The sequence below is a fragment of the Delphinus delphis genome, chromosome 11, assembly GCF_949987515.2.
Source record: "Delphinus delphis chromosome 11, mDelDel1.2, whole genome shotgun sequence".
Taxonomy (NCBI): Eukaryota; Metazoa; Chordata; class Mammalia; order Artiodactyla; family Delphinidae; genus Delphinus; species Delphinus delphis.
In genome coordinates this window covers 98,432,360-98,494,330 of record NC_082693.1, presented here as the reverse complement: position 1 = coordinate 98,494,330, position 61,971 = coordinate 98,432,360, and the positions used below count along the sequence as shown (strand labels likewise).

The window sequence follows — 61,971 nt, the reverse complement described above, 5'->3', positions numbered from 1 at the left end:
CGGCTCTACATGCAGTTCTCCCGGGGAAACCGAGGCACGGAGCAGCACGCTGAGTGAGTGGACTAACCTATGCGTCCCACACCCTAGCCGTAACCCTCTCCTCTCCTGGACCCACTACGCCGGGCCGGCTGGTTCGGGAGCCTGCCCGACCTCGAACCCGGGAGCGGGTTGGGGGTGGTGGTCCGCGAGGCATGAGGTCTGGGGCGGTCGCCGAGGCCCCGGGACGGGAGGAAGCAGCCGCTGCGGGGTCATTACTTAAGTCCCGCCACACTCCTCAGCTCCCGAGGATTCGCCCCATTATCGGAGGCGGAGACTGAGGCTGGTGGCGCTGGGTGGGGGGGAAGTGGCCCCCGGAACCTGTGCCAGGTGGGGCACCCCGTCCGCCTCGCAGTCCCGGGACCCGGCGTGGCCCCAGCGGCCCGAGACACCCCCCTCCCGCCCGGGTCTTGGCGGGCCCGCAGCCTCGCGTCCGCGCGTCCTCCACGTCGCCGCCGGGTGGCAGCATCGGCTCGTGCTCCCCAGCCCGCCCGGCTCCGGCCAGCAGCCTCCCGTTTCCCGGGCTCAGCTTCCCGTTCCATGAAATGGGGTGACATCTGGGGCGCTGGGACGCAGGGAACACTTGGGGGTGAGGCTGCTCTTGTCGTCTCACTCCTTTCTGTGCCTCTATTTCCCTGCCTGTGCTTATCTCCAACGTGCCTTTCATCTGTGAACGCTCCCTATCTGCCCCGCTCTGCACAGCTGCCCCCGCCACACCTCGGATCCAGGGGCCGAGGAATGGCCCGCGTCCGGGTCGTGGCAAAGGTTCGGGGGAATTGGAAGGAATTAAGAGGGGATCCGGAGCAGGGGGTCGAGAGGGACGGTGGGGCGCGGGAGGGAGGCAGACTCTGAGGTAAAGCCCCCGCTGGGGCTTGGCTAGGTGGGACCAAGGGTGGCTGGAAGCAACACCCCTCCCCCACCTCTGGCACTCTTTCCCCAGCAAGTCTCGGGTCTCGGCTGGTCCTCAGGGACTAAGTGCTTCCCAGTTCCATCCACTCGCCCAAGAGGCGTCCAGGTCCGTAGACACTCGGAGCGGGACAGGAGCCTGGCCAGGACAGCGCTTAGGCAGAGAGTCACCGTCCTGCCCTCTCGGAACAGACAGGGCTTTGGCCAGCAGCAGGGTCTGCCCGCCCGGGTGCCCACTGCCCAGGACCGAGCCAAGTCAGACCACTCCCGTATGCGAGGCACCGCGGCGGTTCTGACCTCACGCTCTGGGCACCGAACGTGAATACTGAGCCTGGCACTGCAGAGGGGGTGGTGCAGACTGAGGGGACCGGGGGCGGTGGGGAGAGCCGTCAGGGAGTCCTTGGGGTGGGAGCCTGCCACACAGCCAGGGAAGCCCCCGTAACCTCCTCCTATCCCTCGCCATCACGGTGCTGAGCCAAACAGCTTCTGTAGGAGGTCGTCCGAGCCACCTCCCTGCATCTGTCTGTCCCTTCCCTGTCCCTGCTTTGAGTAAGCGCCACTGGCAGCGGTAGTGACAGGTGTCGGGGGACCCTGGGCGCTGGAGGAGGGTCTGATCGAGCCCTGCGGCCTTGGCAGAGGTGCCTGGGCTAAGGGTGTGGCCCTGGTGGACCCCGTGTGGATAATTGCTGGGGGTAGGGTAAGCGTGCCCAGAACGGCGACGGGGGCGGGTGGGTGGTCTCTCCCTCCCCCACTAGAAACTGGAAGCCGAGTGGCTACCACAGCTTGAATCGGCCGTTCCCCCCGGCCCCCCACCCTGGCGGGCGCAGAGGAGCGACCGGCCCCTCCGCAGGTGTCCCTTCGGTGCCGCACCCTCCCCCGCGCGGCCCCCCTCCCCGCGCACCCAACCCCTTTCCTCCCTCCCAGTCCCGGCCGGGCGATCGGAAGAGAGCCGGCCTGGGGAGGGGGTTCCGGGGGAATAGATGCGTTTGTGTGTCACGGGGGAGGGAGGAGAAAAGGGAGGGGAGAGCCCGCGAGCGAGGGCGAGAGAGCGCGCGGCGAGCGAGGAGGGCGGGCGGGAGGCGGATCCTCCTACCTGGGGCGCGCTCGCACGCTCGCAGCTCGCTCGCCGGGGCCGCGAGTCACCTGCGGAGGCCGACAAGTGCGGACACATTGGCCGCCGCAGCCCTCGGCGAGGCGCGCACGGCCCCAGGCGCCTGCGCCCAGTGGAGGCAGCGCCCGCCCGCTGCGCTCGGGCCTCGGCCCCGCCGGCCCTCGTGGGGCCCCGCGGTCACACAGTCCGGCTCCGAAGTTGCGGCCCCCGGCCCAGGTCACTCCCCCAGGCGCACGCGGCGGCGGCGGCCCGGGCTCACCATGGTGGCAGCGCGCTCCGAGTGCCCGCGCGTCGCCGGCCGCCGGAGCCGCAGCGCCGGCTGAGAGCTGTCCACCGAAGCCCCCAACTCCTGCCCGTTCCTCGCCCGGCCCGCGCGTCCCCTCCGCCCGCCGCTGTCTATGGCGCAGCCCCCCTCCCTGGATCATGCACAGAAACTTTCGCAAGTGGATTTTCTACGTGTTTCTCTGCTTTGGCGTTCTCTACGTGAAGCTCGGGTGAGTAGCCCCGTGGTCGGGGCCGGTGCCCGGGATCGGAGCAGCCAAGAAGAGCCGCTTCCAGGGTGTCCCCCAGGGGACGTGGGGACCGGAAGGGGGCACGGGCAGCTCTCGGGGATCCGGGGCTGGCCTGCGCGTTGGACGCTCACCCCGGCCCTGCAGAGACGCAGCCGAGCCCTTTGAGCTGCGGGTATGCCCGAGGGGCGCCCAGCCCAGGGTTGGAGGAGGGAGAGGAGGACGCGCGGGCGGCCAGGCTTGCTGGTAGCGGCGAGCGTGCCCGGCGCGTACTTTCACCTGTTTGGGCTCCAGGCCCCGGGGGTGGGACGCGCCTTCCCTCCCCCGGGCTGCGCTGGGCGCCGAGCCCGGGACGAGCGCTCGCCGCCTGGAGGGCGCGCCGGGGCGGGGGGCGGGGGTCTTCGGGCGGCCGAGGGCCCCGGGTGGGCGGGGGGCGCGCACCCCGGCAGCGGGCGCGCCGGCCTGGGCACCCGCCACGGCCCTTCGTCTCTATCCATCACCCGGACGTGTTGAAATTACCTTGACAACTCGTCCGGCTGGCTCGGGAGGGGCCGCGCGGGCGGCCCGGCCGCTTCGGGCTCGGTCCGGGCCCCGCGCCCCCGCCCGCCCGGGGCCCTCGGCCGGGCCCCCTCTCGCCGCGCTCCCCCTCGCGCGGCCCGGCGGGCGGGCGGGCTCCCGGCGGGCCGCGCTCGCTGCTTGAGGCAGTAGCTGCCCCGAGTCGTATTTCCACATTCCTGAACCCAGCCGAGTCCTTACCTGTTGAGCTGCGATCTCCTTTAGACAGAATCTGTCTCGGCCTCGCTCGAAGCGGGGGTGGGCGGGCACTGTGACCGTGAAGAGGGGGGGCGCGGTCCGCCAAGCCCGGGGGGCCCACGGCTCCGCGCCCCGACGCGCTCTGCGCGCCTACTGTGCGCCGCCAAGGGTGGGCGGCGGGGGCGGGGGGGGGGGGAAGGCAGGCCCGGTCCCGGCCGCGGGCAAAGCCGGTGAACAGCCCCGAGGGAGGACCGGCGCAGGTGCCGCCGGCCGAGCCGCGGCCTCCCTGGCAAAGAGGTAGAAGCAGACCTGAGAGTAATTTCATCCGTTGCCTCTCCATCCAGCGCCTCCTCCGCCATTTTACAGATGGAGAAACTGAGGCCCAGGGCCGGCAGGGACTGAGGCCAGGGGCCACACAGGCAGGGCTGGAAGCTCCCCGTCCTAGCCTCAGCTCTGCAGGCCTGGGCGGGCGTGTCTGCGGCTGCTGGTGGCACTGTTTATTGTGGGTCTGTTGTAGGCTGTGTCCCTGGGTGTGTGTTTATGGGAGGTAAGGGTGCAGTGTGTTGAGTCTGCTGGGGGGTGGGGGTGGGGAGGGAGGCACTGTTTTCGGGACCCTCCAGGAGCCCCTGCAGTTACTCCCCCTGTGCCCCCTAATGTAATAGGCACCCCCTAATGAGGCTTGCCTTGTGCTGCCTGGTTCTCAGCACTGAGGCCTTGCCGCCTTCTGGCAGCTGTGGAGGTGAGTGCCTTGACTCTTCCCGTTTTGAGGACTAGGAAGCGATGCAACAAGGGAGGCCCAGTCACTGTGCACGAGGGTAAGCGGCGGAGCTGGGACGTCCGCCTCTGGCTGCCCTGCCTAACACCAGCTCCTCAGCAGGAGTCCTCTGCAAGCACCCTTTCCCCCGGCTGCAGGAAGAACTCCATGGATCCACCCCCACCTCCCCAGCCCGGGACTGTGGAAGGAGCTGAAGGCGGTGCCCGGCCTGGGCTCCCAGGACTGGGGCCAGGGCTCGAGGTGGAAGTCAGCTCGGGCAGGTTCCCCCTCGCCTATCCTTCCTGAACCTCCTCGTTCCGCTCTGTAAATGGGACCGCAGCTCTGGCCGTTCTCAACAGGATGGTGGCCAGTGTCTGAGTAGAGAGAACCCAGTGAGTGAGACCCAGCCCGTGTGCCCAGGCACCTGTGCCAGCCTCTCTGGGAGCGCGTGAGACAGCGAACCAGAGCTTGCTGAGCCTTTCTGTCCTCTGCCCCACCAAGGAGCCCTGGAGGGGGGACTCCTCCCCCGGCGTGCCCCCTAAAACATATATTCTCCCAGTCCCAGGGGGAGAGAAGATGTGGCTTCCAAACACCCCTGTGGAATTCCATCCAGGAAAGCCAGAGAGTCAGCCTGGGACCTGCCAAAGAGAGGGAAGGGGAGGGGAGGGGAGGGGAGGGGAGGGGACTCAGGGGACTCAGCCCCTGTCACCGCCACATTGGTGGTGCCTGTACTGGAGTGAAGGGGCCTGCTTCCTTTGCAAGCCATCTTGGCTACACAAGGTGGGGAGAAGGGGCAGCTGGGCCAGATGTGACCTAAGGGTTAAATGACTTGGAAGCCCAGTGCCTAAGGACAAGGCTTGGGGATCCAACCTCCCCCTCACTCCTCACTGGGTGGCTTTGGGCGAGCTCTTCAACTTCCCAGCCCACCTTCCCTCGTCTGAAACATGGGGTAGCGGTAGCACCTTCTTCACTGGCTGCTGGGAAGGTTAATCCTGAGGGCCTTTGATCTGGGGGCGTCCCAGTAAAGTCGACCTTTTCTTATTGGTGATGATATCACAGCCGCCGCAGGCACCTGGGGACTCCTCCAGATAGTGTATTCCAGGGCCCTGACGAATCCCAGGACATGGGATTTTAGGATCATAAAAGTTCCAAGGAAATATCTTGAGATTGTATGAACTGCGGGACTCTTCCGTGATCACAGCCCCTCCCCCCGCCCATACCCCCATGATTATGAATGTCCAGGAGCAGCTTCCCTCACCCCCACGTCTACACGTGCAGCTCCCATACACACATGCCCCTCAGCCCGGGTGCCAGTGCAGATGTGCCGCCTCTGGGGGAGCCCCTGGGCCGGCAGGAACGGAGAACTCAGCCCTTGAAACCTTCTTGCGGATCGGGGCTTCAAGAGCAGATGCACCTTGGATTGGGGCGGTTTCAAAACGCATGGCTTTGAGGAGGCACAGTTCCTCACTTTGGAACTGAGCAGCCTCCAAGCTGCAGCCCTGCAGGAGGCCGAGCCGGGGCCGCGAGGAACCATCTGGAGTCTGGGTACCCTCTGCGCACTGGAGCTGGGGTCATGAAGCCTCAGGATGAGCCTTGCTCCATGACCGCCTCCTGCTCTTGGGGTTCAGGAGAGGCAGAAGGGCCCAGAGGGGTGAAGGTAGGGGAGGCGGCCCCCCCTCCTCCTGGATGCTGGGGACCAGTCTCCATGCCACGTTTAGGAGCCAGGAAGTCCACTCCCTCGGGGGCACCTGGCCATATTGCACAGACCTCTCCTGTCTTGTCACCTTCCCTCTTTGTGCCTTCACTCCTGCTTAAGGGATCTACACTGCATCTAGAGAGACATTCATATGTAGCCTGGCTTGGCGGACAATAGGAGGTGGGACTCAAAGCCTTGTGCTTTGGGCTTTAAAAAGATCACTGGAAGGAGGATTGTTCAGAGAAGTGTGTTCTTGTGGGTGTGCTCCGCCCCACACCTATCCCAGCCAACCCCTCAGAGGAGAGTAGAGGAAGTGAGGTGGGGGAAGCCAGAGTTGGGGGCCTCTATGCACTTGTCGGGGGGTCTCCAACAAGTGCGCAGCCTGTCCAGAGAGACTCAGAGGCAGGACCCTGCAGAGACGCCGGCGCGCGGGTGCACTGCTGAGCCCTACCACGCTGGGCCTGGTTGGCCACGGCAGTGAGTGCATGCGACCCACAGGCAGTGTCACCAAACCCAGGGGCGCACGCAGGCAGAGGCGCAGCGAACACAGTGCATTTGGGCGCACACACCTGCGGGCTCACAGACGCGCCCACGCTCCCGCAGTCACGCGCAGACACATGCAGGCACGTGCACGCACACAGGAGCACACATTGCGGAGCACAACACCCAGGAGGAGCGCACGCCCCCGCGTGGTTCTCCCGCGGTGCCTCCCCCCAGGTGCACCCTGCAGAGCGGGCCAGAGCGGTGTGGCTGGTTGAAGTTGGTGGTTGGGGGGGATTGTCCGAGCCAAGGCGGTTTGGGCAAGCCCTGGAGGCGGCTCCCGCCGCACGCTTCGGTCAGCCTCCCCTTTAAAAAACCCGCCCGCGGAGGAGGCGGATGTAGGGGTGGCCCGTCCAATGGCAGCCGCGCGCCTCAGGAGACTTGAAGACGTGAGCCAGAGCGAGCGACAGAGCTGGTTCCGACCGATCGACGGACGGAGGGCCAGACGGCGGCCGAGGCGCACTCGCTGCCCACTGCCCGCTCGCCTCCCGGCACTCCAGCCCCAGCGCCCGCCGCAGCCCCAGCCCCAGCGAGATGCGCGGCCCTGGAGGCGGGGCACGGGCGACCACTGCGCCGGGGCCCGCGCGCTCGGGTCCCTAGCGCCGCGTTCCGCCGCCCTACCTTGGGAGGGCCGCGGAGACCCCGGCCTCAGCTGGCCCACGCGCTCTGCCCGCGGGGCCTGCGCAGCCCCGCCAGGAGCGCCGGCCCATCATGCTCCTGCTGTCGCCGCGCAGCGCGCTCCTCTCCGTCTATTGCCCGCAGATCTTTCTCATCCTGTCCAGCGGCAGCTACCTGTGAGTGCCGCGGGTCACACGCGGGGTGGGCGGGTGAGGGGCCCCCCTCCCTGGGCTCCAGCACTGGAACTGGGCGAGGAGGGAACGCGGCAGTGAGGTCCCTGGGCGGGGCGCCGGGTGCCCGGCGCGCGCGGGAGCGGGGGTACTGTGGGTCTTCCAGCCGGCCCAGGCCGCCGAAGTTGAGCAGTTGGGGGGCGGCTGAGGCAGTGAGAAGCTCTGGCCTTGAGGTCAGGGAAAGGGTGGCCCGTTGGAGGCCTGACGGCGCCGGTAGACCTGGCTGCGCGCACGGAGCGCGAGGGCCGGAGGGCGCGCGGGTAGCGCGGAGATACCCTGCGCCTCCCAGCCGAATCCTGGACCAACGGGAACCCCCTCCCTATATAAATACACGCGGCCGCACGGCCGTGCCACACTTGAGAGAGCCGAACGCACACATCCGCTCCCCCGCGTACACACTGGCACACACGTGCACGCCGCGTCCCACCAGACAGCACCCAAGCTGTCCTCTGAGGTTGCCGTGGTTTCGCGCGGCTTCTCGCCGCGCCGAGCGGGCCGACCCTCGCCGCGGCCGACTCCTCGTCCGGGGCGAGGGGGGCGCGCAGTGAGCGCGTGCGGCCGGCCAAGGCAGTGCGAGGAGCGTGGGGCGCGGGTGCGTCGGGCCGGGCAGCGCCCGCCGGGCTCCGGGAAGCTCCCGGCAGGGCCCGTCCGGGCCCAGGGAGCCGAGGGGCGCGTCGGCGCAGCGGTGGCTTCGCCGGATTCCTAATGGGACGCATATGCTCTGGCCTCCGATTTAAAAAGACGTTTGATTTATGGAACCGCCGTTTGGGGGAATTTAAGCTGGATGCTACTGATTAAACCTCAGAGCCAGTTCTCCCCCTCTTCTCTCCTCCCCTCCCCCTCCCCCTCCTTTACACGCGGGCCACGTCCGGGGTCGCCTAACGCGGCCAGAGGGGGCAGCCGCTGCCTTCCCGCTCCCCGCGCCACCCCCTCCCCCCGCGCGGCCGCAGTCCTAATAAATCGCCGCGCCCCCGCCCCCTTTTAATAGAGACGCAGCCAATTTCTCCTCCAGCTCCTAGGAAATTACTATCCTACCAGTTTTCCTTCTATAAATAGTCGCGCATCTTGAAACAAAAGTTCGCAACCGCAGCCAGATGCTGCAGGGCCCGCGGTTTCCCGGGCTGTGGGACATAATTACAAGGTCCGGGCGCAGAGAGCGCTCCAGGCCCGGCGGGCAGCCCCGGCTGCGGAGGCATCGCCTGGATTGGCGGGGGGGGGGGGAGGGGGGGGGCAGGCCGCCCAGGGCAGGGCTCCGAGCCGGGTGGGGAACGCCTGATCACTGGGGACTCAGGCTAGCGAAGTACCAGGCCAGAAAGTCCTGCTGTGACGTTCCTCCTGGGATCTGGATCGACTCAGCAGGTCTTGAAATCTCCAGCCTCTGGTTCTCAGAGGTCGGAGGTGGACCAGAAGTCTCCCCCTCCCCAGAATCCCCAGCATGTCGATCTTAAGCCTTGCTAGGGAATCGGTAGCTACTCTGCTTAAGAAATCACTTTCGGAGCCAGCTGGCTGGGGTCTGGCGTTAACGGGGAGGTGTCCAGGGGTGGGAAACCAGGAGTCCTCCCCGGGTGGTTTGCAGTAAGAATCTGGGACGAGGAGGTGGGCTCGGGGCTCAGGAGCTGGTGAGAGTGGGATGCCGGGGCAGCAGCTGAGGGGCTCTGGGGCAGGTGATGGCCAGTACACCTCCACAGACCCTAAGTTTTCCTTTGGGGGTTGGCACCCCAAATCCAGGCCTGCCGTGACTACCATCTGTGCCCACAGAGGCTCACTCCTCGAGTGTGCACTGCCAGCTTTGTTGGCAGAAATTCTCCTAAGGCAACAGCTTCCCCGAACGTTCCTGGACCGGTGCTGGGGTCTGGAGTGGGTGTGTGTGGGGGGGAGGGCAGGACGGCAGACTCTGCCCCCTGCCCCGCCATCAGCAACCCCTGCCGCAGCGTCAGTCCAGCCTGACCTTCAGCCCCAGCGGGAAGAAAGTGCTGAGGCCAGCCTTTCCTGAGCAGAAACTAACGCCAGCGTTCCCGAGAGGGAGCAAGGGAGGCTCCGGCATCGCTGGGCTTCCCCCCACTGTTGGTGGGCATAGGGCTGACTAGGGTTAGGGTTAGGTGTGTAGGATGCCATGGGTGGAAGCAGGTCCTCAGTGATGCAAATGAATGTGAGTGTGGAGAGAAGACCCTGTGGGCCGCCTATGAGCTGAGGCCTGAATGCAGGTGAGGCAGCCGTGCAAAGTGCTTCAGTCACAGTTGGGGGTCAGTGGTAAAGCCCATCTCAGCAGCCTTCTCAGAATGCTCCCAGAGCTTGGCCCTGGGGATCTGAGGATGCCAGGGGCAGGAGGGGGCCCTGGGCAGAGGCTTCTTTCTGCCCCAGAGAACTTTCCAGAAGGCATCCATTGCTGGGATCACAAACACTGGCGGACAATTGATCCTGCCCCTTTCATCTGGGCTGCTCTCCCGGCTCCGCATCCCGGGCTGTGGTCCGTGCACAGCGAATCCCAGATGCATGCCTGGGCCGCTGCCACTGATCTGGTCGGACGGGTGTGCTGGCCTGGAAGAGCCCCGAGCCCCTGCCGGACTCTGAGCTTGGCCTGGTTGGCCATCCGAGGCAGCTCCGGCCAGCGCGGCTCTCCACTGTTGTCAGAGCCGGCGCTCTCAGGGCCAGTGAGGATCAGCAAGGGCCTGAGGGAGGGCAGGTGGGGGGCTGCAGGCCGAGGGGAGGGCCTGCGGTGCTGGCTCGGTGGGTCTGGGGGCCAGGCTCAGGCCTCGTGCCAGGACCAGGCTGACCTACTGTCCTGGGCAGGTCCCTTCTGGTTTCGGCCTCCCTCTCCCAGACGTGGGGCTGGCTGCAGTGATCCCCCCAGGTCTTCCGGTACGAGTTTCTCATGGTGACCGCCGCTCTGGGGACCAGAGTGAGTCATGGTGACGGGGCAGTTACTCACCGACCACCTGGCCGTGGGGGTGAGGGCGCTCACCACTGCCCTGCCAAGGCGGGGCCTCTTCCCGGCTCTGCCGCTGTGGCTTTACTGGTGGTGCCAACCGCAGTTCCAGAAGCCCTGTGGACGTGACCCTGGAAGGGGGCTGCTGAATCAGGCCCACTCCCATGGTATCGCAGCCTACGTGGGGGCAGAATGGGGCCACCGGCTCAGGCGGGGACAGGTTGCCCTGGGGAGGAGCAGCTCCTAGCCTAGGAGACTGTGCGTGTCCCGGTACGGGAGGAACTCTGCTGTGTGGCCTCGAGCAGGTCCACGGGCCTCTCTGGGCCTCAGTATGCTTGCCGTCGGTCACTTGGAAATGAAGATCCTTCCAGCACAGGCTCAGGTCAGGCCCATACGCCACTGGGATTCAAAAGCACGTGTGGCTCTGTGGAGGGGTGTGCACACGGGTGAGCCGAGCTGGGGAACCTGACAAAATCTCAACCCCCAAGGGACCCCCAGCTCAAGATATACGAATAGAACTGCTCTGATCACAGAGAACCTCGAGACATCGTTGACGTGTGAGTGAGTCTCGACAGCCACTAGTTAAAGGGGGAGGTGGTGCATCTGGGACATGACTCCTTCAACTTTCTGTGTGTGGGGCGGGAGGGTCAGGAGGGGAAGGTGGGTCCCCCCATGCTTCCTCCCAGGGCTGCGTTAGGTCCTGCAGCTATGTATTGCGGCCCGCAGGAGAAGGGCCCATTTTCTAACCACGTTTCCCTTTGGTCCTTGTGAAGCCAAGGGGCCTGATGGTGACGCAGACACCAGGTTCACATCACCGTTCCTCCTCTTACTGCCTGGGTACATCCCGTAACCTCAGCTGTGTCCTCCGTACAGTGGGGGCCACGGGAACAGTAACCTAGAGGGGGTGTGAGACTTCAACAGGCAAATGCTGAGATGAGCTCTGCTGGTTGCCTGGTATACAGTAAGTGCTCAGAAGATGGGGTCGTTCTCAGCTATTAGGAGCAGGGAGGCTGGCCACCCATGACAGAGGGAGGCCCTGTGTCTGTGCTTGTTCAGTAGAGAGTGATGAACTCTCTAGGGGATCTCAGAGGGCTTCCCGGAGGAGGTGACACTTAGACAAGGTTTTGAAGGATGGATAGGAGTTGCCCAGACTAAACAGAAGCACAACAGAGACTCTTAGAGGAAGGAACGATACTCACTGGCAAACACATCCACCCAGGGTTCCTCTCCAGGGAGCCTCTCGGCATCTTATTGAGGTGGGCAGACAAGAATGTCAGGGTCCAGGAGAGAGGCCCTTTCCTGAGGTCACCTCTGGGTAACAGCCCTCCCGGCTCTGGTCCAATAGCGAGAGGAGTCCCGGGATCTCTGGGGCCTCCGGGGTGGTACAGACAGCTGTTGGAGGTGCCCTGGAGAGGGGAGGTCACCACGAAGGGGGGTGATTTTTGAGTTTTGATGCCCTGACTGCACACTGTTTCATTGGGCTTCTCTGGGGACACCACGGACACAGGTCTGGCAAGTTGCACTCCTTGCCTCTGCCCTCCCCACACACTTGTGTCCCCCCGAGCCTCATGCCAGCCTTGGGGAGCAGGGGGCCAGGGCTGCTCAGCCTGCGGGGAGCCCGGAACTGGGCTGGGGACCTGCACCAATGCCATGGTCCGACTGCCCTGGAAGGACACTGCGGGCGGTGGCAGACGAGGGGGTGAGGTGGGGTGGAGGCCTTGGGTGAGGGGATGCAGACCCTCTGTCAGCTCAGGACTTGGGGTACCCAGAACAGGCCCCTCCATGTGGCCTGTGGCCAGCCCCCTAACCTCCTGGGGCCTCGCTCCTCCTGGGGCAGATGCAGGGGCTTCAGCTGGCTTCCTGAGGCCTCCATGTTGCATGGTCCTGGGTCCAGCTCAGACACAGCTCACCTCCCCCCCGCCCCAACTCCCCCAGCAAGGGGACAGGAGGCCGGCGCCCTCCCTTGTCAGATGAAACCCCGGCCCAGGGCTCCCTCAGCCTGATGAAAGGGTCATTGTGTGGTGCGGGCCGCCGGCTGGCCAAGGACAAAACCACCATTTGTCCTCCTTCCCTGGCTCAGGGCAGGGGCCTCCCCTCGGGCCAGCCGGTGGGGTGGGGGTGGGCACAGGTGCGCTCCTCTTCCCTTTCTCCATCTTCCCGGTCTCCATCACAGAGCTGCTCCGCCTGCCCAGGCCCCCTCCCGGTCCTGCTTCCCACCCAGGGCATCCTCATCCTCTGGGCCAGCCCCCCTATTGGCAGGGAGGCAGTGAGCTCTCCAGCCCTGGAGGCATACAAGCAGATGCAGGAGTGAGGGCTCGGGATGATGGGGAAAGGCCTTGCCTGGAAGGAAGCCAGAACTCCTGGTCCCCTGTGTAAGGCAGCCATGTGGTGTGGATGGCCTGCTCCGTGGGTGGAGATGCTGAGGCCCTGGGCCGGTCATCCTACAGCCTCAGCAGCGGAACACAGAGCAGGGCTTGGACCCCTGCCCACTGATGCCTCTCCCAGTTTCGGGCCGGAGCAGGTGGCCTCTGAGGCACTGGGGATGCCAGAAGGGCTCCATCTGCGGCTGTGAGTAGAAGACACTAAAATTCTGCAGCCCCCAGGTAGACACTGTTGCCGCAGACCCTAAAGCCTGCCGGCTGCCTGGAGCGGGACCGAGGGGGTACCCCACCCTGCCCAGCAAGCAGCTCCCTGGCATCAGCTGTGGTCTGGAAGAGCCCAAGTCAGCAGCCCCTGGCAGTCCCACCCCAGTGACACCTGTGGGCCTCCATCCCTTTCTGGAACCACCCCCCATGGCCATCCCTGCTCCCGACCTTTCTCCACGTGCCTCCCAGGCCAGAGGTATTCCTTGTGCTAGAAAGCCCTGCTGCCATGTCCAGCTGGAGCTATGAAGGAGCAGGCCCCTGGCAGGAGCCTTTGGAAGGGTTGGTGATGGCGGGGTTCACCCTCCCCGTAGCATGTGGCAGTGCTGCCAGGGTGCCAAGGGCCAGGGTGTCGAGGGGTCCGGAGCTGAGACTTAGGCCTTCACTGTCCCAAACTGCAAAACCCTTTCGAATAGGAATTCCTCCAGAACATACTACCTGCCCCCTGGGCCCCCGACTGGGGACACAGGGCTTTGCATTCCACTTCTGCAGGACCAGGCCCCCCTGGAAAGGCTTTCTCTCGTGGAGTGGATGTGTGCAGACGTCTGGGGTCTGCTTTGAATCTGCTCCCTCCCAGGCTGCCAGAAAAGGGGAGCTAAGCAAGGGCCTCCCACTTGGGAGGAGCGTGAAGGTCAGAGCACCGAATAACCCTCTAGGTCACGCGCAACAGGGCTGAGCCCAGACTCGAACCTGGATCTGCCTGACCCTTAGGCCTGGGCTGCCTCTCATGGCGTTCTGCTGATGCAGGTTTCCTGCCTTGAGCAAACTCCACTGCTTCTAGTTCGCTGCCTGTAACCTCACATGGGTGGAGAAACCAGCTAACCCAGCTGGTTAGAACTGTCCGTCGACCAGGAGTCATGAGGCTCCGACTCTCAGGCTCAGGGCTGCTTCCACATTTGGATTTGGGGCCAGAGGGACAGCTTTCCTGGTAGGTGCGGGGGAGCCGAGGAGCCCTGATTCCTGCCCTGGGTCCCTCTCTGCCATGGGCCCTGACCTTCTTCCTCTGAGACCGGCTTGAGCAGAGAGGAGGTGGCCCAGCTGGCCAGCTGGCGACCTCTGCCGGGGCAGCATGTGTATGGTGCCTTGTGCCATAGACTTGAGGAAACCTTGTGGGCAACCCTCCCCTTTTCTGGACCTCAGTTTCTCCTTCCAGGTGATAGGCCTCGGTGCTCAGGGGCCCTGCTCTCCCCTGCTGACCTCCCGCCCGTCCTCCCCAGCAGTCCCAGCTTGCTCTCCACACCAGCCGCACCCCCTGCAGCCCCTGTGCCAGGGGAACGCGACTGGCCATGTGTGCAGGTGGAGTTGGGAAGCCCCCTTCCTTCCCCACGATTATGCAAAGCCCTGTGGTACCCGCAGCAGGAACAGTAGTCCGTGTGCAGTGAGGGTAGACCAGGGAAAACCTCTCACAGAAGGTGACCTCTGAACTGGGTCCTAAAGGATGTGCCGGAGAGAAGGAGGGTGGCGTTGCTGGCGGCAGCGGGATGACGGGGATGTTGGGGTTGGGGCTGGGGGGACGGGGAGTGGGTGGCGGCTGGTTAGAGTGGGGTGCGCAGTGGGAGGTGAGGTCGGAGTGTTGGCAGGGCAGCTGCCCCAGGCCTGGGGAGCTGCAGGGCTGGGACGGGCAGCTTCATCCAGAGCTAAGGAAAGCCCCCGGGCTCAGGGTGGACGACAGGGGAGAGGGGAGGAGGCTGGTCCCGCTGGCCTCAGACGCAGGGGTGCTGAGGGGAGGGGGCGGATTTCCCCGGCGGGATCTGCAGGGCTGATGGGAGGCCGAGTGTGGGAGGGGAGCCCTGTCAGCACCCAGGCTCGGAGAGGCCAGGCCTGCGGTTGTGGGATTGACCGCTGCCCCCTCCCCCAGCGCCCAGCACAGCACTCGGCTCTCAGTTGGTTCCCAGTAAACACATGTTGGATGGTCAGATGGCTGCTTGTGTGTCTGGGGCTCAGCGAGGCCCGCTGACCTGGTCAGGGCCCACTGCCCGGTGGTGGCAGAGGCCTCCAGGTCCCAGGTGTGTTGGCGCAGGTGGACACGGGGTGGTCTGGGTGCCAGGATGACTGCCAGGATCCCCAGACTCCCACCTTGCCCGGGTGAGTGGCTGCGAGTGCTGGGAATTTCCAGGTGCAGCTGACATGCCCCCTCCGGCAGCAGCCGGAACCATCACCTTGCTGTCCCCATCTTCCCGGGCCTGTCCTGTGTCCTGTGCCCCGGCTGCCTGGGTTGGGCCCTGCAGCAGGCTAAAGTGCCGGCCTGGTGGCCCCAATGGGCCAAGCCCCTGGCAGTGCCCTGGCGGCGTCACCCCTCATGGTGGCACTGCCCTGGCGGTGGAGCATGGTGTCCAGCATGCCCAGGCTCCCAGGGCGGCCCTCCTGAGCCTCAGGTCCATGAGATAGGCTGGGATGCCAGGCGCCGGGCCGTCGGGGTGCTCAAGGAGTGTGCACGGGGTGACGGGGCAGGAGCCCAGGCGCACCGGACAGGGAATCAGCAGCCTTGGGCTCTGGTCACTCACCCTGTCCCCAGTAGCTCGGAGCACCCAGGGCGCGGGGGACCCCGGAGACACTGGCCTGGAAATGCCACATCGGGGCTGTGTGGTCAGGCAGGGCTTCACTCCAGGCCGCAGCTCCTGGAGCTGTGTAAGGAGTGGAACCTTCCCCCTGCACCCCCCGCTCCCGGGCCCTTCTTTATTTCCTTTTGTGCAGCTCCAGGAGTGAGGCAGGGTCCGAGCGCTGATGACTCCATGGCCTAGGGAAGTCCTCGATGTCTAGCTTCTGCCTGAGGAGTGGGCGTCGGAGGGGAGCCTCTGGCTGACCCCCTGGGCCACATGCTTGTCTCCCATCCTGTCCCAGAGAGGAGCGGAGAGCAAGGGTTTGCAGTCAAGTCTGAGCATAACCCAGAGCCCACTCCTGACCTTCCTTCTGCGGTTGGGACTCCTGTGGGGGTTGGGGGAGGGGGGAAAAGGGGAGGAAGCAGGGGAGGCAGGAGGCTGGCAGGGCCGTGGGCGGGTGGACGCTGAAGAGACAGACAGGGCCTGGGGCAGAGCCGGAGGCGGGAAGAACGGCTGCAGAGCCCGGTCCTGTTCTGGGCTCTGATACCAAATACCTGCCAGGTGGCTGGGGACAAGGTACTGCCCTTCTCCTTTAACCGGGGGCTGGCAGTGGAAGGCAAGGGTGGTGCTCAGGACCCCGGGCCACCTGGGTCAAGCCCTGGGGCCCCCTGAGCTCGGGGAGGTGTTCTAGCCCCAGGAAGCGCTCACCGATCGTTCAGGTCATCACAGCCAGGCTGAAGGGGGTGGGGGGGGGCGTGAGGAGGAGGCTCCTCCTGGAGAGGGTGGGCACCCATCCCAAAAGGCACCCAAGCTGAGGCACTTGGCTGGGCAGGCCCCGGGGGCCCAGGAATTCTTGGAGGGAGCAGCCCAGAGCAGTGGGCTGCTTGAAGAGAGAGGTGGGTGGTGAGGGCACTGTGCAGGGGCTTCTGACCCAGAGAGGGCCCCAGCTTCGGTGAGAGCAGAGGGCAGGGCTGTGGAATGGGGGAGAGCCTGGAGGGGGCTGGGCTCACTCACACTCACACTCCGCTCTGAGGTGCTGAGTGGCCCAGGCAGGGTCCCACCCTCATCTGTTCCTGGGAGAGGGACCCTCCAGGATGCCTGCCTGAGGCTCAGTGCCAGGGCAGGGACTCAGCCCTGCAGTCTGCACAGAGGGGATGGCTCGCTTCCCACTGTCCACAGGGCCTTGGCCCCCAGACCCGCTGCTCATACCAGGTCCGCAGTGGTCAGGAAGGCCAGAGTGCTGGCCAAGCCACTAGGCACTGAGACTCCCAGCCTAGCCACGGGCCAGTGGGGCCTGCCAGCCTCCTCCCACCTGTTCCGCCCGCCTGTCCGTCCATCCGTCTGTCCTGAGGTTTCAGACTGGCATCCTGGTCATCCGGGCCCGCAGGCGCCCCCACATCCGACAGATCTGGGGCATCGGGGCCGAGGCCGAGGCCCAGGCCAGGGGTCTCATCCCTGCTCGGGCCTCAGTTCACTGTGGGACCTCAGGTGCTCTGGCACCTCTGGGTGTTAGTATCCCCTCCTGTACATGGAGCGAGGCAAAAGGTCAGGGGTAAGGCCTAGGGAAGGTCTAGGGCACAGCAGAGGATGCAGGAAGTGTGGCCGTGGCCTGGCCAGGTGGGTATTGCTGAATAGCCCCTAAAGGCCTCCTCAGGAGCCTGGCTAGATGTGACCATGCTGGGCAGGAGGAAGGGAGAACAGAGGAGAGAGCTGGGTGGGCTTCTTGGAGGAGGGGGTACCAAGCTGGGCCTTGAATTTTGCCTGGCTGCTGGAGGGGGTCAGGGTGGCCCTGGAGGGGGAATTGCTGGTCCAGTGTGGTCGGAATTCAGGAGTGTCGTGATGGGCCTAAATGCCCAGCAGAGGTCTGGAAGTTCCTGAGGTCAGAGGTCAACGTCCTGAAGTTGTAGGGTCACAATGACTAGGTGAGGTTCCGACTTCACAGATTCGGCAGATGTGGGGGTGGATGGTGGTGGCCGCAGCCCTGCCCAAGACCCCCTGCCTGCCACCTGCTTTCCCTCAGACTGCCTGGTTTCTCACCAGGGTGGGGTCCCAGGATGCCAGGCCAGGAATGCCAGCTATGTGGGGAGGGCGGGCTGGCAGCCGCCCGCCGGGGGCACGAGGGAGCAGGCGGACGCTTTGCTCTCTTCCCCGGGAACGCTGCGGGCAGCGAGCTGAGCGGAGCAGTGGCCTGGAAAGATTGCAGGGCCAGACTCGGGTGCAGGGAGCCAGCCCGCAGGAGGCCCTGCCCACGAGCTGGACTGATGGGTAAACTGAGGCTCCCAGAGGCCAGTGAGAGTCAGTGGCTGAGCGGCATTCGAACACAGGACCCCAACCCAGAGAACCTTCTTTAGGATACAGCTGCAGGTACCTAGATTGTCGCTTCAACCCCTCACTCTGCAGATGGGAAACTGAGGCCAGGGCGGGCGGGGGGGCCAGCTGGGCCCCTTCCTGCCTCCAGGCCTCTCTCCAGGCTGCTTGGGACACCCTCCTCCCTGCCCAGCACCACGGGGCTCCCTGCTGGGTGTCCTCTTGAAGGCTTAGTTTCCTCATCTGTAAAGGGGGCTGGCAAGGCCCACCCTGAAGAGACCCCATGGGGATGCAGTAGGACAGGGTGGGGGACACTGCTCAGGAAGGGTGGTCTTTTTGTTTCGTTGGATTTTTTTTTTTCACAAGGGTGGTGTTGTGTCGCCCCCGTAAGTGCAGGCTCTGTGACTGGGCAGGTTAGGCGACAGGTCAGAGGGTCAGGCAGGCTGCGATCAGGCCTGCCCTCTGCACAGGCTCCACTCCCTGCACCGCCTCCGGCCACGTCCCAGGGGGTTCAGGTACTTCCTGACCCAGTAGAGGGAGAAGCCATTTGCCAACAGAGGATTGATTGTGTCCGATTTTCAGATGAGAAAACAGTCTCAGAACAGCCTTGGAGTGGCCTTCCTGAGGTCTGGGGATGTCCCCAAGCCCCATGCTTCCCCCAAGCTGGCCTAGAACCCCGGCTGGGGAAGGAGATGTGCAGATTCAAGGCAGATCAGAGCAGGGGCAGGTGGCCTGCGTGCCACTGGGCCCTTGCACTGGCTGCATCAGCCCCCAGCCTCCTGTTCCGTTCTATCCTGATCCATCTGACAGGGGAAGGCTGTGGGGACCCTGCGGTGCCGGCTCTGGGACTGTGATGGTGGCCCAGGGGGTCTGCAGTGTGACCCCAGACTTGGAAGACATTCTTGTCCCATTTGACAAACAGGAGCACTGAGACCAGCGTGCACCCCTGCCCCCCACTCTGCCCACGGGGCCCTGCTGGGCTCCAGAGCCGGTGGAGAGCCTCTTCCAGGCCATCTGTGGCTGTAATGTCCTGGGCCAACTTCTGCCCACCTGAGGGAGAGGCTGGCAGGGACGCAGCCTTGGGTGGGCGTGGGGGCCAGGTGCCGCCCTCCCAGGTATTTGCGGAGTTACTTCCTGGACAAGTGGACCCCAGCTCGCCTCCCTGGCTGATCGCAGATAATTAGAACATTCTTCAAATATTTTGCCGGAGGATGCCTGAGGAGGAAGAATTACAAAGCGCCCGGCCAGGAGCGTGGGCTGGAGGAGCCCTGGGCAGCTGGGCGGCCAGGGCCGGGCCAGGGATGGGGGCCTGCAGGCAGGCTGGGGATCTGGCCATCTCGGCCCGCCTGTCCCCACCTCCATGGGGGTGGAGGTGCTTACGTCCAAGGGCAGCTCAGAGCCCGGCTGGGTGCTGGGCAATGTTGGGGATCCCCCAGCTGGTGGTGGTGGACAGACCCTGCCCCAAATGGCATCAGGAGAAGCCTGAGGGAGTCAAGCACAGAGTCCTGGCTCCCTGGGGGTCTGGTGGGTGGGAAGGCCTCTCGGAGGAGGGTCTCTGCCGGGGTGAGATCAGCAGGTCTGGGAAGAGGAACTGGAGGGTGAAGGTGCAGAGGCGGAAAGCCAAGTGTTGGAGGGTAAGAGTGAGTGGTAGGGGTGTGCCCGGGGCCAGCCTCAAGACTGACAGCACCCAGGGCCAATGAGGAGCAGCCCAGGGCCGGGCCGGGAGGCCTGGCTCAGGCCCTGAAGCCATGTCCTGCTGGTACGGGGGCAGGGCGGAGGGGCAGACTGGAGCTGGGGTGGGCCGCCCCGGAGGGCAGAGGGAGTCCTGGGCTGCCGGTGGAAGCCCTCTCTCATCACTGCTCGCCTTCCCAAAGGTGGTACAAGCCTCCTCCCCAGGAGGAAAGCAGGATGTCCCCCAGCGACCCCCTCCTGGCTCCCGGGGCTCTGGGAGGGGGCTGGGGTGTTGAGGCCCGGTGGGCTGAGTCATGAGGTCTGGGTTCCGGAAGGTACTTAGACCCTAGTCTCCCCCATGGAGTGCTGCCCCAGTCCAGGCCTCGGGGACAAGCCCAGGATTATGCGGTTTTCAGGGGCAGGGGCTGCTCCAGCCCAGAGCCCTGGGGGTGGGTGGGCTGCACTAGAGCTGGTGTTCTGTCCAGTGAGAGGGAGCTGGGGGTCCATGCCGCGGGAGGCCGTTTGCCCTCTGCGGGGGTATCTCTATCCCGGGCTGTGGTCTGTGGGGTCCTTGTTCGGGAATTTGTAGGAGAAACGAGATGCTGAGGTGGAGGTGCCTGGCTCCTGCGGCCGCATCCGTGGCCATAGTTTTAAGGCCCTGAGGACAGATCAGATGGCGCGAGGCTTCCTCTGGGCCTGAGAGACTGTTCTGTCACGTGGACCCGGGCTGGCTCTCTAAGTAGGAGGACAGGCCGATGCCAGGGGATCCGTGCCCTGTCGAGGGCACTCGGGTGGCTTCACTCCCATAATCCCGGCGCCCTGCCCACATCCCGGGATCCACGTGCTCGGCCCTCATCCGGAGAAACATATTGTTTCTCAACAATATGTAAAGTGGGAATAAAATCTGCTCTTTATCGACCTGTAACAGTCGAAGAGAAAACGGGGTGCGCCTGGGTCCCCCGCCCCGCTGAGAGCGTGCCAGCTGCAGTGTCCTGCTGTCCACGCGCGCGGGGTCATTGTCCTGGGAGGCCCCAGCAGCTGAGCGCGAGCTGCCCTCACGAGTCCCACTGGCTGATGCGTCCGTCCGCCACTCATTCGGCAGCTCCACGGTGACCACTGAGGCTCAGCTGGGCCTGGCGCAGGCCAGGCAGACTGCATAGTGGGGAATGAGATGGGCCACCACCCTGGAGCAGCACGCGGCCTGCGTGGGGAGGGCCTGGCTCAGGTTTGGGGGCCTCCTTCAGCAGCCCTCCTGGGAGGTTCCTCCCAGTGTAGCCTCGTGCCCCCAGGGACCAATGTGGGAGGATGGTTCTCCAGGTGGACAGGTGACCTCTCCAACTGTCTTTGAGGGTCAGGGACAGGGTGATGAGACACTGACCGGTCTGGGGCCAGGATGTATGGGTCCTGGTCCCGGCTTCCTCCCTCCCTCCCTCCCTCCTTCCTCCCTCCCTCCTTCCTCCCTCCCTCCCTCCTTCCTCCCTCCCTCCTTCCTCCCTCCCTCCCTCCCTCCCTCCCTCCTCCCTCCCTCCCTCCTCCCTCCCTCCCTCCCTCCCTCCATGAGCTACTCGGCAGGTGGCTGGACCTTCTGGGCCTTTCAGTCCTTATTCTGAGGAATAACAATAATAATTATAATTATTTTCACAACATTTGCCCCCCGTCCTGCTACTGAGGGGACCCCTGAGCCCAGAGTCCAGCACACAGTAGGTGCTCACGCCACCTTGAGCCCAACAGCATGAGGGGTTTAGGGTAGACTCCTAGCTGCTGGGGCAGGTTTGGAGGGTGTTAGCTCCTGAACGAAGCAGGGGTGTCCTACACAGAGACAGGGAGGGGCAGGGTGGCTCTAATCCTGAGCATTGGTGAGACACGGGCTCCCCCACTTGACCCCTCTTGGGTCCTCAGGGTCCCCGCTCTTGTTTCCCAAGGAAGAGCCCTAAGGCTGGGCCCTGGCAGGACTGGCGCTTGGCCTAGACAGGGGCCTTAGCTGGGTGGCACTGGGAAGAGGCTGCCCGTCAGGGTCTGGCCCCACTGGTGGGCCCAGCTCCTCGGGGCAGAGGACAGCTAGCAGGTGGACAGCTCTGCCCCCTGGCCCCGAGTGCTGCCGGGGGCAGGCTGAGAGCAGAAGGGCCCTGCCTGGTGCGGTCCCACTGATGAAGGGCTCCCTCCAATGTCACGGTCCTCAGGGTCTCCTGCGCCCACGCTTCTTATTGCCCCGGGAGCTGCTGAGTCAGCCTGCCTCTCTATTCAGGGTTCCCAGAGGATCAGGGCCCAGTGGGGACAGGCTGGCAGCATCTGGACGGAGTCCAGGCAGAGGCAGAGGGCGGCAGGCAGGCAGGGGGCAGCCCTCAGCAGAGCCAGGCTGAGGATGGCCTTGGATCCCCGGGCCTCTGAGCCCAGCTCTGCCTGCAGGGGGCGGGGCCAGCCCACAGCAGCCCCCAGGAGCATGTGCCGCAGGACGGGTCAGCACCCCTCAAGGCCGGGCACACGAAGCATCCAGGAATGATTTTTAATGTTCACATTTTCTTTCTTTTTTTTTCTTTTTTTTGCGGTTCGCGGGCCTCTCACTGTTGTGGCCTCTCCCGTTGCGGAGCACAGGCTCCGGACGCGCAGGCTCGGCGGCCATGGCTCACGGGCCCAGCCGCTCCGCGGCATGTGGGATCTTCCCGGCCCGGGGCACGAACCCGTGTCCCCTGCATCGGCAGGCGGACTCTCAACCACTGCGCCACTGGGGAAGCCCCACACATTTTATTTCTTAATTGTGCTTTCTTTATTTTAATTTTTGTCAGAAAACTTGGAGTTTGTATTCTTGCCTTGTTCTGCCAGCCCTGTAAACTTCTGTATTGCAACAGTTTACTTTTTTGTCGAGGTATAACTTACATAAAGTGCAGAAATCTCTAATGGGCATTTTGATGCCTTTTCACCTACATGGGCACCTGTGTAACCCCTGCCCAGCTTGAGATAGAGAACATTCGGGCCCCCAGCAGAGCAGGCTCCCCCCTGGCCCCTCCCCATCAGTGCCTCCCACCTCAGGGTGACTTCTGAGTCCTGCTTGGCCTAGAGCTTCTTTTTTTTTTTAAGAAGATGTTGGGGGTAGGAGTTTATTAATTAATTAATTTATTTTTGCTGTGTTGGGTCTTCGTTTCTGTGCGAGGGCTTTCTCTAGTTGTGGCAAGCGGGGGCCACTCTTCATCGCGGTGCACGGGGCCTCTCACTATCGCGGCCTCTCCTGTTGCGGAGCACAGGCTCCAGACGCGCAGGCTCAGTAGTTGTGGCTCACGGGCTTAGTTGCTCCGCGGCATGTGGGATCCTCCCAGACCAGGGCTCAAACCCGTGTCCCCTGCATTAGCAGGCAGACTCTCAACCACTGCGCCACCAGGGAAGCCCCTGCCTGGAGCTTCTCATACGTGGTAGCATCGGCGTTCTCCCGTCTTTCACTCCACATGGTGTCTGGGGGAGTCACCCGTGTAAGCGGTTCGCATCTGGCTGGGTGAATGTCCTGCAGTTTATCTCTCATTCTCCTGGTGATGGACACCTGGGTTGCTGTTCCCAGTTTGAGCTGGAGACCCGCGTTCATGTCCTTTGGCAGATGTAAGTGCTTACTTTTCTTGGGTGTATAGACCCTAGTGTGAAATTGCTGGGTCAGAGGGAAGAGCTGGTCCAGGAATGAACCCCTTGGTGGTGGATGCAGTGGCTGATATGAGCACCCACTGGCTTCAGAGTTGCCGGTTTAAGCCCGGTCCCCCTGATGGAAACAGCCCCCCCGCAAGGGGGCTGGATCCTGGGGGCTCAGTGAATGAGGGTCAGTAATGGGGCTCCAGTCTCAGGCTGTGAGAGTTAGTTAATGATGGCCAACGTCCATGGCCTCTCGCCACAGGCCAGCTACGAAGTGCCATGTGCTTCGCCTCAAGCACCCCTCCCGGCAGCTCTGTGATGATCATGGCTATTATTACTCCCACTTTACAGATGTGGAAACTGAGGCACAGAGAGGTTAAGAAACTTGCCTGAGGTCTCAGAGCTAGGAAAAGGCAGAGCCAGGGTTCCAAACAAGCTGGCCCGCACCAGCGCTCATGTTCCTGACCCCTCCCCGCAGAGCTGCCAGGTGGGCAGCCTGGTACCCAGCTAATAATACAGCAAAGCCCACCCCCCCCCCGCCCTTGGCCACTTCTCTGCCCATCTGTCACCTGGCAGTGGTCACCTGCCCCTCAGCCCCGCTGGAACCCCCTCGTCCTTGGGGCAGCCCCATCCACTTGGACCTCTCTGGCAGGAGAAAGACCCTCCGATTGTTCAGTGGCAGCCCCCTCCTTGCACAATGCCGGGCTCCAACCCAGCACCCTCTGGTCTGAGATCGGAGAGCCCTGCCCACAGCCCCCGGGGACGGGGACGAGGTGGGGGCTTCTTGTCTGCAGGGCCTGAAACCCTCCTCCTCCGAGCTCCCTTCATGGGACTGGCCCAGGCCAGGAGTGAGGAAAGTTCCAGACTTTCAGCTTTGCCCACTCCCCCTGGCATCTTGCCTGTGTCCCGAGGCCCCTCCCTGAATAGCGCAGGGAGATGAGCCCAGAGCAGAATTTTCCATGGAAAAAGTCAGCAACTGAAACACGAGCGCCCCGCCCGGCTTCTCTGTGCTCAGGGCCACGCAGAGCCGCCCTGCCAGCCTCTCCTGGGGCACCTGGGCGGGCAGCCTCCCAGAGGGTGAGAGCCGGGCCCACCCGGTGGGACACCTTGCTGCGAGTGCCCATAGCATGTCCTCACCCCAAACTGCAGTTACCCCAGAATGCTGCCGAGTCCCGTTCCTGTCTCCAGCAGGGCATCAGTTCTGTAGACGCCGTGTATTTTTACCCCTTTCCCACTCTGACGGTTTCCTAACGCGCCACTCACATCTGCAGCCCCCTCCCCTCCGGGTGGAAGGAACAGTGCGGGCAGGTCTTCAGGTGTAGTGAGGCCAGGTCCTGGGGCGAGGCGGGCCAGGCCTGTTCAGAGAGGCCAGTGGTCAGGCTGTAGGAGAGGGGATGGACGGGGCACCGGACCGGTTGCCAGAGCTCAACCACTGGCACCAGCAGCTGTCCAGAAACCTGCACGAATTAACCAGTGACCTGGAGGATTTTAAATGCGGACAGGATGTAAGCTGTGTTTTGAGAATGAAGAGTGGGTGTAGTTTCCCACTCCAGGCCGTCTTCTATATTATGCTCCTACTGTGTGCTGTGCTTTGAGCCACAGTGCTGTCTCCACCTGAGTTCTGGAAGCAGAGACCTGGCTGTGTGGCCTTGGGCAGGTCCCTTAGCCTCTCTGAGCTCCAGTCCACACTCCTGTAACACGGGGATGGCAAGGCTCATCTTGCAAAGAGAGGATTGAGACACAGCGGAGGCCTGTGTTGTCCAAGGCGGGTGCTCAGAATGGGAATATTTAATATCTTTAGGGGAAAAAAATCTCCACATTGTAAGGGAGACAATGTTGAAATCATTTCTGAACTATCAACCATATCTGATTATTTTTGCTCCTGGTATACGGTGCGACTCTCTTCTCTGAAGCTTTTGTTTTACCTCTAATCTACACACTGACATCCGGAGGATGGCTGGGGGCTCCCATCCCCCTACTGCATCAGCATCAGTCGCCTGGGAGAAGCCTACAGGGTACCAGCCGGGCAAGGCCCCTCTGGTCCCCTTCCACAGATCCCACCTATGGCCGGGGATGTGGGAGTCCTGTGTACAGAGAGCATTTTTAAAAAATTAATTAATTTTATTTTTGGCTGCGTTGGGTCTTTGTTGCTGCGCGCGGGCTTTCTCTAGTTGCGGCGAGCGGGGGCTACTCTTCGTTGCGGTGCGCGGGCTTCTCATTGCGGTGGCTTCTCTTGTTGCGGAGCACGGGCTCTAGGCGCGTGGGCTTCAGTAGTTGTGGCGCACGGGCTTCGTTGCTGCGCAGCATGTGGGATCTTCCCGGACCAGGGATCGAACCCGTGTCCCCTGCATTGGCAGGAGGATTCTTAACCACTGAGCCACCAGGGAAGCCCAGAGAGCATTTTTAAAAATCGTGTTCAAAGTTCATTTAACATAAAATTTGCCACTTCACTTTCACCGTGTTAAAGTATACAATTCCGTGGCATTTCATACATCTTCAGTGTTGTGTAACCATCACCCCTATCTAGTTCCGTAACTTGTCCATCACCCCAGGTGGAAGTTCCGCACCTAGGAGGCAGTGACTCCTTGTTGCCCCTCCCCCAGCCCCTGGCCTGCTCTGCTTCTGTCTCTGTGGATTTACCTGCAGCCGGGGCTCGGAGGACAAGGCGGAGGAGCTGAAGATAACGCACTTCTTTTTCTTTTTCTTTTTTTTTTTTTTTTGCGGTACGCGGGCCTCTCACTGCTGTGGCCTCTCCCGTTGCGGAGCACAGGCTCCGGACGCGCAGGCTCAGTGGCCACGGCTCACGGGCCCAGCCGCTCCGCGGCATGTGGGATCTTCCCGGACCGGGGCACGAACCCGCGTCCCCTGCATCGGCAGGCGGACTCCCAACCACTGCACCACCAGGGAAGCCCGAGTATAATGTTTTTAAGGTTCATGCATGTAGCATGTGTCTGTACTTCATTCCTTTTCGTGGCCAAATAATATTCCACTGTCCGGGTGGACCACATTCTGTTTATCCATTCATCCGTTGACGGACATTTGGGTTAGTTCCTCCTTTTGGCTATTGTGACTAGTGCTGCTATGAACATTTGTGTACAGGTTTTTGTTGGAACGCCTGCCTTCATTCTTTTGAACACACACCTAGGAGTGGAATTGCTGGGTGCTATGGTCATTCCTTTGGGAGGAACTTCCCAGCTGCTGTCTACAGTGGCTGCACCATTTAACATTCTCACCGGCAATGCATAAGGGTCCCAGTTTGCCCACATCCTCGCCAATGCGTGCTCTTTTCTGTTGTTTTGATCACAGCCGTCTTGGTGGGTGTGAGGTATTTCCTCTCCGTGGTTCTGATCTGCATTACCCTAATGATGATTGATGTTTAGAATCTTTTCCCGTGCTCGTTGGCCATTTGTCTCTCCTTGGAGAAAGGTTTAAGTCCTTCACCCATTTTTTAAATGTGGTCTTCTTGTTATTGACTTGCAGGAGCTCTTTTTGACATAATCCCTGAGTATTCATTCATTCGTTCATTCATTCGTCCACTCCACACTCATGGTCGGCTACACGGGGCAGTCCCCGAGGCCCTAGGGCCAACTCAGACCTGGCACTGCCCTCGACGTGTTTGCGGGCTGGTGGGGGAGCCAGGGGTGGAAACAACGACCATGAGACCAGGGGTGAGGTTGGTACTCGAGGGACAAGCGCCCACAATGTGTGTCCTGGGTGCCTGGGGAAGAGCCCAGTGGGGCTTTGCCCTTGGGCCTGGAAGGGCAGGAGAGTTTTCGAGACAGAAGAAAGGGAGGGAGACCAGCATGCCAGCAGAGGGACGAGCGCAAGCAGGGGTGGCAGGTCGTCAGAGACCAGATCCTAGGAGGCGTCAGATTCCGATCAAAGGAACCCAGGGAGCTGTAGGTGGGCTCTCAGGGACACCATCAGGGTGGGGTGGGGGGAGGTGTGTGCTAGGGGTGGCCTGCCTGGAGAGGGGAGACCAGGGCTGCAATAATCTGTTTCTGCCCCCAGCTGCATCCAGTTAGACCCCATGTGTCTGAACTTCTGCCCCCAGGAGCAAGGGTTCTCACCCTGGGCAGCAGGGCCTTGGCAGCCCAGAGCCTGCTGGAAGGATCTGGGCATGGGGAATGTGCTTTTCGCATCCAGGCTCCGACCGGAGGGCTGGAGGCTGGTGCCCGGCAGGGTTCCCATCCATCTCATTTCCCTGGGTTGGTTTTCTGAGCAGCTACAATTACTTTGGGCTGAATTCCCCAGATTCCAGCCCGCTCCCAGCCCCGCCTGCCCAGATGCTCTTCCTTCACGCCAGCCTCAGGCGTTGCTGCCCGTGGTGCCCGTGGGAGACCCAGGGGGGTCTTGGCCAGATTAGTGGGTGGGGCTGGCGGGCCACGGGGATTGAGTGTCGCCGGGGCGTCCTGGTCGCAGCACGTGCTGTGGGCTCAGGCCACACGGGGACTTTCCCAGCTGGCCGTGGGTGCTCGGCTGCCCTGGAAAAACACTGACTCGTTTCTCTCAAGAAAGGGGCTGGCAGGCTGTGGGCAGAAGGAGGGAACTCACCGTGCTAGGAGGCCAGGGCCTGCGCAGCGGCTTTGGGGAGCCCCTCGTGGCCTCCCCACTCCCACCTTTTGCCCCCAAACTCTGTCTTGAAACCCAGCTGTTGCTGTGGGTCTGCGGAACCCAGCCCGCCTCCTTTCAGCTTGCTGTCCCTTCCCTGGGTGCTTAAAACCAAACAATTGATGCAGCTTCTGTGGGGAAACAGCCTGCCCGTTCCTCAGAAAGCAAAACCAACGACCTTGTGACCCAGCAATTCCACTCCTGGGTACATGCCCCGAAGAATGGAAAATAGGGACTCAAAGAAAACTTGTGTGCACGTGTTCAGAGCAGCGTTATTCACAACAGCCAAAAGGTGGAAACAACCCAAATGTCCATCAGTGATGAAGGGATAAACAGAATGTGATCTCGCATTACAATGGAATATTATTTGGCCATCATAAAAAGGAAGGAAGTTCATGATACAATGAGGATGAACTTTGAGGAGGTTATACTAAGGGAAAGAAGCCAGGCACAAAAGGTCACATGTTGTATGATTCCATCTGTATGAAATGTCCAGTGGCTGCCAGGGGCTAGGGGAGTGACTGCTAAGGGGTAGGGGTTGCCTTCGGGGGTGGTGAGTGCCTTGGAACTTGATAGAGGTGGTGGTTGACCGACATTGGCAATGTACTCAATGCCGCAGAACTGTAAAATGGTTAACTTTCTGCAACGTGAATTTCACCTCCTTAAACGAATAAACAATCACACCGATGACACCCAGGGGAAGAGAGAAACAGCCCCCCAGTCCCTGCAGGGTGCTGGGAGATTAATTACTAGGCACCCTCAGGGGACCGCTCTGAGGATACAATGTTGCAATAAAGCACCCGAGCCTAGCACACAGTAGGTGCTCAATGCACATCAGCTCCTGTTTCCTCCTCTGAGTGCACCCAGTCTTCCAGAAACAATAACACCAGTCATCCCCACGTGTGTGTGCAGCCTTTCTCCCCTCGGAGAGGGGGAGAAAGGTGTTTTATACCCCATGTCATGGGTGTGAAAACTGAGTCTCAGAGAGGCAGAATGTCTCCCCAAGGTCACACACGGGCTGTAGCTGCAGTCAGGACCCGGTGGGCTTGGCTGCCGGCCTGCCCAGCCTACTTCGCAGCCTGCCTGGTCCAGGCACCCTGGGGTGGAGGGAGCCGGGGGTCTACAAGTGATGGAAAAGCCTCAGTTGTCTGGGAGTTGGGGTCTGCTGCTTGGGGGCAGCTGTGGACAGTCACAAGCTGGTGGCTGTCAAATCCACGAAGGGTCTGTGCGTCTGATTCGGAGGCACAGAGAGGCGCGGTTCTTGTATTCCACGGGACTGTTGATTCATGGAACTTGTGATGCCGTGGTTCTTGCGATCCCGTTCCTGCAGATTCGAGGCTGGGGGGCGCGGGTGTGTGTGCCTTTTCGAGCTGGAATCCTGTGTGCAGGTCAGTGGAACATGGTGCCTGAGGGCAGGGCTCTGTGCTCTGTTCCTTGGCGGGCAGAGCTTGGCACGAGGTGGGCTCCTGGAACACGTCTGCTGGCCGAGGGACTGAGTGGGGAGAGTGGCAGGGGCGGGGTGGCGGGAGTCTGCCAAGGTGTCTCACCTCCTCGGCATCCTCTCCCCCCCTACAGAGCGCTGTCATCCGTCGTGGCCCTGGGAGCCAACATCATCTGCAACAAGATTCCTGGCTTGGCCCCGCGGCAGCGTGCCATCTGCCAGAGCCGGCCCGATGCCATCATCGTGATTGGGGAGGGGGCGCAGATGGGCATCAACGAGTGCCAGTACCAGTTCCGCTTCGGACGCTGGAACTGCTCCGCCCTCGGCGAGAAGACTGTCTTCGGGCAAGAGCTCCGAGTAGGTAAGGGCGCCTCCGGGCTTGCGGGGACCCCGCCTTCGGGGCTTTGGGTGCCTGGGGGCCAGGCCACCCACTGCAGGCCAGGCCAGGTGGCCCACGCTCGCTTTTCTACACCTGCTGGCTGATTTCTTTGCTGTAACAGCACTTCTCTGGGTGTGGCCTGCTGGAGGCCTAGGACCCCAGGGAGACCCGGACCCGGACCTGGCCTGGCCCTCTGGGACACTGCCGCGTCTGGAACGAGGGAGGTGTCGACAGGGGCCAGCCCGTGTGAATGGACGAGGGCCCTTGCTCTGGGCTGTCAGGCTGGGGGACACTGTCCTGTGTGGACGTGAGCGGGCAGGTTGGTGGCGCAGTGGTTAGAGGCACGCCGTGCTGATGCACGGCAGCTGGGTGGCCCTAGGCACGAGGCTTTGTCTCTCCATGTCTCTGTGTCTGTGTCTGGAAATGGGGTAAGTCGTGGTTCCTGCAGGGGGTGGTTGGGGGGCTTGATGCGAAAGGTGGCGGCCCACAGGAAGCGCTGTATGATTGTAGCTGGGATTCTGAGAGTGGAAGGGACTCTGGCCAGAGGGAACAGCAGGGCGCAGCAGTGTGACAGGTGGGGGCAGGGAGGAGTCCGGCTGGAGGGAGGGCAGGGTTGTGCGGGGGCGGGGGGTGGGGCGGGGGAGAGGGGTGGCCTCCGATTCCGTGGGCAGCGGCACATCCAGGTTTCTGTGGGCTGAGCCCCTCTGCGCTTTGCACAGTCCCTGGGCCACACGGCCCCGGGGGAGGCTCCCGTGTGCCCATTTTACAGGGAAGGAGACTGAGGAGTGAAAGGGAGAAGTGGGACTTGCGGAGCCTGACCTGATTTGGAGCCGCTGTGTGACCTTGGGTCTTGCCCTTGGGGCTTCGGGGCCTCAGTTTGCTCGTTTGTAACCTGAGCTCTGAGCGAGCAGGCCCTTGTCTGGGTCCCCAGCACCTCTCCCAGTGCCTGTGTGCAGTAGGTACTTAGTAAACAGCTGTTGAACGAGTGAGGGTGGGGATGGTGAGACACCTGCCACCCCCCACCCCCAGGCCATTGTGAGGGTCAGAGGGCAGGGAGTGATAAGGGGACACAGTGCCGGGCATGCAGGGCTGCCCTGTTATCCCAGACCCCAACCTGCGGGCACAGGTGAGCCTCCAAACGTGTGATCACAACAGGTCCTTCCGTTCCCAGAGGACCAAGGAGCCTGGGCCTTTGGAGCGGAGTCACAGCTGGCGGGACGGAGGCCAGAGCTGAGCTCTGCAGGGCTTGGAACGCCTGCGTGGGGCTGGGGGAGGCACAGGGGAAAGCCCCCAGGGGCTCCTTTGGGTGAGCAGCCTGTGGGTGGCACCTGGCACGGGGGGTAGCACCGCCCCCTCCCGAGGGCCGCGCCACCCAAGTGCAGCTTCCGCCCTCCAGGTGCCAGCGGAGAGGGTGGGACTGCCTGCCCCGTCCCCCGCAGCTGGGAGGGCATGGGCACCAGTGCCCGCTTCATGCCAGGTGCCCACCTGCCTGCCTGGCACTGCCCGTCCCCTTCCCACCCACCCCGCCCCCCAGGACCCTGGGCTCCGATGCAGCTGTGACCATCCCCACGGCACAGCTGAGGATACTGAGGCCAGGGGACTTGTGCGGTGGCCAGTGGCCACACGGGGGAGCTGGGTTCAGATCCCCTTTCTGGTAGCCCTCCCTGCCTCCCTGTGCAAAGGGGGACGGGCAGTGGACATGGTCCTGTGGCCTGAGGACGGGTGGGAACTTGCCCTTCATTTAGGACCTCAAGACATAGGCGGTGAGGGAGACCTGGCCACTCTGATCCTCTCGTCAGGGTCAGGCCCCAGGCGGGGAGTTCACCAATAGCACCAATAGTAAATGCCGGGCTCCTATGCACCCTCCAAAGCCCAGAGGATTGGCGTAGGCCCCCCTGCCAGCGACCGGCCCCCGCGTAGGGACCCACATCACTTTCCCTGAGAGCAGCCCCTGGTGCTGTAAGGATCTTGGCTTGCAGCTCACAGCTGTTCCTTCTTGGAGTCTAGCCCTCTGCCCACAGAGAGGGGTGCCTACAGCCAAGGACGGGCTGATGCAGAGGGTATAAAGTCCCCTTGTGCAGGTGGGGCTGCTCTGTGACATTCTTCACGCCCTGAGCTCCCCTTGGGATCAGGCATCTCAGGCTCTGCTTCTAGGGAGCCCACCTAGGACACCCCCTCTCACTTTCATGAGCATTTCAGAGGCAGAGTTTTTGGCAGAGATGTCCACACCCACTGTCCCCGTCCCTCATTTTCTCACTCCAGTCACCCCTGTGCCGGCCATTAGTGACCTTGGTGTGGCCGACTGACCCTCTTCCTTGGCTGGGCCCCAGCTCACCTGGGCTTCCTCTAGCCTCTGGTTGCTCCTTCCCAGCCCCGCCCCAATCAGCTCTCCCACCCCCCCCACCGGCGTCAAGACCGGCACGGCTGCCCCCTGTGGACCACTCGGCGCGGCTGACCCATGGGAGCCTCTGGTCAACACGTTCAGCATCTTGCTGCTGAAGTCTCCATCCTCAGCCTCCCCTGCTGGCCTGACCACCCAGTCGTCCAGCAGAAACCTGGGGTTGTCCCCTCTGTCAATCCCCCCACTCTGCCCCATGGCCACTGCGGGCCTGCCTCCCTGGCCCTCCTCTGGCAGCTGTCAGTTCCTCCCTATGCCTCCTTCCCCACCCCGTCCATGCCATGTCACTCCCTTCCTCCAAAACCTTCAGTAGCTCCCTATTGCCCAGGATAAAGTTAGCTTCCTAGCTTGGAGTCTGAGTAGCCCCTGCCTCCCTCCATCCCTTCTGGAAACTAGAGCTTTGGCCATCGCTGAGCCTGCCGGGCCGCTTCCCTCCTGCAGCTTCTCACCCTGGGAGGCCCTTCCCCTCCGCCTGCTTATTCACAGCTGATTTCCCCGCTGGCCACCAAGCCTTTTTTCACCCCTCCTGGCTCTCTGTCATCCACAGGGGGCCTGAAGCCACGCCCTGGCGCTTCCCCCTCAGGGGTCTGTCAGCCCCGGGCCAGCTCAGCACCTGCCTGAGGTTCCCTCTGCTCTCTGCCCCCCGGGGGGTGGGCTTCCTAACACCCAGGCTGTCTCCCGACCAGCCGGAAGCCCCACCCCCTCCCCCGGCTCCTCGCTGCCCTCCGGGGAAGGCCCAGCTCTCAGCCAGGAGGGCCCTGGCTGCAGGCTGAGCTGGGCTGAGCCCTGCAGGCAGCAGGAGTCCCTCTGCGTGCTGTCATGGTGGTCTGAGCAGGCCCCTCGCTCCGCCCAGGGCTCAGCTCCTGGGACTCACAAGCAGGAAGTCGGGCTGAGCAGCGAGGCCAGCCCATGTAAGAGGCATGCAGGTGCCCCGGGCATGGGATGGGAGCTGGGCCATGGGCTGGCAGGCAGCCACTCGAGCGGTGCCAATTAATGATTGGCCCTGAGAGGGGGGATGGCCTGGGTGGGTGGGACAGGCCCCCCATCAGGCCCTGCCTGTGACCTTGGGCCACGCCTAAATCTTGAGAGCTGAAGGCAAACCCTTTAAAGGCGCAAATCGACGCCTGTGCGAAGTTCCAACTCCTTTTCCAGCACCTGGTGCTGTTGCTTGGATGCTTCCAGAGATGGGGAGCTTACTACTCCACATAAGAGAGATCTTTCTTATGATGACCCTGTGCCGGCTTTGCCCTGGGGCCCTCGGGGGGCCAGTTGCTGTGCTTCCTCTGGGGAGTTGAGGCCCACCCTAATCCTCCCTCCACCAACGAGGTCTCCCCTCACGCCGGGCGGCCTCCACCCTCTGGCCACCGGAGCCCACCCAAGCCTATTTTCTCCCCTACAGAGCGAGGCTGGGCCACCCTGGCCCCTCCTACCTGTCTCTCCCGTTACCTGGAAATGAGCTTGTTGGGGTGGGATATGTGAATGCGTCCCCAACTCAACTGTCTTTTTCCATGGGGTGCGGGAGGGGGACGGGGGAAAGCATGAGAGTCAGGGGTGAACCTCGTATTCCAGGGACACCCGTTAGAAACTCAGGGTCCCCAGGCAGGGCATTTCTAACAGGCGCCACAACGGAATGAGGACTGCTGTCGAGGGCTTCCTTGATGGGGTGATGTGTCCGTTGAGACCCGAGGGAGGATCAGAGTGACCCAGACCAGCCTGAAGGTGAGAGCAGGGAAGGGGGCTCCAGGTGGAGGGAACAGCATGTACCAAAGTCCAGAGGCCGGAAGAAAGTGGATGGTATTTTCCAGGAACTGTGGGAGCGCCTGGAGCAAACGGGACGGTGGGGAGACCGGAGGCGGCAGGAGGGGTCACGGCTGGAGGGCTGTGGGCTGAGGCATGAGCGCTGTGAAGGCCAGGAAGGCACAGGTGGGTCTGAGCACAGGGGGCCTTCTGCCACCCACCGCCCCATCTCTGCCTGAGCCCAGCCCCTTGGGACCCACTGGCACGGGCATGGGGGCTGCAGCTGCGCGCACTCGGGCCCCCGCCCACCCCGAGCTGCCATGGAACACTGAGTCCCGCCCATCACGAGCCGCTCGGACATGACCAGGCATAGGGGCCACCCCTAATCCTGCCTCACGTGGCGCCCGTTTGTTTTGTGGGTGAGATTTGCGTTGGGAGCAAGCCCTGAGCCTCCTGGCTGCCTGCAGTAGGGGCTCAGCAAAGGCCATCCGTTCCTGGACACTCTGAGGGAGCAGAGTGGCCTACCTCTGAGTGTCTGAAAGGCGAGGGTCTGGGGGCTTCAAGTCGGCCACTGGCTGGGGCCTTGAAGGAGAAAGGGCAGCTCCCAGGCCCTGTGCACCTACCGCATGCCCGGCCCCCTGCCCGGGGCTTGCACACCAGGCTCAGGGAGGTCCGACACGAGTCCCCAGGAGGGACGAAGCCTGCACTGTCCACTCTGGGGGCACAGGCCACCACGGGCAGGAGAGCGTGCGAGCTGCGGTGTGCCATTGAGTGTGAGACACATGACAGGTTTCAAAGACTTGGAGAGAAAAGAAGCAAGAAAAATAGCTCTTTCGTGATCTTTTCACATTAAGATGTAGCAATGGTAATATTTGGATATATTGGCTAAATAAAATGTGTTACCAAGTTTAAGCTCACCTAATTATCTTCACTTCCTTTATGTGGCAACTAGAAAAGTTAAAATGACCTGTGTGGCTTGTGTGAGACCTCTGCTGGCGGCACTGCTCTCAGAGGGGTCAGGAGTTGCCCGGAGTCACCCTGGTCAGGGGCAGAGCAGACATTCGAACCCAGGTCTGACTGCCTTCTCCCAGGATGCCGTCCTCCAGCTCGGCTGAGGGCAGACCATCTGCTTCCGGGGGCGGCGCAGGGGCGTGAGGGTGGTTCCCTTTGGCAGCACCTGTAACTGCTCAGCCTGTAAGCGCTGAGTGCCTGCTGCCTGTCAGGCCAGGGGCAGGGCGCTGGCAGTGGAGCGAAGGCCACCCAGCCCTGCGCTCGGAGCCTTGCACCCGGGATGCCCTGGGTGAGCCGATGGGGCTGGACTGGGAGGCCTGCCGGGCCCCGGCTTTGCACCGGGCACGCCCTCTCGGCCCACAGGCCCCAGCTCTGAGGGACACACAGCTTTGTCCTGTCTGTCCTGGTCACTCCCTACCCCCACCCCCATCCCGGGGGCCCAGCATGAGGCAGCAGAACAGACATTGTCCAGGCTCGAGGCCCGGGGTCCCGGCGGGCAGGACGCTAGGGAGAATTGGGGCCTCGAATGTCAGAATCAGAAAGACTTTCCTGGAGGCAGGGCTCCCCGAGCCCACTCCTGGTTCAGGGTGTGATGAGCCTTGGTCGCTTGGGTGGCCCCGGCTCTGGGCCCCTGCACCGGAAGGCCAACTTGCTCCCGGGAGCAGCGGTTCCTGAGACGCCCAGGCTCTGGACCCGCCGGTGGTGAGCAGCTGGGGGCTCAGGCTGGGCCGTGGTCGATCCCTCCACGTGACTCCTCTAGGTCCTCCTGGAGCTCATCCAGGATGGGAATTTTCCACCTTCACTGGCAGGGCCCGGACAGACAGGACAGGCTGTGGGAGGGCGGATGGGGTCTGGGAGGGGAGAGGGCGCTGCCGCGGTCCCACTGTGTGACCCTGGGCACGGCCTCCCATTCTCCGGGCCCCCGTCTACCCACCCACACCAGGGCTGAGGCTGGGGCCCCGACGCAACCAGGACTTGGGGGGGCGTCTCTCCTCAGAATAGGGGCAGGAAGACCCTCTGCTTCCTTGGCACGCACATCTGCCCAGGGCTCCACAGACGAGGGGTCCAGGATGCCGGGGTCTGGTCCACCGAGCAGGACACAGATCCCAGGTGGGCGGGCCTCCACCCCCGGCCTCCAGGGGCAAGGCCTGGCCCAGACCTCGGTCCGTCTCCACCTGGGACCCCTCCTGCCGCCACTGTGGGAGCACCATTCCCCCGAGGCCGCCGCGGCCGGCCCTTGCACAAACATCACTCGCTCCTGGTTCCCCTGTCCGCACAGCATAGATGGGGAGACTGAGGCCCACGGAAGCCTGTCTTGGCCAAGGTCACACGCCAGTGAGAACTAGAGATCTGAACCCACGGTTCAGCCCTGTGCCCCGGCGGGGTCCGGGTGCCAGCTGGTGGAGACAGGGGGCAGCTGCGGGGGGGCGGGAAGGGGCTCTGGTTCCATCGCGTCCCCCCTCACAGGCAGCGGCTGATTTTGCCGCAGGCCCGACGAAGGAGGGTGTGGTCTGAGGAAGGCTGCCCGGGGCTGACCTCCCTAAGGAGACAGGCCGCAGAAGAGGCCTTGCCAGCCTCCCCAGAGCCACGGGGCAGGGGTGGAAGCTTCTGGAAGGCCAGCCCCGCTGGGGACGCAGACCCCCCGGCCCTGGCTGCCCCTCGCCGCGTGGCCCTGGGCCAGGCCCCCCGGGCCCAGCCGGAGCACGACCCCCCTGGAGGGCCGCTGCGGCTGTGAGGGCCCCGCCGGGTCAGAACAAAGGCCGCGGGCGCGGGTGTGCCGGCGTGTTCGGACCTGGCACGACTGTTTCCAGTGCTCTGTTTATGACAACGGCAGGGAAGAGCTTAGCGTGGAGACACTGACTCAGCCGGGGACGAGCCGGGGCGGCGGCTGGGACGGGGCTGGAGAGAGCCAGGGGGACAGAGGGCCGTAGAGAGAGAGGCAGAAACTGAGAGGGAAGGACAGACAGAGACCTACAGCAAGAGGGACACAGAGAGGGCAACACACACACACATGCACGGGCACACGCACGTGCACACACACAGCGCCAGCGCAGGCCTTCGCCTGTCCCAGGCCTAGGGTCCAGGCTGCCCTGCGATGGGTGATAAAGGCAGCCTCTGCGCCCTGAGCACTTCCTCACCCACGCGGCGCTGGACCCCGCGAGGTGGGTGATGTTATCACCTCCCTTTAGCAGGTACAGAAACAGGCACCGGGGTGCAAGGCATCCTCTCCAGCCTCACTCAGCAGAGCGTGGATCGCACCCGGTGGTGGTCCAGGCCGGGCCCCCCACACCGCCAGAATCCTAGGTCAGGATGGCAGGGGCCTGGTGGGGCGGGGCCTCTGGGCTTCTGACCCTTCAAGTGCACAAATGGGGATTGGGGGCCTGGTGGGCCTCGAGGCATCTCTAGGCTCCCCTGCCTCCCCCCACCCACAGCCTCTCCACCTCGCCCGTGTGTGCTGGGATGCAGCTCGGGCAGGGGGTGCGTGCCCAGGCCCCATGACTGAGCCAAGGCTGGGACACGGGCACTGTGCTGCCCCGCTGGGGGACCCCGGGAGCTGCTGGTGTGGCCTAGGGTGTCTCCTGGCCTCCCTGGCCTCCATCTCTCCACCTGTAAACTGTGGGCAGGGGGAGGTATTCTCCCACCCCTTCTAAGCTCCTGGGAGCCTGAGGGCTGAATGGGGTGGTGGTGGAGGGTCTCAGAGGAGTGGGGGAGCTTACCAGCTGGCACTGTCCCACTGGCCGGGCCAAGGACTCAGGAAGCCCACCCTGTCCCATGTCCAATGTCGGTCACAGCAGCACCCTCCAGGGGCTTTCCATGTTCATAGAATAAAATCTAATATTGTCCCCACGGGCTCCCAAAGTCACCATGGAGTGGCTGTCTCTTCTGCATCAAACCATACACACGTGGCTCCCTCCCTCCCTGTGACCTTAGCATTGCTGTTCCCTCTGCCTGAACACTGTTCCCTGCACCTTTGCATGGGTCATTCTTCTTGTCATATAGGACTCACCTTCGGCATCCTTCTTGAGAGGGGCCCGCACTGGGCATCCTCCACCCAAGTCCCTCCCTACAGCCACCCGCCCTGCTGTCCCGTCCGTGGTTCTGACCGAGGCCCTCTGCCTGCACTCCCTGTGAACCCTCCCAAGCCCGCTGGTCCCCTGGGCTGTGATGTGTTAGTCTTGTCCCGCTGTATGCTTGGCCGTGGGCTTGGGGATGGCTAGGGGCTGAGGGCCTCCTCCCTAGGGCCCTGGGGTTGGCCAGGAGGGCAGGCCATGTTTGGTGCTGGGATGGTAGCAGAGGAGTGAGGGAGGGAAGGGTGAGAGATGGAGTAGGGTGCCCGGGCGTGACACATGCAAGCCTGGGTCTCAGGCCTGGTCAGTGAGGGGGCAGACAGACTGTATGGTTTCCCTGTTCCGGTGGGTGTGGGGGGAGTGGTCCGAGCATGGACTCTGGGGTCCTGGGTCAGATCCCAGCTCTGTGGTCAGCTTGCCGTGAGGCCTTGGGCCAGTCACCCGCCTCCTTTGAGCCAAGCATGCTCACTGTGAGGTGGGGCCCCTGTGAGAGTTTAAATCGAGTAGGACAGGTTGTATGCAATCCCCTAAAACCATCAGATGCTGTCTGTTTTTAGAACAGCTTCACTCAGGTATAACTCACATACAGCACAATTCAAGCATTTAAAGTGTACTGTTCACTGGTGTTTACTCACAGGTTGTGCAGCCATCACCATAGTCAATTTTAGAACATTTTCATCGCTGCAAAAAGAAACCCTTAGCCACCATCCTCCAATCCCCCTCGCCCTTGGCAACACTCATCTGCTTCCTATCTCTGTGGATTTACCCATGCTGGACGTTTCATATCAATGGAGTCATACACCATGTGGCTCTTGCGTCCGGCATCTTTCACTGAGCATCACGTTTTCAAGGTTCCTCCATGTCGTAGCCGGTGTCAGTACTCCGTTCCTTTATATGGCTGAAGAGTGTTTCATTGTGTGGAGAGACCACAGTTTCTTTATCCATTCGTCCGCTGATGGACATTTGGGTTGTTTCCTCCTTTGGCTATCGCGAATCAGGCTGCTATGAGTATTCACATACAAGTTGTCGTGTGGACACGTGTTCATTTCTCTTGGGTACATAGCTAGGAGAGGAATTGCTGGGTTAAATATTAATAGTAACTCTGTATTTAACATTTTGAGGAACCTCCAAATGGTTTCCATAGCGGCTGCACCATTTTCCATTCCCACCAGCGGTGCACGAAGGTTCTGATTTCTCCACGTCCTCGTCAGCACTTGTTAGCGTCTCTCTTTGTATTTTAGCCATCCTAGTGGGTGTGACGTGCTGTCTCATCGTGGCTTTGATCTGCATTTCCTTGATGGCTAATGACGTTGAGCATCTTTTTTTGTGCTTAATGGACATTTTTTTTTTTTCTTTTTTTTGCGGTACGCGGGCCTCTCACCGCTGTGGCCTCTCCCATTGCGGAGCACAGGCTCCGGACGCGCAGGCTCAGCGGCCATGGCTCACGGGCCCAGCCGCTCCGCGGCATGTGGGATCCTCCCGGACCAGGACACGAACCCGTGTCCCCTGCATCGGCAGGCGGACTCTCAACCACTGCGCCACCAGGGAAGCCCTAATGGACATTTTTATACCTTCTTTGGAGAAATGTCTATTCGGGTCCTTTGCCCATTTTAAACTGGGTTGTTTGCCTTTTTATTACTGAATTGTAGAAAATGCTGTGTTTTTTCAAAGAGGGGCAAGTACAGGTTGGCAGAGAGGCAGGGTTTGACAGATCTGAGCTGCGTTGGCCACGAGCACAGGAACACACACGGGAGCACACACTTGCTCACGCTTGTAGGAACTGCATTTGTGCAAACGTAAGTCCAGGCATATGCCCAGGGACACGGGCATGGGGACACATGCAGAGGTACACATGCATGGATGCCTAAACCTGTGTACACCCACGGAGAGCCCATGTGTGGTGTGTCCCACACGTGTGGGCGTGAAGCTCACGTCAGCAACCCTCTGTGTGCTGGGGCCAGGCCTGCCCACCCGGGACCACACGTGGGTCCCCTGACGTGGTGACTTGGCCATATAGAGCAGTCATCCTTATTTTGCAAAGTGGGGACATCGAGACCTAGAAAGGCCCCTTGGTTGGTCCAAGGTCACCCAACTGGCCAATTTTAGGGTCTGGACTTAAACTCGAGGTCTCAGACTCTGAGCCCCTTCTCTGGGGCTTTGACCTCACCTCAGTCATTCTGGAATGTCAGGTCTGGGCTCCCCGACTTCCTGAGCCACTGTGTGACCTTGGGCAGCATGCTGCCCCTCTCTGGGCCTCAGACTCCTTGTCTGAGGAGTTGCACTGAGTGGCTCGCACTGGATGGTCCCTGAGGCCCTCCCAGCCTCTAGGTGCCGGGTCCCCAGCTCCCCTTCTCAGAAGGATGCAAGTGCGTTTCTCACCCTGCCTCCCCAGGCCCGCAGTTAATCGGGTCATTATGAGCTCAATTAGGGCTTTTTGTGGCTTTCTAAAGATAGTGTGCCAGGCCCCTACGGATGCTAGGAAGTGGCAGGTGGCTTTGAGGGGACACTGAGGAGGGTGTGTGTGCCTGGGGCCTGGGGAGGGCCGACACAGCCCCCAGCTCTGCCCTGGGGGGGTAAGGGGACCTCTGTTCTGCCCAGGCCCCCGCATGACCCAGGAGCCACATTTGTCCCCTCCAGTAACTGCTCACAGAGATCTGCCTGGTCCCCAGCGTCCTCATCGGGGTCAGGGTGAGGGGACAGCCGGGTGGGCTAGGCCCTACTGACCCAGGAAGACCCTCTTTCCCTGGGAGTCAGGTCTGGCCGGCACGGAGCGGGGCAGTGGGGGTGCGGTTAAGTTTGAATATCCAAGAGCAAAGGGAGAGCAGAGCTGGCTGGCCCCTGAGCGGCCGACGCCTCAGTTTATCCATGGGGCAGTGGTCTCTGAGGCCGTGGCTGTTGTGGGTTCATCCGGAATAGGCATGGAGGCGGCAGCTGGGCAGGCGGACTGGGAGGAGGCTGTGGACAGCACAGAGAGGGGCCTGGGCCTGTCCTGGGGCCCCTGCACTGTACCTGGGCTTCCCTGGCCCGCTCAGTATTTGGTGATGCTGAGGGCGATGCCCATTTGTGCTGTTTGCTCTTAGAGCTGCTCCTGGGGCCGTAGGGCGAATGGGGACGCAGGCTCAGAGAGGGTTTGTGACTTGCCTGGGGCCGCACAGCAGCTGTGAGAATGCAAGTCCAAGGCTTTCTTGCCTGCTCCTCCCCGAGTCTCCCCGTACCTCCCTCTCTGCTTTCCCGAAACCTCGGGCCGGGGCCCCGCGTGGCTAATGGAGCCCACCTTGACCTGTCAGGTGCCAGACGCAGACTGCAGAGCCCTGTTGCTGGCTCTGGTGTCTGGGGGTACAGATCCATGCTGGGGTGGCTCTGGATCCCAAGAGGGGCCCCCGGGCCTCCCAAGTCTGAAGCGTACCCCCAGGACAGCTGCTGGCCCCAAACAGACCATCCTCGCTGCCTTCCCCCAACTCCCCACCCTCATCACCAGACAGAGCTGGAGCAGCCGCTGTGCTCAGACGGCCATTACTGCTACTGCCTGGAGCAAATCACTTCCCGCCTTTGAGGCTCGGTGTTCCCACCTGCGAGATGGGTCTCATCAAGAGGCTCTGTTCCGTGGGTGGTCGTGGAGATAAAAGGAGGTGATGGGGCTTCCCTGGTGGCGCAGTGGTTGAGAGTCCGCCTGCCGATGCAGGGGACACGGGTTCGTGCCCCGGTCTGGGAAGATCCCACATGCTGCGGAGCGGCTGGGCCCGTGAGCCATGGCCGCTGAGCCTGCGCGTCCGGAGCCTGTGCTCCGCAACGGGAGAGGCCACAGCAGTGAGAGGCCCGCGTACCGCAAAAAAAAAAAAAAAAAGAAGGTGATGAATGTAGTGCGTCCAGCCCCAGCCCTGCTCACATGAAGACTCGGAATGATGCTGCAGGGTGGGCGTACCTGGAAGAATCAGACACGGATTCTACCCACCACCCCTGCAGCCCGCGGGCACCTGGCAGGGGCCCCGAGGAGGGCCCTCACCCCAATGGGGCTTCCGGGAGCAGGGGGCCTCCCAGCTGCGTCCAGAGCCTGGGCGAGCTGCAGGCACGTGGGCGCGCAGGCAGGGTTCCCAGCAAGGAGGGGGCCCGCGTCCCCCAGCGCGGGCCGCAGGGAGCCAGGCTGCTCCTGTTCCAGAGCAGTGGCGTGCACCGGCTGCTGCGCTTGACCAGGTGGGGCTTGATGGCGTGGTGGGCGGGACGGCTGGGCTCGAGGGCATCTCTGAAGCTTGGGGAGCCATCGATGTTTGCTGGCCCTGGGGCACGGGTTCAAGGGGCTTCTTTCTTTTTTGTTTTTTTTGCGGTACGCGGGCCTCTCACTGTTGTGGCCTCTCCCGTTGCAGAGCACAGGCTCCGGACACGCAGGCTCAGTGGCCATGGCTCACGGGCCCAGCCGCCCCGCGGCATGTGGGATCTTCCCGGACCGGGGCACGAACCCGCGTCCCCTGCATCAGCAGGCGGACTCTCAACCACTGCGCCACCAGGAAAGCCCAAGGGACTTCTTTCTAAATCTACACACTGGCTCCTTCTCACCCTGGAGGACGTGCAGGCGACATGCCAGGGATTCCAAGCCAGCCCCTGTGGTGATGGGGGAGGGGCCCGTCTCATCCCTCCACGTCAGGCACACTGTGACCTGGGGCCAGTAACGAAGCCCTCTGAGTCTGCAACCACGTCTGTGAAATGGGGCCACGGGGCTGTCGTGAGCATTAAATAAGATGTATGTGCAGAGTGCGGGCACGTGGGAACCCCTCCGTCCAGGACCCCACCTCATTCTCCTCGGTTCTCCCTAGACTGCAGCGCTCTCACTGCTTGCCTCCCCTTTGTCTCCATGGTGAGATGAGAGGGTTTGGCTCATTAAAAGCAAATAAAAAAGGAATTAGTGGGAGCGGCAGCCCGGTGAGTAACTGATGAGTAACCGGGTCTGAGCTGAGCAGGGCAGAAACCAGGCGGGAGCAGAAAGCCTGGGAGAGGGTTCTGTGAAATGCCCTCCAAACACATTGGCACGGCATGGGCGCCTGCTGGCCTGCTTGGGGGCGTTAGGTCGGAGGACGTGGGAGTCCCCCATCTGGCTGCCGATGGGGAGGGAGAGCGTTTGGGGAAGAAGAGGGTCACGGGCAGGGCTTCCGAGGGCAGGCCGCACCGTGCTCGCCTAGGCAGGGCTTGGTTGTGGCACTTTTAACGCCGTTGGCCTGGCCTCTTGGTGTGATTACACAACTGGTGGAGATTTCTAACCCCTTGCTGGGCGACTAGCTTGTGACACGCCCACTCTGAGGCTAGCTCTACCTCCCCAGAGCTCCCCGCCGGCGTTCCCCTGCCACTAGCGCCCCGCCACCACCGCACGCCTGGGGTCCACAGATCGTCCAAGTGCAGCATCTCCTCTGCAAGGGGGCTGTGCACACCTCTTCTCCTGCCTCCTCCTGCCCAAGGTCACCGAGCTGCACGGGGGCCAAGCTGGGGGCAGGATGGCCTCCGGTGACCTGCGCCCCAGGCCCCGAGTCCCTCCGTCTGCCTCGTTGGGCTTTGATTCCTCTGCCTGGGCTCGAGTCCGGCTTCAGCCCCTAACAGCTAGTCTCATAACTTCTGTGTGCCTCAGCGTCCCCCCCTGTGCAATGGCAATAAGGATGAAACCTGCCTCGCACGATTGTCGGGACAGTGCGATGAGAACACGTGCTAAGGGTTAGAGGGGTGCTGGTGCCGTGACAGCAGGTGAGCGATGGCGTGAGGAGGAGAGAAGCGCAGCTCTGCTGATCCACTTTCGAAACAGTTCCAGGACCCCACCCCTTGCGTAGCCAGAGTGAGCTCCAAGATGCACATCCTACAGCCTCGTGCCCCAGCACCTGCACGGAAAGTGCCCGCTGCTGCATGGGACATCTCTGGCCACCCACAAGCTGGCTCCCCGGGACCTCGGCCACCTCTTTTCTTATTGCTCTTGATCTCAGACTTGTGCAAGCAACAGAAAGTCGTTTCACACCTCTGCACCAGGAGTGTGCACCTACCACCCACGCACCACACAACTATATACTCACACGCTCACGTACTCAGACACCATGTACTCAGTCACGCACATCACGTACACACACTCTCACGCACTCATGGGGAGTTAACTCATACTTCTTGGTAAGATTTATTTTAAGATGTCACCTCCTACAGGAAGCCTTCCCTGACTCCACCCCCCGCCCTCCCTTAGAGAGGCAGGTCAGGGCATTCTTGGAGGTTCCATGGTTCCCTGTGCCCCTCCTCGCAGAGCACTGTGGTCCCCTCCTCTCCTGGAATCCCCATACGAGTTCACCGCTGCTCCCCCGCCCATGTGCAAGCTTGTCGCAGGCCCTGCTGGGCTTGGGTGACACCAAACCAACAGCGAGGAGTTCAGTAACCCACTTCGCACCATCCTCTCCCTGTCCCTGTGTCTGTCTGGTGCTCCCGGCTGGTTGCCTGGACGGTGCAGGGACCAGGGCTCCTCGGTGATCCTCCAGGAGCCACTCACTGTGCTGAGAGAGGCTTCTTACAGAGCGGTGGCAGCAGAGCGGTCCCCACGCGGGAGGTGGGAAGTGTGGGCAGGAAGGGCCCACCCAGGAGGAGGGGCTGGATGTCCAGCAAGGCCCTGGGAGGGCAGTGCCGCCCTGTGCCCTTTGCAAAGATCCCCTGATCTTTCTGGGGAGGAAGGGATGCCCGACACCACCTTCCATCAGCTCTTCTCAGAGGATGGAAGTTTCCAGGAAGCTATGGCCCCTCCGAGACAGCAGAGGCCAACCAAAGCCTCCTCTGCCCTGGGTCCCGGAGACCAGAAGGTCTCACCCTGGTCCTCATCCTGAGTGGGAGAAACCCCGGGAACAGGGACCCCAGATAAGTGAGCCCCCCAGGGAACAGGGACCCCACCGAGGGTGAGACCCCCAGGGTAGAGGAACTCACTGAGGATGAAGCCCACCCCGGGGACAGGGACCCCACCAAGGGTGGGCCCCCCCACCCTGGGGACAGGGACCTCCCTGAAGGTAAGCCCCCTAGGGGAACAGGGATCCCATCTAGGTGAGCCCCCCTCAGCTGGTTGGTGGGTGAGGAGGTGGACCCCAGAGCACACAGTCGGCGCCCAGCACAGGGCTGGGCATGCAGTTGGTGCTCAATGGATGTTTATGGAATGGGCCTAACTTGACCCTCCACCCTCCCTCAGTCTGGGGGGATGACGCCAGCCCCCGACAACAGGGACAGCACACAGAGGGGCACGCTGGTGCTCGCGGGGCACAAACACAGGGCTTGTGCAAGGATGGGGTCGTGGGTTTGCAGTGGCCACACCCCGCTATTGCTGACGGCAGTGCGATTCCCGCTCAGCAGAGCTTGGCTTTGGGCCAGTCGACATCACTGAGCTCTGTACCCGTAGTGGCAGGTGCTGGGGACCACACAGAACCGGCCGTGGCCCACAGGGAGCCTCTGTGCTCGTGGGCAAGGTGAGAGGGGCTCAAGAGACTGGGGCCAGGATGGCAGGATGCACAGGCTGGGGGCTGTGGAAGATAAAGAATGAGAGCTGGACCCGCTCATCTGAGGGGACTTTGACCCGTGTGGAGCTGGCAAGTCCCAGTGGTAGGGCTAACCAGGTGGACAGTGTCGAGAGCAATGAGAGCGTCAGACCTGCCACTGAGGGAGATCAGGCAGCCCGGGCTCCCTTCTGGCTGGTGGTCTGGGAAGGTTGCCTGGAGGAGGAGGCATTGGAACTGGCCTTGGTAAGTTGTTAAAATTTGGGCATGAAGGGGAAGGAAATAACACCGAAAAGACCAGGAACCGTCCAGGAGCATGTGAGCAGTACCGGATTTGGGTCGTTCTGGGTGGCGGACGGGGAGAGGGGGCTGGGGGTCCAGCTGGACATGGACTTCAGGCTTGGACGGCAGGCCTTCCCTCCTCAGCTCAGGCAGAGGAGAGGGAGGGAAAGTGTGTGTGGGGGGGGTGCGGAGCTGCACTTTGCACCTGCCTGGAGGGTGGCTGGCGGGTGAGGGAGGTCGGGAGGACCGGCACCTGAGTGTGGCAGTTCAGAGACCCCTGAAGCAGGCAGGGGTGTCGGAGGAGAAGGGAGATTCAGGAGGCCAGGGCCCGGTGATGGGGTGACAGTGGGTGCTTAGAGAGGGAGAGAGACAGACGGCAACGAAGGGCTCTGGCGCCACTCTGAGCTGGGGCGATTCTGTCAGGCTCCTGGCTGGTGGGGTGGGTGCCCCCCAAAGGGATCAGCACAAGTGGCTGGTTCATGAAGAGCAGCGCTGGGAGGCTGACAGAGGCCCAGACCCCAAACATCCCCTCCCAGGCCCGCCCCGCACTGCTGTCTCCCAGGAGGAAGTTGGGCCTCTCCAGCCCAGGCTTCCGGGACAGGAAGAGAAGTGTCTTACATGCCGGTGGCAGGGCCGTGGCATGCATCGAGTGCCCACTGTATACCGTGCTCACCACAGCCCTGAAAGGTGGGTTCTATCGGCCCCACTTTGCTGAGTGAGAAGCTCAGAGAGGCTAAGGGCTGAGCCCAGAGTCACACAGCCGGCCGGCAGCAGGACCAGGGCCCAGCACTGGGTCCCCTGAGCCCACCGGGCCGGGACCTGCGGGGCTTCACCGTCCGCACCCGCCCCTCCCCGCAGGGAGCCGGGAGGCCGCCTTCACGTACGCCATCACCGCCGCCGGCGTGGCTCACGCCGTCACCGCCGCCTGCAGCCAGGGCAACCTGAGCAACTGTGGCTGCGACCGCGAGAAGCAGGGTTACTACAACCAGGCCGAGGGCTGGAAGTGGGGCGGCTGCTCCGCCGACGTGCGCTACGGCATCGACTTCTCCCGGCGCTTCGTGGACGCCCGCGAGATCAAGAAAAACGCCAGGCGCCTCATGAACCTGCACAACAATGAGGCGGGCAGGAAGGTAGGGCGGGCACTGGGCGGGGCGGGGCGGGCAGGCCTGGGTCACGTGTGACGGCCGCGTTACACGGGGACGCTGTGGCCCTCTCTGAGCTTTGGGCCCCTCTCCTAGCGGAGGGAGTTGGTGAACTGAACCCTGGAAGTGCGGGGTGGGGAGTGCTGAGCGCAAGCCGTCACTTCTGTCCGTCCCAGCAGCCCGAAGAGCTGGGCCTTACTGTTCCCATGACAGAGGTTTGAAAACTGAGGCCGGGAGTGAAGTGATGCCCGCGGCCCCCAGCTGGTGGGCGGTAGGGGTGAGACAGGGATCCTGTTTGCACACAAGGTGGGAACCGGGCCTGACCTGGGACCCAAGGGTGAGGGGAGGCCCCTGGGCCACAGTCCATGGCCCTGCCCTGCTCCTAGAGGGGTCTTGCCGATATACGATATACGAGGAAAGGCTTCCCGGAGGAGGCGGCCTTTGGCTTAGATTGCTGTGAGAGACTGGAGGAAGGGGTGTTCCCAGGAAGCAGGAACAGAAGGGCAGAAACTGAGCTGGGGGCTCTTGGGCAGCCAGCTTCATGCGTGGTGCGGGCCGCAGAGTGGTGGGTGATAACCGAGGACATTCAAGCCGGGACGCACTGGGGAAGAACTCAGGGCGAGTCCAGCCCCGCCCCTGGGAGATGAGGGCCCCAGATACTGGGCTGGGAGGGGCGGCCGCCATGGCGGCAAGATGGCCCGAGATAGGGTAGCCAGCCAAGTGGAACGCCTCTGGGTCTGGCTCTCCAGCCCGGGGGGCTGCACCCAGGGCGCCAGGGCCTGTGGGGCTCTGCAGGCTAGGCACGACTCGCCTTTCCAGGCAAAGAGTTGAAGATGCCCTCTGCCCCAGGGCCCAGAGCTGGGCTCGTTCACTCTCGCTGCCCCTTCTGTGTGCCAGGCGTTATGCTGGGTGCAGGGTCAGGGAGGAGTGAGACATAGCCTTGGCCGCGGGAGCTCCCACAGCTCCAACTGGGGCCACATGAGGGGAGCAGGGGCTGCACCCAGAAACAGTGAGAGCCCGGGGACCTGAGGGAGGGGTAGCAGTAGCTTCCGGGAGGCAGTGGTGTCCACGTACCGGAGCTGAGAAGAGCAGAGGCAGAAGGAGCTGGCACCTGTGAGGTGTGGGAGGGGTGGAGGGGTGTGGGAGGAGTGGGGGAGGGGTGGGGAGGGTGGGGGAGGAGTGGGGGAGGGGTGGGGGAAGGTGGGGGAGGGGTGGGGGAGGGGTGGGGGAGGGGTGGGGAGGAGTGGGGAAGGGTGGGGGAGGGGTACTGCAGATGGTTCCGGCCGGCGGGAGCACGAGGGGTGGTGACACAGGGCCTGAGAAGTAAGCAGGGACCAGTCCAGAATGGGCCTTGAACGCCAGGCCCAGGGTTTGACTTCATCCTGTAGATGTGCAGGTTGCCATGCAGCAGGTGGTTATTAAATTATTGTCAGATGAACAGATGAGTGAAGAAATGAGTGACAGCCTTTGTCTCTAAGGAGCTCACAGACAGCACATAGGCCCCATTCTCTAGGCACAGGGTCCGGGAGGGCAGAGGAAGGAGAGATTCACTTACATGGAGGCACCAGGAGGGCTCGCTGGAGGAGGAGATGTGTCTGAACTCTCAACTGAACTAGCACCCCCACCCCCCTTTGAGCCTCTGCAGTGGCTTAGGTCTTGAGCAGGGGCTTTCCCACACCCCTGGGAGGACGGTCTCACTGCCCCCATTTTACACATGGGGACTCGGTGGCAGCAGGGGGTGGGCGGGAGGGGGTCCTGCCAATTGACAGGTGATGAAAAGGCATAAGGGAAATGGAGGCTAGCAGGATTGGTTCCCCGGGGAGACAGGAGGCATGATAATAAGGAGGCTGGTGAAGGGACCTGGGCCTGTTCAGGGGGATGAGGATGGAAGAGGGTCAGCATGTTGGGGGTTTTGGACTGGGGTGAAGCCATGAACCTGGAAGCCATGAACTGAGGAGAAGGAGATTGTCAGGGGCTGGGAGAGCAGATGGGCAGTGCAAGGGCCCGTCAGGGACAGGGCAGCCCCAGGAAAGGCCTCTAAGGTGGTCAGCAGCCGGGATTCTCCTGCCAGCGCTGTCCCCAGCTGTCTGTGAGGCCCTGGCTGGCCCGGTCCTTCTGCTGAGTCAGTCTTCCCATCCGCACAGTGGGTGTAATGCACCTTGTGCCCCTCCCCCACTGCCTCTCCAACAGCCTCGACCCTGTGGGGCTGTGCAGCGTGTTTGTGGTCTGAGCCCTTGGAAGAAGCCAACGGTGGTGGCCACACAGTGTCCCCGGGGGCTGATCATGGCAGTAGAGGTGGGGTGGGTGTGGCTTTTGAGGCTTCCTAGAGAACTGAGTCCAGACCTTCACGGGTCATCCCAGTGCTGGGGCACCCTGGCCCCATAATAGAGCGGCCAGGCCCACCCCTCCACCCCCTCAGGGCCACGGAGTTCAGCAAGTCACGTGGAGAGGAAGCTGATGATGCCACAGCAAAGTCCCCCAAACTGCGTGGCTTAGAGCAAGAGAAATTTATTCTCTCATAGAGGCAGAGGGCCTAAATCAAGCTGTCGGCAGGGCCAAGCTCCCACCACGGCTCCGGGGAAAGACCCTTCCTGCCTCTTCCAGCTCCTGGTGGCCCCAGGTGCTCCTTAACTTGTGGCCACATCATCCAATCTCTGCCTCTGTCTTCACGTGGCCCCCCCCCCCATGTCTGTGTTCCCTCCTCTTCTGTCTCTTATAAGGACATGTGTCCTTGGACTTAGGGCCCACCCTGAACCAGGATGATCTCATCTCGAGTCTTACTTACATCTGCAAAGTTCCTATCTCCAAATAAGGTCACCTTCTGAGGTTCTGAGTGGACATGAATTTGGGGGGGACACTCTCTTAGCCCACCCCAGACCGGCACATGGCCCACCGCCTCCCTGGTGGGCCAGGGCTGGACAAGCTGAGACCTGCTCAACTCCTGGCTCCCTCAGGACTACGGTCCATCAACCCTGTGACTCCCCCTAACTTGACAGTAACTAACCACTGTCCCCAGAGTGTGGGCCGTCCATTATTCTGTAAAGAATCCTGGTCAGCCCTTTTCTGGAGCTCCCCCATCCACCCCCTCCACTACCTAGGGTGGTGGGGCAGGGGTGAGGCCCAGGGGAGGGGCCCTGCTCAGCCACCAGCTCCTCTAGGCAAGGGTGGGTCACACTGCACCCTCCCAGGTGGTCTCCTGGGGCAGCGGGACTGGCGCCACCGTCACTGTCGCTCTTATCGTGAGGGCATTGGAGACTGAAACAGCACATTCTTGAATCCTGTGATCATGTCCCGGGAGAGGCTCAGGCCCCGGGGACCCAGCCAAGCAAGGCTTCAGCCCCTTGCTCTGCAAACAGCTGCCCGATCGGCTTCATCTGCTGACTGTCACACAGGATCTGAACGTGGAGGGAACGGGTGGAGGGAAGGGGCTCGGGGCAGATGGCAGAGCGAGGTGTGGGGCAGCTGTTCTGCAGCCGACGTGGGCATCCCGATGGCCGTTAAGCCTGGACCACCTGACTGGCACAAATGCTAGCCTGGACACTCCTGCCAGGTCTCTGGCCATCACCACCTGTCTGAGGAGGCACCTCCGGGGTCAGCAGCCTGGGGTGGGGGAACTGCTTCCCGGGCTGGGGGCTCTGAGAGGGCTATGATCTGGTCAGCTCCTGGCCCGGGGGCATCACGGCAGGCAGTGTGGCCAGGGCAGAAGAAGCTTCCCGGCCTTGAAGGGTAGATTAATGGAGGGAGGGGCTTTTGGAGGAAGGGGATGGTCCAAGCAAAGATGAACATGGGGTGGGGTTGAAGGAGGGAAAGGAGAGGTCTGACTGCGATGAAGGGGAGACAGGGGAGGGGCAGGGGGCAGAGAAGAGGTCCAGATATGCTTTTCCGGGGTGGAGGTCCCACCCTTCACCCAGATCCCCAGACCCGACTTGTGGCCAGTGCCTTCCACCCAAACACCCCACGGCACAGTCACCAAGCCCTGCAATTCCAGTTCTGAGTGTTCCCCAAACCTGGCCCCTTCCCCTCCTCTCGATATCGGGGCCGCCCCACCTCGGCCCACCCATGACAGAGCATCACCCTTCCTTCTCCTTCCTCCTCCCTTTTCCCCAGCTTCTCCTGTCTCCATCCCCAAGCCACCAGCCTCACGTCATGTTCACTTGGGCCGAGTCTCCCCTTCCTTGCTTGTGCTGTGCTGCCCTGGCTCCCCCTCCTTTTTGTCTAATGACCTCCTACTCCACCATCAACACCTAGTACAGGCACCGCCTACTCCAGGAAGCCCCCCACCCTAGGCAGCCTCCCCCTCTCACAGCCCCTGCACTTTGCTGCTTTGTGTGTCGGTTTCTTCCTGTTTCCCACCTGGAGTGTGAGCCCCGGGGTTCCTGCCTCGGTCCAGGGCCCCGTGTGGTCAGGGCTGGGAAAGCGAGGGGGCGGCAGCCGACACCGTGGGAGTTTCTGTCTTTCTTTCATTTGTTCATTCATTCATTCATTCACTGAGGGTCAGGGCTGGGAAAGTGAGGGGGCGGCAGCCGACACTGTGGGAGTTTCTGTCTTTCTTTCATATGTTCTTTCATTCATTCATCCACCGAGGTTCAGGGCAGGGAAAGCGAGGGGGCGGCAGCCGACACCGTGGGTGTTTCTGTCTTACTTTCATATGTTCATTCATTCATTCATTCACTGAGGTTCAGGGCAGGGAAAGCAAGGGGGCGGCAGCCGACACCGTGGGTGTTTCTGTCATTTGTTCATTCATTCACTCACTGAGGTTCAGGGCAGGGAAAGCGAGGGGGCGGCAGCCGACACCGTGGGAGTTTCTGTCTTTCTTTCATATGTTCATTCATTCATTCATTGACTGAGGTTCAGGGCAGGGAAAGTGAGGGGGCGGCAGCCGACAACGTGGGTGTTTCTGTCTTTCTTTCATTTGTTCATTCATTCATTCATTCACTGAAGGTCAGGGCTGGGGTTCTGGACCAGGGGGCAGAGGGTGGCTAAGACCCTGTAGGGCTGGGCTGTCACAGTGAGGCCAGCGGGAGCCCAGACAGCTGACAAATGGCCCTTGTGCAGTCGTGGGGCGGCAGCTAATGATTCCCCATCTTTAATCAGGCCTGGCTGGCAGGGCCTTTTCGATCCGGGTAAATGAGTGCCTGGGGTCAGGGCTGGCTCTGGGAATTGGCTTTCCAGGGCCAAGGAGGGAGGCCCAAGGAAAACACGGCTGCACCCATCACGGGCCCTCAGGGAGCGGCAGAGAAAGAACAACACTGTCGGAGGGCGGCTTCCCAGCAGACGGCACGCCCGGGCCTCACGGATCCATGCACTCACCTCCCGCCCGCCCCCACTCTGTCCTTCAGCAAAGGGGTACAGAGCTCCGTGTGCGTGCCAGGCTTTCACTGAACAGCCACTCATTAAGCGCCGACTGCATGCCAGGGCCTACCCCAGGCACGAGGGTGCGTAGTGGAAGAGACAGGGGTGGGGGATCCGCACTTATTAAGCACCTGCTGTCGCTGGACCTGGCACCGACGAGAGGTGTCTCCTGCAGCCTGGATGGGTGCGCGCACCAACTTCCCACCTGTGGTCAGTAGCCGCACTCAATGCATGAGGAGACGGAGGCTGTGGGAGGAGGAAACACTGACCGTGTGTCACACAGCGGGAGGTGGGGAGCCGGGTCCAGGTCTGGAGGAGGCCCCGACCCTCCACCCACACTGAACCTGCCCTGTGGCCCGCAGGTCCTGGAGGAGCGCATGAAGCTGGAGTGCAAGTGCCACGGCGTGTCGGGCTCGTGCACCACCAAGACGTGCTGGACCACGCTGCCCAAGTTCCGCGAGGTGGGCCACCTGCTCAAGGAGAAGTACAACGTGGCGGTGCAGGTGGAGGTGGTGCGGGCCAGCCGCCTGCGGCAGCCCACCTTCCTGCGCATCAAACAGCTGCGCAGCTACCAGAAGCCCATGGAGACGGACCTGGTGTACATCGAGAAGTCGCCCAACTACTGCGAGGAGGACGCGGCCACGGGCAGCGTGGGCACCCAGGGCCGTCTGTGCAACCGCACGTCGCCCGGCGCCGACGGCTGCGACACCATGTGCTGCGGCCGAGGCTACAACACCCACCAGTACACCAAGGTCTGGCAGTGCAACTGCAAGTTCCACTGGTGCTGCTTCGTCAAGTGCAACACGTGCAGCGAGCGCACCGAGGTCTTCACCTGCAAGTGAGCGGCTCCTCCCCGCCCCGCGGCCCCGCCCCCCCGCCCCGCGGCCCCGCCCCGCGGCGTTTTGCACTTCTGCTCCCGGCCGGGCCGCCGGCAGAGGTGGGTGGAGAAGGTGGGAGCTCCGCGGGCGGGCGCGGCAGAGCTCCCCCGGGGCCGGTCACCCTCTCCTTGCCCCCCAGGGGCTCCCTCCTGCCATTCCTGTCCCCTCCCGTGGCAGAACAGTGCCCATCACCTGGCCCAGAGGGCGAGGCCAATGGCATGAGTGTCCCCGAGGGGCCCAGTGAATTTCTTTTCTTTTCTCCGGGAGAGTGAACCCCAAGGACACCCACGTACCCCGGAAAGCAAAGCGACAAGACTCTGAGTGTCCTCCCCCGCCTGGTGGTATGGACACGGAAAGACTGTCCCAGGCCACCTCAGTCACTGGGCTCCAGGGCGGTTTGGGCAAATGTTGACAAAAATTATTTATGTTTTCTTAGTATCAGAAGAGGACTTTAGCACTAAGGCATAGCCGGTCCTAACTCCATACTCTGTGTTAGCTCATCCCCTTGCTGCTCTCTGCTTCCTCTTTTGGCCCCTGGGTACCCTCGGGAGCATCCCTGTGTATGGCCCTGTCCCTGGGGAGGTGGCGGTGCACGCGGTCCCCATGTGAGCTGGGCAGGGGCTTGGTGGCTGACATGACCAAGACGGCCTCTGAGGAGAGCCACGGACAGGGACCTCTGGCCCTTCCTTTCCTTCTTTTGAAAACCAGCTCTAGCAAATCAAAATGTCACCCATGTCAGGTTCCAGGAGTGCTGCATCCCCTCCCTAATGCTGGTGCCCTTCCAGTCCCCCGCCAGCCTGACACCCCCTAGTTTACAGAGCCCCCTCCCACCCTGGAACCAGCCGAAACCCCAGGACAGCGCTGAGCTGGGGCAAGCTGGTGGGAAGGGGGATAGTTCAGGGGTGTTCGCCTTATTTGACAGATGGGGAAACTGAGGCCAAGAATGGCTCAAGCACTAGCCAGAGACCCCAAGGCCGTAAGTGGAGGCTCCCCCATACCAGGCCTCCTGACCCTGAAGGACATGTTCTAGGGATGCCCAGGGTGAGGGGCAGCCCCCATGCCTTGAAAAATCTGGCCGTGCTCTTCCCCCCCGCTGCCAGCCTCACTGGGGTCCACGCCCCGCCTCGAGGTGCCTTTGAGAGTTTCTCCTGTGGTCTTCTTGCCCAATCCTGGTCCTTTCGCCCTGGCCCGGTTGCTGAGAAAACTCGGATAGGGCGTTGCTCCGCTGGGTTCCCACCTGCTGTGCCAGCAGACACTCCCCCGTGGTCCCCATACCACGCAGGCCCTCCCTTGAGGTCCGAATCACCCCGAAACCTGGGAAACGGGAATGGAAAGGGGTCCTGCTTGGTTTTAAACTGTGTGCGGGATAGGGAGAGATTGGGGGCCGGGGACTTGGCACTGGACGTGTCCTCTGACACTATTCCCACCCACCTTGGGGAGACAGGCACAACTTGTCCGGGCCCAGAAAGGCTGGTGTGCACCTGCTTCTGGAGCACCACTGCCCATGCACTTGTCCCTGCTCTGAATTTAGGGTGTTTTCTCGCAGAAACCCGTGGAAATGTGTCTTCAGGCTACTGACCAGCCAAGTGGGCCGGACATTAGCCTGGGGTGAGTGACCCTGGGCCCTGGCCCTGGCGTCCACCCTGCCTGCCTCGATGATGCCAGGACGCTCCACCAACAGCGGCTGTCCTGGGAGCTTCCAGGCCACTGTGAATGCCCCCCAGTCCCCTTCCCCCCCGATCCCGGGTCCCAGGACACCCCCGAGTCCACAGGCCTAGCATCTTCTGCCAAGGAACCTGGTTAACTTATATTGTTATATAGCGTCGAAATGTCTATAGTGTCTTTTAAATTATTGTGACCTACACTGGGTGCTGGGGGGCGGGGGTGGCCGCGCTGTCCCCGAGCCAGCCTCCTCCTCCTGCTTGAAACAGACCCTTGGACCCTTGGGGCCCCTGATGCCACCAAGTCATGCGCACTGTCCCTCGGCTACGAGGTGCCGCCACCAAGACCCCGCCGCCCCCTAACAGTCTGTCAGCAGCAGCCCTTCCCTTGGGTGGGGGTGGGGTGTCAGCGTGGCCCAGGCAGGGACGGGGGTGGCCAAGGCGCTGCATGTCTCCGCAGTGCCCTCACTTCAGGAGAGCTGCTGGGGTTCTGATGGGCTGTGTCTGGCCTCCCCGAGAGGGGAGCGCTCGGCTCCAATAAAGCTGGAATCAGAGAAGTGAGTGTGCGGAGTCTCTGCAGCTCTGAGGCGGGCGGGGAGACGCCTGAGCGGCCCGCCGAGGCCCGGCCCAGCCCCGCTCCCCCTCGCCCCTCTGTGCGGGCTGGGCTGGTGCCGTGCGAGGGGAGGGGCTTGCCATGCTGAACCTACAGGAACCTTTAGCCTGTCCCCATCTGGCAAGGGCCACTGGTGGAAGCTGGGCACAGACCCTGAGGCCTCCCTGGACAGCCTGGGTCAGGCCGCAGGGACAGGAGGGCCACGGCCCCGTGCTGAGCCGACTAGGGCTGCGGGGCTGGGTGCTACTCTCAGGAGAAGCGGAAGCCTGAGGGTGGGTGACCCGCAGCCAGGAGGCCCTGGGCCCGTCTGACCCCCTCTGTGCCTCCTTCCCCTTCTGACCCCAGGAGGGGTCTGTCCCCAGGGTCCCCGTGGGTCTGTCCAGTTGTATCTGCTGGGTTTTGACTCCAGTGCCCCCCTGGGGCGCTCCTTGCCCTCTCCAGGTGTGGGAAGGCAGACCAAGGTCCCTGGGAGCTCAGCGGCCCCTGGCTGGCCACCAGGCCTTGCTGCTTCTCCCCAGAGGCCCGGCCTCCGCCCGCGGTAACTAACCGTGTGAGCAGTGAGGATGAATGGCATTCCTGCTGAGGGCCGGAAGGCATGCGGTGGGGCCGGTTTGGCCACTGCCCGCTGTCCCGGCAGCCTGGCATCAGGCAGAACCGCTGATCAAACAGCCCCCGTCTGCCTGGGTACCCACAGAGCCTGGCCCCAGACCCACATCCCTGCGGAGGGGCCGCCAGGTGGGCTTTTGGAGGAGGGTGCGCCCCTCCAGGGGGAGACAGGAGAGAGCCCTGGATCTGGAGTCCAAGCCCTGTCCTTCCCGCCTCCCAACCCGGGGCACGGCAGCCCGTGGTGCGCCACCCCCCCAGAAGGCCTCAGTTTCCCCATGTGGCAGCCGGAGGTGGCCGGGGCCAGGACTCGGGGGTCAACAGGCTCTGTGGGGCCTGAGCCAGGCCCGGGCTGGGGTGTTGGGGGGTGCTTGGCAGGAGGCCCCTGCTCCCACCAGACGGTAAGCAAATCTGCGGTGGCGGCTGCGGTGGAGCGCCAGGGTCCGGCTACTCCCACAGGGCCAGGAATGAGGAAAGAGCGCCGAGAATGCCACGGCCCCGGTGCCCAGACTGTACTTATTTCTTGGCTACGGTTCAACCCCAGCCCCGGCCTCCCAGGGCCGCCCGGCACATCCTCCAAGGGGCCCTGCCCGAGGCTTCGAGCCCACACTGCCTGGCCCAGCCTGGGGGACCCCCTGACCCTCAGCCCCAGGCTCCACCTCTGAGGCTACTATCTCAGAAGCATTTCGCCAGGCGTCCCTACAGCCCCGGCACACGGTGGCTCATTGCCCCCAGAGTGACACCTGTGCCCCGGGGCTCTGGCCCATCTCTCTCTGCTGGCCCCGGGCATGCCGGGTACCATCCTGCCTCTGAATTTGCCCGGGATGCACCTTCTCCAGGCTTGCCTTCCCTCTGTGCCGGAGAGAGCACAGAATCACCGAGGCAGGAGCGGTCATGTGGGCTTCCCTGAGTAGGATTCGGGGACGCTAGCAGGGGGAGCCTGGAGTTTTGAGTGCAACGTCTCCATCACCCACTCATTCATTCATTCACTTGTTCATTCACTCATTCAGGCTTGCTGGAGGCCAGGCCCTGGTCTGGCCCGGGGGGGTGGGAGGAGGTTCAAGCCTGGCCTTGACCCCCAGGGGCTCCAGGTCTTCGTTCCACCCCTGCCTTAGGCAGGAAGCCCATTCTGGGGGTGCAGCTGCGGACTGACGCAGCCCGGGAGACGGAAAGCGCTTTGGACCGGCTCTTCCACACCTCTGAGCCTCAATTTCCCCCTCTGTGGGATGGACACAGAGGAGCCAGCTCTGTCCAGCCAGGCTGGGTTCCCTCCTCCTCTGTCTGGAGGACACTCCTGCCCACACTTTGCTCTCAGGCCGAGCTCTTGCATTGAGGTCTCTCACGCTGTTCCCCCTACAGGCTGTCCTCTCAGCTGCTGCCTAGTGGGCAGAGCCCACAGGGGCCCTGTGGCCATGGTGGGCAGAGGCTCTCTCCTTGCTGTGGCCTTTGAAGTCCTTCCTGACCCTCTGTCTCATCTCCTACAGCCCGAGACCCCCCACACAAGGCCCCTGGCCCTGCCAGCAAGCTTCCCCTCCCCAGAGCTGCCCCCAGCCGCTGCCCAGCCTTTGCTCCAGCTGTGCCTGTGCGAGGGATGCTCTTTCATCCACCATCCCTTGCCCACACCCCTCTTCCCTATAACGCCCCCGCTTCCCCAACAAGCTCGCTGGGGCTTCTGTCCTCCCTCACCTTCCATCTCGGCTCTTGTCCTCATGGGCAGAGGTCTCATTGCTGGGACCACCCCCCTCCCCCAGCAGGCTGAGGGCCCTTGGAAGTGAGCAGGCCTGTGGAATACTGAATAACGCCCTCCACCACGCCAGCCGCTGGGTCTGGTCCACGGTTACCCATAACCTTCACAGCACCCCTTTCCCAGATAGGTCAGTGCTAGCTCTATTTTATAGATAGGAAAACGGAGGCACAGAGAATACAGTATTCTGTCCAAGGTCATCCAGCTGGTGAGAGGCAGAACCGGGATTTGAACTCAGGTGTCTTCTGGCATCTTCCTTCCACCCAATTCATATGCCAACTCCCACAAGGGGAAACTGAGGCCCCGGGGCCTTGTGCAAGGCCTCACAGAGGTGAGTGGGAAGAGAATGGCTGAGGCAGGTCTCAGGGAGGGGATGATGGCCACTCACTCTTCACCGGGCACAGAACAGGGAAGACAGGGCTAAAAAGTAGCAGGAAGGGTCTGGGTCAGATACCTGAGTGAACTTCATAACGCCCAGAGCTGGGAGGTGGGGAGGGGTCAGGAGGGCTGGCTGTGGGCCTGGTGAAGGGAAAAGGGGCAGGTGACCTGGGTTGGGTGGGCCTGGGGTGGCACAGCTGTGGTCTAGGGGGCCTGAGGGGCCCAGGAGGGGGACGAGAGGCGAGTGGGGACTGAAGCTCCCGACACTCAGGAAGTTGTGAGGTCCTCTGAGCAGAGCACGTCCCCCAGGAGGCATGGCGCTGGGGCAGGACCCCCGGGAGCCAGGAGGTTCAGCTGAACATGACCTTGGACCTCCCCTGCTGCTGTCCCTGCCCTTCTCTCCTCTTGGTCGGAGCTTGAGCCCACCTTCCTTCTCTGATGCCCCCGCCTGCTCATCAGGTCCTTGGTCTTGTAGGACCTGGGGACTCAGCTGCGTGACCTGGGCGTCCCAGGACTCTTGGGAATCAGAACCTGTAGGTCTCAGAGCTCCCAGGGAGTCGCAGGCCTGGCACCCACAGCAGTGCCCAGCAGAGTCCTGGGAGGAGTCTGGGAGGTGGGCAGGTGGTCCACCAAATGCACTGGTGAAGGGGGGTCAGGGCCCACCTGCAGCCTCCCCTGGGCGGGCACTGCTCCTAGGGTGCCAGGGGTGAGCAGCGCCCGGACCGGAGCTGCCTGGCCAGCCCCCCTGGCTGGCCTGTCCTCTGGTGGGCTGCATGCCTCTCTGAGCACAGCTGGAATCCTGCAGCCACCTGGGATGCTGTAGAACGGCTGCCCCTGCAACCTCGCAAGGAAGCAGCCCAGATGCAGGCAGTGCAGGCCCAGGATCAGGAGTCCTCTTACTCCCCCTGCAGGCAGAGGCCAGTGGCCGGCAGGGCAGCCGGGGCTGAGACGCCCTCCAGGAGGTGGACACAGGTGGCCTCGCTCGTCCCCCGTGGGTGGCCAGCCCACACACCCTGAGGCCCAGCGGTGGCCTCTAGGACTCCACTCCTTCCAGACTAGCCTAGTGTGGGGTCTCGCTGGTAATGCTGGGCAGGACTCCCGTGGAGGCCTCTCCAGGGGTCTGCAGCTCGGGAAGCTGCCTGCCTGAGCTGCTGGAGCTGGGCCGCAGCTGGGGCCGCTCGGCTGCTCCAGCGGCTCCTGCATCGCCCCAGCCCCAGAGTGGGCTGGGGGGCTTTGCCCAAGTCCCTCCCCTGGTTTCGGGCTCAAACCCTCACTTCTGGTCCCCGAGCCCCTCTTTTTCCGCCAAGCAGGACGGGATGGTGCAGCCACCCCTCCCCGCATTCCTTTCCCCTCATCCATCATCGCGCATCTCCTCGGGGCCCGGAGCTTGCTGGGCATGGTGGGGTCCCAGAAATGAGCCTGAAATGAGGTCCTCCCTTAAAAGCCCCAGGCCAGGATGGGGGACAGAAGGAGGAACGTCAGGTGCTTCAGTGCGCGTCCCCCCACCGCCCGCCATCCATCCCCGAGGCTGCAGCGGAGGGAGGAGGGGCTGGGAGTGCAGGGGGGCAGGGTACCGACCTCGGGGCTGGGGTGGGGGTGGGGAGGGGGCGTGGAGTTGTCGGCAAAGTTTCCCGGAGGAGCAGCCTCTAGGCTGAGGCCTCAAAGGAAAGGGAGGGGTCGGGAGGGAGGCAGGAGGAAGAGATGTTCCAGGGTCAGCAACGGAGGTGGGTGAGGGTCTAGGGTGGGACCCGGAGCATGGAGTGTATGGGGGCGGGGCAGTGGGGAGAGTGGAGCTTGGAGAGCTGCCCCACCACTGATAAGGTTCCGGAAGTTTCTGGAAGGACAGAAGGGAACCTTGCCCTTGAGTCTCATGGCTTCCAGCATTTGTCAAGAACACTCAGTCCCCGCTCCTCCTTGCCCCCGGGGCCAGCGTGGTCCCATGCCTTCTGGGCAAAGCCAGCTGGCTTCCCCGACACCCAGGCTGCAATCTACAGCGCCCCCATTCCATAAAGAAGTCTCTCAAACAAGAGCCATCGGGCTGGGAGGGGTGTGGGGGGGAGGGCTGGGCACTGGGGGCCTTCCTGAAGCCACTCTGCCCGCCTCGCCACCTTGGCTGGGCCTGGAGGCCGGGCTGTCCGTTGCCCTCTGGCTGGCTGCTCATCAGATCCAGGATGGGCCCAGCTGCTCGAGCCCCCCTTGCCTCCCGCTTTGAGCTACCAAGGCTGATGCCAGGACTCTGAGCTTCTCCTTGTCAGCCAGTGCAGGGAGGGGCACCCTGCCTGCTGAGGAAGTGGGGATGGCCTTGTCGATGGGTCCTGACACAGAAGGGGTGACTAACGCCAGCTTCCCCTCCTGGGTTCCCAGGGAAGGAGGATCGATTAAATCTCAACAGCAAACACTCGGAGAGGGAGGGCAGCTGGTGGCGACGGAGCTGAGTCACCAGGGCTGTCTCCAGGAGCTGGGGGCGTGCACACGGCTGGGGCGGCGGCGGCGGCGGTGGGGGGGGGGCCCTCCCTGATCTCAGCAGCCCGGCTCTAGTGGAAAGGGCCTGCCAGCGCCGCTCACTGAGGAGACTTTGGGGCAACCCTAGGAGGTCTGGTGGGGGGCAGGCCTCAGGCCACATTAGGAGGAGTTTCTCACTGCCTGAGCTACTGGAAGCAAGGAGTTCCCTATCACTGCAGGAATTCAAGCATGGTTTGATCTCCACATGATGGAGAGGGAGCCTCCATGGTATTCTGACTTCATTGATTCTCAGATGCTGGGAGTCTGAACTTTCTGTCTAGGGTTCCAGGAGTCCCGGTGCTGTGGCTGGAAGAAGGCCCCGGTGGGGTGCAGATGGATGGGATCGAGCTCTGGGGAGGCTGCCTTGCCCAGGTCCTCTTCTCCTGCGCCTCACAGGAAGTTTCCTCTGGAGGCAAGAAGCCTCGTTTCACCCTTATTCATTTGCTTGACAAATGTTATTGTGCCTCTCTTGCGTGTCAGGCACTGGCGATGCAGCAAAAGTCCTGCCCGTGGGGAGCTGACAGTCTGCAGGGGGCATGAGACGAGCATCTATCAGCCATGTAATAAACATCATAGACCATAAAGGGCTCTTTGCAGAAGAGGGTAATCAGGGCTTAGGAAAAGCCAAGCAGGTTATGTAAGATGGGTGGGTGGTCAGAGCTGGCCACGTGGGTGAGCAGCCCCTTGATGGAGACAAGGAGGGGAGACATAGAAGATGCTCCGGGCAGAGGGACCAGCCAGGCCAGAGGCCGGGAGGAGAGAGAACAGTCGGTGGACTGGGGGAGCTAAACACGCAGCTGCCCCTCAGGTGCAGGGAGCAGGGACTCGCTCCAGGGCGTGCAGGGTTGGGGAGGAACCGGCACGCAGGCCTGCCTCCTGCGCAGAGGGCCTGGCCCCTCTTCACCCCGGTGGCCTGCGGATGGAGGGGGTGGCTGGCCGGGCCGGGGAGCACGCTGACAGCAGGGGCTCTGGGTCTGATCCTTTCCTGTCTTTGTGAACTTGGCCGACCGTGCCTCAGTTTCCCCTCTGTAAGACAGGATGAGAGTGCCTGTCCAGGGGCTGTGAGGAAGGTCCAGACAAGCGCCCAGAAGAAGTCCTCAGCCTTTCGCCCCTCCTCGCCCTCAGCATCCAGTCCCACTGAGGGACAGAGGGCAGACGTGCCCCCAGGCCGGCAGCCAAGCAAGGACACTGGCAAGCCCCTCTGCCGCCCGCCCTGCTCAGTGCCCCTCCCCTCGGGCAGGCTCGTGGGTGGGGTGGGGGCTGTGGAGTAGACGGCCCCTCCCACCCTCCCCTGGGGAAAGCAGGGCTGTCTCCCTGGGGACCTCTGCCTGTGTGGAGAGGCCTTGCCAGCCCTGACTGGGGTGGGCACCACGGGCTCTGGGAGGGTACCGAGAGCCCTGCCCCGGGGCGCCCTCGCCCCTTTATAGTTCACAAGTTTCTCTCAGGACTGTGGTCTACCGCAGCTCAGGGCCTGGGGGCCCCGGGTCCCAACCTCTCCCTTGTCCTCGGAGTCTTCCTCAGCTGGTGCCCTTCCCCCTCTCTGGTTCCTTCCTGCGGGGCTTCTCTCCCTTTGCTGGCCCCTGACTGAGGCTGGGACTCAGGGGCTCAGGGTCCCCTCCCGTCCCCTCACGGGGTTCTCAGGGCCACAAGGCCGTCTGTGGTTCCGAATCACTGTGTCCCAGGCCAGGGTGGCCATCGACCTCCTTGAGCCCCTGCAGGCTCCTGCAGGTGGCACCCAGCATGTCCCCCCGCCCTGGGGATCCCTCCCCACAGCCTGCCACCCCCCGTGCCTGAGGACCTCCAGGTTCACGCCCCAGCTCTACCCTGGAGCACAGCGCA

General features: G+C 62.7%; 1 protein-coding gene across 2 annotated transcripts; it reads left to right on the top strand.

Annotated features, from left to right (window-relative positions):
- The first annotated feature begins 2,135 nt into the window (after window positions 1-2,135).
- Window positions 2,136-54,783, top strand: WNT7B (Wnt family member 7B). Of its 2 annotated transcripts, XM_060024008.1 has the most exons (5): window positions 2,136-2,547; window positions 29,035-29,261; window positions 46,118-46,389; window positions 52,116-52,591; window positions 54,178-54,783. In XM_060024008.1, exons 1-5 carry the CDS (start codon window positions 2,477-2,479, stop codon window positions 54,245-54,247), a joined length of 1,116 nt encoding a protein of 371 aa, XP_059879991.1. In that variant the 5' UTR covers window positions 2,136-2,476; the 3' UTR covers window positions 54,248-54,783. The 2 variants fall into 2 exon arrangements, with proteins under 2 accessions (XP_059879991.1, XP_059879992.1); XM_060024009.1 differs by having other exon boundaries at window positions 52,116-54,783.
- The last annotated feature ends 7,188 nt before the right edge of the window (window positions 54,784-61,971 follow it).

Excerpts from the sequence above, each read along its gene's own strand:
- WNT7B (XM_060024008.1), top strand. The coding sequence starts at position 2,477 with ATGCACAGAAACTTTCGCAAGTGGATTTTCTACGTGTTTCTCTGCTTT. Across the intron at positions 2,548-29,034 it reads GTTCTCTACGTGAAGCTCGG|AGCGCTGTCATCCGTCGTGG; the intron begins GTGAGTAGCCCC and ends CCCCCCCTACAG. Across the intron at positions 52,592-54,177 it reads ACCGAGGTCTTCACCTGCAA|AAACCCGTGGAAATGTGTCT; the intron begins GTGAGCGGCTCC and ends GTTTTCTCGCAG.